Source organism: Triticum aestivum, chromosome 1A, assembly GCF_018294505.1.
Source record: "Triticum aestivum cultivar Chinese Spring chromosome 1A, IWGSC CS RefSeq v2.1, whole genome shotgun sequence".
Lineage (NCBI taxonomy): Eukaryota > Viridiplantae > Streptophyta > Magnoliopsida > Poales > Poaceae > Triticum > Triticum aestivum.
The window spans coordinates 135,584,911-135,656,999 of record NC_057794.1 but is presented as its reverse complement, the minus strand read 5'-3'; positions in this window follow the sequence as shown (position 1 = coordinate 135,656,999).

Below are 72,089 nucleotides of genomic sequence, written 5' to 3'. Positions count from 1 at the left end.
ATGGAGTATTTGGACAAGTTTGTTGTGGTGTTTATTGATGATATCATGGTATACTCGAAGAACGAGGAGGAGCACAAAGAGCATTTGCGTTTAGTTCTCGAGAAGCTCAGGGAACACCAGTTGTATGCTAAGTTTAGCAAATGCGAGTTTTGGCTGAAGGAAGTCGGATTCCTTGGACATGTTATATCAGGAGAAGGTATAGCAGTAGACCCCAGCAAGGTTCAGTCAGTCACTGAATGGTTGGCACCCACCTCAGTTAGCGAGATCCGCAGTTTTCTTGGACTCGCGGGATACTACCGGAGATTCATTGAGAATTTTTCCAAGATTGCAAAACCAATGACTGAACTATTGAAGAAGGATACCAAGTTTAAATGGACAGAAGATTGTGAAGCAAGTTTCCAGGAGTTGAAGAAACGTTTGACTACAGCCCCAGTGCTAGTACTGCCAGATATACATAAGGAGTTCCAAGTGTATTGCGACGCCTCTCGCTTAGGACTTGGATGTGTGCTTATGCAGGACGGAAGAGTTGTTTCGTATGCCTCACGACAACTAAAACCTCATGAGTTGAATTATGCTACGCATGATTTGGAGCTAGCATCCGTAGTGCATGCGTTGAAGACTTGGAGACATTACCTTATTGGAAACCGTTGTGATGTGTACATGGATCACAAGAGTTTGAAGTACATCTTCACCCAGAAGGAGCTGAACCTTAGGCAGAGGAGATGGTTGGAGCTTATAAAGGATTATGACATGAAGCTACACTATCATCCAGGAAAGGCCAATGTCGTAGCAGACGCATTGAGTCGGAAGAGTTATGCTAATATCCTTGAAAGTAAAGGACTGCCGAAGGAATTAGCAAAGGACATCATGGAACTTTGATTAGAGATTGTACCTAGAAGGTTCATTGCCACAATGGAGGTTCAGTCGACATTGCTGGACAAGATTCGGGAAGCTCAGAAAGATGATAAAGAGATTGCCGAGATAAAGGAGAAGATGGGCAAAGGAAAGGCCAAAGGTTTTCGTGAGGATGAGCACGATACCCTATGGTTTGAGGACCGAATTTACGTGCCCAATAATCAGGAGATCAGAAAGTTAATACTTCAAGAGGCGCATGACTCACCATACTCGATACACCCCGGAAACACCAAGATGTATTTGGATTTGAAGGAATGTTTCTGGTGGACTAGTATGAAGAAGGATATTGCCGAGTATGTAGCCATATGTGATGTATGTCAGAGAGTTAAGGCAGAACATCAGAAGCCAGCAGGACTGTTACAGCCTATGCCGATACCCGAATGGAAGTGGGATAAACTTGGCATGGACTTTATCACCGGATTACCCAGGACTAAAGCAGGATATGATTCCATATGGGTAGTAGTTGATCGTTTGACCAAAGTAGCTCACTTCATCCCAGTGAAAACCACCTATACAAGTGCAAAGTTGGCCAAGATCTATATGTCCAGGATCGTATGTCTGCATGGAGTTCCGAGGACCATCGTATCGGATCGAGGAACACAGTTTACTTCAAAGTTTTGGCATCAGTTACACCAGACTTTGGGAACGAGATTGGAGTTCAGTACAGCGTTTCACCCGCAGACAGATGGACAGACTGAGAGAGTCAATCAAATTTTGGAGGACATGTTGAGAGCCTGTGCGCTAGATTATGGATCTAGTTGGGATGACAATTTGCCGTATGCAGAGTTCTCATACAACAATAGCTACCAAGCCAGTTTGAAGATGGCACCGTTTGAAGCCCTGTATGGACGCAGGTGCAGAACACCGTTGATGTGGGATGAGGTAGGAGACCGACAGTTGTTTGGACCAGACTTGATTAAAGAATCTGAGGAGAAGGTAAAACTGATCCGAGACCGACTGAAGATTGCTCAGTCCAGGCAGAAGAGTTATGCAGACTCAAAACGCAAGGAGGTAACCTACGAAATTGGAGATAGAGCATATCTGCGAGTATCGCCCTTGCGAGGAGTGAAACGTTTTGGAGTTAAAGGAAAGTTAGCCCCGAGATTTGTAGGACCGTATCGCATTTTGGAACGGATGGGAGAAGTTGCCTACAAGTTGGAGTTACCTGAGGGATTGTCAGGAGTCCACGATGTGTTCCACGTTTCACAGCTGAAGAAGTGTCATGCTGAGATGGCTGATATACCATTAAGAGATACAGTACCCTTGGAGGCGATTCAGTTGGACAGTGATTTGACTTACGAGGAGAAGCCAGTTAAGATTCTTGACTTTGCCAGCAGAGTCACCGGCAGTAAGGTTATCAAGTTTTGCGAAGTTCAGTGGAGCCACCATACCGAGGATGAAGCCACCTGGGAACGAGAGGATGATCTCCACAAGGACCACCCATACCTATTTTCTAGCCAACCCGAATCTCGAGGGCGAGATTCATCTTAAGGGGGGGGTAGGTTTGTAACATCCCAAATTTTCAATTTGGAATGTTATACATAGATCATCCATGCATATCATGATTTATTGCATTTCCGTTCCGCAATCCTCGAAATCCTAATCAACTCAAGGACCCACGAGAGAGTTGGGGATTTTCCGGTTTTCATATTTGATTTTTATCAAATAATGAAACGAGGATTTTGATTTTAATAATTTTTTCTCTCCAAAAAATATTTCATATTAAATCAAATGAGTGGAGATAATATGACTTCTCCAAAATAATTGAAATATTGGAGGAAAAATATTAAAATCATTTATTAGACTTTGTTTGGTTTTATTCGGATTTTATTTGCATTAGCAAAATTGCACGTTCTCAAAATTGCATTTTAGGGCCAAGAAAATGTTCAACTCATTCTAAATATTTTATTTAGACGGTGAAAATTTGTTTTGGCATTTTTAGATTTTTATTTATTTTTCTAGGATTTTTCTTCTGTCGGTGGTATTATAAAAAAATCCCGCGTCCGAATGGGCCTAGGGCCCAGCCGCCGCCGCCTCCTCCTGCGCGCGCCGCCGCCGCCGACTCGGACGATGAGTCCGAGCCAGACTCCATCGCCGCCGCCTTGCCCCCTCCTCCAAGCTGCCCCACCCCGCCCCCCTTTATATACGCGCCGCCCGAGCCCCCCCCCACCGCCACCATCGCCGCCTCCCGCGCCCCGCCCCGAGCCACGCCTCCGGCCGCCGCCGCTGCAGCGCGCCGCCCACCCGCCGCCCGCGCCGCTGCCGCACCCCGCCGCCCGCGAGCCGCCGCACCCCGCCGCCCAAGCCCTCGCCGGAGGTAGCCGCCGGATCCAACCATCGGTTTTTCTTAAAAAACCATTTGGTTTTATTTTTTTCTCAAAACCCTAGTTTTCGTTTTTTTAATTGATCGGTTTTCTCTGGTGTATTTATTTAGTGAGCGTTCGCTCGTTCGTTCGTTTTAACGAACGCGTTCTTCATTTAGATCCAGATAACGAATGCTCGTTCGTCGTTTTTCTTTTTCTCGGATTTATTCCGTGATTTTTCTGATCGTGATTTCTGATCCGATCTTAATTTCTGTTTATCTTTTCGCTCATTTATCGGAATCAGGCGATTCAAGCGCCTAGAGTTTCATCTCGAAACCCTCTTTCCGGTTAATCAACTCAAACAAGTTTTTGCTATTGTAAAATTTGACCTAAGTTCAGATTAGTAAACGAAGTGGTTTTCTTTCGCCGTTTGACTTTCGTTGCTTCGTTTGATTTGATTCTTTTTGCGTACCGGAGTTCTTAAGTTGAACTTTCTGGTCAACCTCTCTTATTTGAGTTTTGCTTGTGCATCGTTGCTTGTTACTTATGTATGTTATTGTTTGCTTGCGATAGAATTCCCGGAGTGCGAAGCGTGTTACTACGAGTATCTAGGATTCGCGGATCGTCAACAAGGCAAGTAACACCTTGATCATATCCCATTATTACCCATTTTTTATGCATTAGTTCCAATCCTCAAACATTGCATGATTAGGATGTCATTAACTTGTGGGTTGGGAAGTAGTTGCTGAGGTAGAACCTATTGCCCTGTTATATTCAAACCCTTGGGAGTTACTTCTACGTATTGCTTATATTGCTATGCTATGCTCGTAGACGTGGTTTGGGTTTGAGTGAAATTCATGACAGATGTGAGATTGTTAATTAATGGTTCAACTTAAGGTGGCAACTTAATCAAACAACTGGGTGGATTGGGGCACCTGGGGAACCCAGTGTTGTCTGTATTTTTTTGGAAATCCTGGGGTACCCGTGTGATCTTCCTATGGACCGCCACCCAGGCTCAAAGGGAACTGAGATGATTCATGCTAGAAACTTCCGTGTGCAGCCACAAGCTATTATGGGCTCTAGCATAGTTGAGTAAGTTACGTGAAGCTCTTGAAGAGGTAGATCAGCAGGTAGTGGGTTTTGGTAGGTTTGGTATGGTCTACCCGGAGTAGAGAGTTAACGTTTCTGAAAGACTGTGTCTCGGTCATCCGTTTCTCAAACACCATGTAGTGCGAGAAATCCAACGGAGGCGATCGAGTCTTGTGGGGAAAAGTGCGCAAACCTCTGCAGAGTGTACAATCTAATCATGGTTAGCCGTGTCCCCGGTTATGGACAATTCTTGAGTATCTAGTACTTGGGTTATCACATGTATCTCACCATGTTTAATTAATACTATTGGGTTGTTAATCACTTTAATTGGGATTGAGTTGGGGGTACCTTATCAATGATGTTTCAACCACCATGATAGTTAAATTAAAATCTATTCCTTTGTTGTAGGGAAAAATTGGCTTTTCGCAAAAACTATAACCATACAGCTTTCCACCAGCCATATATGCATGTAGTGATAGCATTATTCTGTTTCTGCTCTACTTTGTTATATTGCCAGCATATTCCATGTGCCGACCCGTTTTCGGGCTGCAACGTATTATGTTGCAGACTTTTCAGATGAGGAGTAAGGTTCGTTAGGTCGTTGTCGTGCAGCTCAGCTATACCGTTGGAGTTGATGGACTCACTTTATCTTCCAAGCCTTCCGCTGTTATCGCATTAGATGGCCTTAAGCCATATTACTGTAATAAGTTCTCTCTTAGACTTCTCGATGTAGTAATTGTGTGATTGCTACTCTGTTATAAATCCTGGAGTACTATGTGTGTCAGCATTACTGATCCAGGGATGACACTGAAGCACAGAGACATGACCATCTAAGGTCGGGTCGCTACATACAGGACTAACAAAGTTTGTCAAGTATATCTCAGGTTTTAGTCCCCTCAGAATCAATTGTGTGTGTGGATTATGATTTCGGAAATATTTAAATTTATAAAGAACGAAGAAACAAGACTATATTTATGTTTATTCTTGAGTATAGGGATCCTGCACTATTAAGAGGGGAACATGGGGTCTTGTGAGAGTCTTGCTCAAAATCTAGTTCAAACTCATTATCTGGTCTTCATCTCTGTCAGATGACCGGTACTCACCGCACGTCCGGCTCCTCCTATACAGAGCCTAAACATCGGACATCCGGTATTCACCAAACGCCCGACAATCTTTCATCAGATCCAAAACATCGGATGTCCAGAACCCTCCGGTTATCCGGTACATTCTATACAGTGGCAAAACATCGGATGTCCGGTCCCTGTCGAACGTCCGTTGTCTGCCGAGCGCTCGGTCATCTGATATTCTTCGGTCGTCCAGTACCTTATCCACCGATCCTAAACATTGGACGTCTAGGATCGTCCGGTCGTTCGATACCTTCTATATCATGCCAAAACATCAGACGTCCGGTCCCTGTCAGACGTCCGGTGTCTGTCGTGCCTTCGGTCGTCCGTTGTGCATCGGATGTCAGACGTTGCAGTGTTGTTTTGGGCTCCAACGGCCACTTATTGAGGCATACTATAAATATCTCTCTCCTATCCCATGTGAGGGTTGACCATTCACTTCAAACATCCTCAAGAATACATTTCACTCTCTCTCTCTCTCACTCTTCTACACCAAATCTTAGATCCCTAAAGGATTTGAGAGCATTTGAGAGAATTTGTCCACCCAAGTGATAGATCCACTCCTTCCCCTTCTTTGCACCAAAGGAATTTGTGATTTGAGCTAGTCTTGAGATTTTCCCCATCATTCCTGTTACTCTTGGAGGTTGGAGACTCCTAGGCGGTAGGAGTCTTTCAGAGAGGAATCGACCATTGTGATTACCCCCGAAAAGTTTGTGAGGGTTTGGAGACCACCCCGAGGTCTACCACTAGTGGTTGAGAAACGCCTTCATGGTGTTGTCTCAAAGGGATAATAGGGTGAGCCTTTGTGGCGTTGGTGTGCCTTCGTGGTAACATTCACCTTTCTAACGATGACGTAACTTCCCTCCAAGGAAGTGAACATCGGCATACATCCTCGTCTCTCGGAGTTGCCGTTATTCCTAACCTTAACTCTCTACTTGTGGTTACTTTCTCTTAGTCTTTACTTATATCATATTGTGCTTGCACGGTCACTTACTTGTGTTCTTTGTTTTTCCTTGCTTAGCACTTAGCATCATACTTGCAATTGTTAGGCTAAACTTCATATTCCGCATTATTGCCTAAAATTGCTAAGTAACAATTAAAATTTATAAATGTACCTATTCACCCACCCCCCTCTAGGTCCATCTCGATCCTTTCACCGGGGTCCTTCGAGGTCTTCTTCTTTTGTTTCCCTGCGCGGAATTGTGACAGGCCCCGTGGGGGCATGTAAAAAATTGTAGAATTTTTGTTTAAATGTTATCCGCCTAGCGTAATGTCGAAAACTGTGTATCTCGCTCCGGCATGGTTCCCCCTTTTCATTCTCGCGGTAGCATGGCGCTCTATGCCGACAGGACCCAGTCCCCAGGCAGGCTTCAGCCGTCGCTGGTATGCCAGGTTGCGATGCTGTGGACAAGGCCAGGAGATGAGTAGCCCGAGGTCCGGTGAGAGATCCTGAGGCGCGATGCTCAAGAAGTCCCCTTTGGCGTGCAAGCAGCTCCCTAAAGGCCGAAAAGGAAAGCGACATTGCCCGAGCGAGGTTGCGAGAGTCGAGGGATCGGGTCGTGGAGTTCATGTCAATATGTGAGGGTGACTTATCTCAGTGAGCATGCGGCGATTTTCTTGCGCAGCGCCTGATTATGCCTTAGTGGTGACGCTTCTAGGCAGGGCTCATGCCGGCTTCCCCCTTTCCTCGCTCATCTAAATGCTCTATGTCCTTGGGTCCCGGCCCTCGAGCGAGGCTCAGCCGCCACTGGTACGCCAGGTCATGCTGTCGTGGTCAAGTCCAGGGGGTGAGGGCTCGAGAGCCAGTAGGAGCTCCTGAGGTGCAATGCTCAGGAGCTCCCCCTTTAACGTGCAAGCGAATTGCGTGAAAAGGGGTGGCCGGCGGGCCCGCCTATAGTTAGGCTCCGGAGGTTCCTGTGGGTTAGTCCAAGGAGGAGAACATGACACATGGCCACGCTTAATGTCCTGCCGCTGATCATTCCACAAGAAGAAGAAGGCACTGAGGACCTGGTGAGGTGACGTGCGCGGGGCAGGCCATGAGCTAGAGCTTGATCTCTTAGATTTGTCGGCGCTAGGGACGGACCCGAGCACAGGCATCGTACCAGCATGTGTAGCCCCCATTGCAGGATGAGCGGACGGGTCAGAACCGGGAAGCGTGTCGGTGTCAAAACTGGCATATCGTAGGGGGTCCCATGGCGCTAATGGAGGTACAGAGGCAGGGACACGATGTTGCCAGTTCGGGCCCTCTTATGGAGTAAACACCTATTTGCTTGATTATCTGATATTTGATAGTACAAGAGTTGATCTACCACGAGATGGGAGGCTAAACCTGAGAAGTACTATGGTAGATCTGATTGTTGTCCTACGGACTAAATCGATTTTATAGACACAAGGGGCTAGGTACACAAGGTGTTACAAGGAGGAGATATACGATATCTGTATGCCTACTTGTCAACGCCAAGTAGAGTATCGACAGAGAGTCTTCAAGTATCTTTCTAGTACCAAGATCGAAAGGATTAGTAGGCTGTAGAGACTGATACGTCCATTTTGCATCATGCTTTTATATCGATATTTATTGCATTATGGACTGTTATTTCACTTTATGTCACAATACTTATGGCTATTCTCTCTTATTTTACAAGGTTTACATAAGGAGGGAGAATGCTGGCAGCTGGAATTCTGGGCTGGAAAAGGAGCAAATATTAGAGACCTATTTTGCGCAACTCCAAAAGTCCTGAAACTCAACGGAACATCTTAAAATAAATAAAGAAAAATCCTCACCAAAGATGAAGGCCACGGGGCCCACACCCTGCTCACGAGGGTGGGGGGCACCCCCCAGGGCGCGCCGCCCTACCTCGTGGGCCCCCTGGTGGCTCTGCGATGTCAATCTTCTCCTATATGAAGTCTTTCGATGAGAAAAAAATAGAGAAGAAACTTTTCGGGATGAGACTCCGCCGCCACGAGGCGGAACCTTGGCGGAACCAATCTAGAGCTCCGGCAGAGCTGTTCTGCCGGGGATACTTCCCTCCGGGAGGGGGAAATCATCACCATCGTCATCACCAACGCTCCTCTCATCGGGAGAGGACAATCTCCATCAACATCTTCACCAGCACCATCTCATCTCCATACCCTAGTTCATCTCTTGTATCCAATTCTTGTCTCAATGTCCGGGATTGGTGCTAGTAGGTTCCTAGTAGTGTTGATTACTCCTTGTAGTTGATGCTAGTTGGTGTATTTGGTGGAACATCATATGTTCAGATCCTATATGCATATTATTACCCCTCTGATTATGAACATGAATATTCTTTGTGAGTAATTACATTTGTTCCTGAGGACAAGGGAGAAGTCTTGCTATTAGTAGTCATGTGAATTTGGTATTCATTTGATATTTTGATAAGATGTATGTTGTCTAGCCTCTAGTGGTGTTATGTGAACGTCGACTACATAACACTTCACCATTATTTGGGCCTAGAGGAAGGCATTGGGAAGTAATAAGTAGATGATGGGTTGCTAGAGTGACAGAAGCTTAAACCCTAGTTTATGTGTTGCTTCGTAAGGGGCTGATTTGGATCCACATGTTTCATGCTATGGTTAGGTTTACCTTAATACTTTTGTTGTAGTTGCGGATGCTTGCAATAGTGGCTAATCATAAGTGGGATGCTTGTTCAAGTAAGAACAGTAGCCAAGCACCGGTCCACCCACATATGAAATTATCAAAGTATCGAACGCGAATCATATGAACGTGATGAAAGCAAGCTTGACGATATTCCCTTGTGTCCTCGGGAGCGCTTTTCCTATTATAAGAGTTTGTTCCGGCTTGTCATTTGCTACAAAAGGATTGGGCCACCTTGCTGCACTTTATTTACTTTTGTTACTTGTTGCTCGTTACAATTTATCCTATCACAAAACTATCTGTTACCACTTATTTCAGTACTTGCAGAGAATACCTTGCTGAAAACCGCTTATCATTTCCTTGTGCTCCTCGTTGGGTTTGACAGTCTTACTTATCTAAAGGACTACGATAGATCCCCTATACTTGTGGGTCATCAAGACTCTTTTCTGGCATTGTTGCCGGGGAGTGTAGCGCCTTTGGTAGGTGGAATTTGGTAAGGAAAATTTTATATAGTGTGCTGAAATTTACTGTCACTTTTTACTATGGAAAGTAATTCTCTGAGGGGCTTGTTCGGGGTATCTTCACCCCGTCCAATAGAGCAAAGAGTTGCTCCTCAACCTACTGAACCTATTGAAAATGAAACTCCTTTTGAATTTCCTTCGGGTATGATGGAAAAACTGCTAGCTAACCCTTTTACAGGAGATGGAACAAAGCATCCTGATGAGCACGTAATATATGTGGATGAAGTTTGTGGATTATTTAAGCTTGCAGGTATACCCGATGATGTTGCTAAGAAGAAGGTCTTCCCTTTATCTTTGAAGGGAGACGCATTCATATGGTATAGGCTATGTGATGATATGGGATCATGGGACTATAAAAGATTGAAGTTGGAATTTCATCAAAAGTATTACCCTATGCATCTTGTTCATCATGATCGCAATTATATATATATAATTTCTGGCCTCGCGAAGGAGAAAGCATCGCTCAAGCTTGGGGGAGGCTTAAATCAATGTTATATTCATGCCCCAATCATGAGCTCTCAAGAGAAATGATTATTCAAAATTTATATGCTCGGCTTTCTGATAACAATCGCACAATGCTCGATATTTCTTGTGTTGTCTCTTTTATGATGAAGACTATTGAATTTAGATGGAATTTATTGGATAGAATTAAATACAACTCTGAAGATTGGGACCTCGACGAAGGTAAGGAGTCAGGTATGACACCTAAGTTTGATTGTGTTAATCTTTTATGGACACCGATATTTTCCGTAAGTTCAGCACTAAATATGGACTTGACTCTGAGATAGTAGCTTCTTTCTGTGAATATTTTGCTACTTATGTTGATCCCCCTAAGGAGAAATGGTTTAAATATCATCCCCCCAAAGAAGTAAAAGTAGCTGCACCTATTAAAGTTGAAGAAAAGACTATCACTTATAATGATCCTATTATTCCTACTTCTTATATTGAGAAACCACCTTTCCCTGTTAGAATAAAGGATCATGCTAAAGCTTCAACTGTTGTTCGTAAAAGCAATATTAGAACTTATACACCTCCTGAGCAAGTTAAAGTAGAACCTAATATTGCTATTGTTAAAGATCTCTTGTCTGATAATATTGATGGGCATGTTATCCAGTTCGAAGGTGAAACTGCTAGAATTGCTAAACCTTGTGATAAAGATAAACATAGACCTGCGGTAGGCGTGCCTGTTATTTCTATTAAAGTAGGAGATCATTGTTATCATGGATTATGTGATATGAGTGCGAGCGTTAGTGTGATACTGCATACTTTATACGAAGAAATTAAGAATGAAATTGCACCTGCTGAGTTAGAAGGTATTGATGTCACAATTAAACTTGCCAATAGAGATACTATTTCACCAATTGGAATTGTTAGAGATGTTGAAGTCTTGTGTGGGAAAACTAAATATCCTGCTGATTTTCTTGTTCTTGGTTCCCCACAAGATAGCTTTTGTCCCATTATATTTGGTAGATCCTTCTTAAATACTGTTAATGCTACCATAGGTTGCACTAGGGATGTTGTTACTGTCGGCTTAGATGATATGACTCATGAATTTAATTTCTCTAAATTTAGTAAACAATACCGTGAAGAAGACTATTGCCGTACCTCCTAATGATCCTTTAGAACAATATTTGCTAGACCATGAGAATGATATGTTTATGAATGAAAGAAGGGAAATAGATGAAGTATTCTTTAAACAAGAACCTATGATGAAACACAATTTGCATGTTCAAATCCTAGGAGATCCTCCTCCACCTAAGGGTGATCCCGTGTTTGAGCTTAAACCGTTGCCTGATAATCTTAAATATGCTTATCTTGATGAAAAGAAGATATATCATATTATTATTAGTGCTAACCTTTCAGAGCATGAAGAAGAAAGATTATTGAAAACTCTGAAGAAGCACCGTGCTGCTATTGGATATACTCTTGATGATCTTAAGGGCATTAGTCCCACTCTATGTCAACATAAAATAAATTTGGAAGCAGATGCCAAACCAGTTGTGATCCTCAACGACGTCTGAATCCTAAAATGAAAGAAGTGGTAAGAAAAGAAATACTAAAGCTTCTGGAGGCAGGTATAATTTATCCTGTTGCTGATAGTGAGTGGGTAAGTCCTGTTCATTGTGTCCCTAAGAAGGGAGGTATTACTGTTGTTCCTAATGATAAAGATGAATTGATTCCACAAAGAATTATTACAGGTTATAGGATGGTAATTGATTTCCGCAAATTAAATAAGGCTACTAAGAAAGATCATTACCCCTTACCTTTTATCGATCAAATGCTAGAAAAATTATGCAAACATACACATTACTGCTTTCTAGATGGTTATTCTGGTTTCTCTCAAATACCTGTGTCGGCTAAAGATCAATCAAAGACTACTTTTACATGCCCTTTTGGTACTTTTGCTTATAGACGTATGCCTTTTGGTTTATGTAATGCACCTGCTACCTTTCAAAGATGCATGATGGCTATATTCTCTGACTTTTGTGAAAAGATTTGTGAGGTTTTCATGGACGACTTTTTCCGTCTATGGTTCCTCTTTTGATGATTGCTTGAGCAATCTTGATCGAGTTTTGCAGAGATGTGAAGAAACTAATCTTGTCTTGAATTGGGAAAAGTGCCACTTTATGGTTAATGAAGGTATTGTCTTGGGGCATAAAGTTTCTGAAAGAGGTATTGAAGTTGATAAAGCCAAGGTTGATGCTATTGAAAAGATGCCATGTCCCAAGGACATCAAAGGTATAAGAAGTTTCCTTGGTCACGCCGGATTTTACAGGAGGTTCATTAAGGACTTCTCAAAAATTTCTCGGCCTCTGACTAATTTACTGCAAAAAGATACACCATTTGTCTTTGATGATGATTGTGTAGAAGCATTTGAAATACTTAAGAAAGCATTAGTCTCTGCACCTGTTGTTCAACCACCTGATTGGAATTTACCCTTTGAATTATGTGTGATGCTAGCGATTATGCTGTAGGTGTTGTTCTAGGGCAAAGAGTTGATAAGAAATTAAATGTTATTCATTATGCTAGTAAGACTCTCGACAATGCTCAAAGAAATCATGCTACTACTGAAAAAGAGCTTTTAGCAGTTGTATTTGCTTGTGATAAGTTCAGACCTTATATTGTTGATTCTAAAGTAACTATTCAAACTGATCATGCTGCTATTAAATACCTTATGGAAAAGAAAGATGCTAAACCTAGACTTATTAGATGGGTTCTCTTGCTACAAGAATTTGATTTGCATATTGTTGATAGAAAGGAGCTGAGAACCCCGTTGCAGACAACTTGTCTAGGTTAGAGAATGTTCTTGATGACCCACTACCTATTAATGATAGCTTTCCTGATGAACAATTAAATGTTATAAGTACTTCTCGTAGTACTCCATGGTATGCTGATTATGCTAATTATATTGTTGCTAAGTTTATACCACCTAGCTTCACATACCAGCAAAAGAAAAAGTTTTTCTATGACTTGAGACATTACTTTTGGGATGACCCACATCTTTATAAAGAAGGAGTAGATGGTGTTGTTAGACGTTGTGTACCTGAGCATGAACAGGAACAGATCCTACGCAAGTGTCATTCCGAGGCTTATGGAGGACACCACGCTGGAGATAGAACTGCACATAAGGTATTGCAATCTGGTTTTTATTGGCCTACTCTCTTCAAGGATGCCCGTAAGTTTGTCTTGTCTTGTGATGAATGTCAAAGAATTGGTAATATTAGTAGACGTCAAGAAATGCCTATGAATTATTCACTTGTTATTGAACCGTTTGATGTTTGGGGATTTGATTATATGGGACCTTTTCCTGCCTCTAATGGATACACACATATTTTGGTTGCTGTTGATTACGTTACTAAGTGGGTAGAAGCTATTCCAACTAGTAGTGCTGATCATAACACTTCTATTAAAATGCTTAAGGAAGTTATTTTTCCGAGGTTTGGAGTCCCTAGATATTTAATGACTGATGGTGGTTCACACTTTATTCATGGTGCTTTCCGTAAAATGCTTGCTAAGTATGATGTTAATCATAGAATTGCATCTCCTTATCACCCACAGTCTAGTGGTCAAGTAGAATTGAGCAATAGAGAGCTCAAATTAATTTTGCAAAAGACTGTTAATAGGTCTAGAAAGAATTGGTCTAAGAAACTTGATGATGCATTATGGGCATATAGAACTGCATATAAAAATCCTATGGGTATGTCTCCGTATAAAATGGTTTATGGAAAAGCATGTCACTTACCTCTCGAACTAGAACATAAGGCGTATTGGGCTATTAAAGAGCTCAACTATGATTTAAACTTGCCGGTGAGAAGAGGTTATTTGATATTAGCTCACTTGATGAATGGAGAACCCAAGCTTATGAAAATGCCAAGTTGTTTAAAGAAAAGTTAAAAGATGGCATGACAAAAGGATACAAAAGCGTGAGTTTAATGTAGGTGATTATGTATTGCTATACAACTCTCGTTTAAGATTTTTTGCAGGAAAACTTCTCTCTAAATGGGAAGGCCCCTATGTTATCGAGGAGGTCTATCGTTCCGGTGCCATAAAGATCAACAACTTCGAAGGCACAAATCCGAAGGTGGTAAACGGTCAAAGAATTAAACATTATATCTCAGGTAATCCCATAAATGTTGAAACCAATATTATTGAAACCGTAACCCCGGAGGAATACATAAGGGACACTTTCCGGAACATTTCAGACTCCGAAAAGGAATAGGTATGTGGTATGGTAAGTAAACCGACTCCAAAACAATTTTAAGGCAATATTTCTCCGTTTTGGAATATTTAGAAAAATAGAAAAATAAGTAGCAGTCCGGAAGACACGAGGGCCCACGAGGGTGGTGGGCGCGCCCTACCCCCTGGGCGCGCCCACCTACCTCGTGAGCGCCTCATGTGCCTTCCGGACTCCGTTTTCTTGCACGATACGTATTTTGGTCGGTAAAAATTCATTATATAACCTCCCGAAGGTTTTGACTCCCGTATCACGCAAAAATCTCCTGTCTTTGTTTCGAGCTGTTTTTCTGACAGATCTAGATCATCATGACATCCCCAAGTGCTTCCAAGGACAAGTTCTTCGAGAAGGTCATCAACCCTTACCTCGCAGAGGTGCTGCGACACCCTCAAGCCATTGAGATGCGTGATGGGTTGTTGCACATCCGCGATGTTGAGGGACCAAAGGGAACCGGAAGCGTGGAGATGAGGCTCGAAGCAATGGAGCAACAAGTTTTCAAGTGCCGGGGGATGGTGGAGCGTGGAATCAACGCTAGCCACACGATGCTCGCGGAGTTCACTAACAACTACAAGCCGGATGCCAAGAACACCGAGGAGGCCATCTTTAAGCTATATGAGAAGATCGAGCACCTCCAAGCCCAAATCTATGACCTGCAAAACCAAAACTGTGAGTATGAATATAGATTCAAAAGAATGAGTTTGGCTGCAGATTCGAGGATTCCGGAGACTCGATCATCCTTCTATGATGGTGAACCTATGCCTTGGAAGATGGATGACAAGCCTGCATCATCAAAAACACCTCCACCTTCTTCACCAACCAAGGAGATATAATCACATGGGTATGGGCACTCCCCTTGGCAACTGCCAAGCTTGGGGGAGGTGCCCCAATATCGTATCACAATCACAACTCCTGTCTTTACCATTTTTTTAGTTCGATCCTATTAGTAGTATCTTGATCTAGTAGAATAAAGTTTATGGCATGATCTAGTTTTGAGTTTGCTTTATGATCTCTCTTTGTAATTGAGTACGTGAGCTATATATAATAAAGATTAGTGTTGAGTCAAAGGCTTGATTATTTTGCCATGATCTTGGGTGAATAAAAGAAAAGAGAAAAAGAATAAAAAGAAACAAAAGTTCATATTGATCTTATTGAGAGTAATGACTTCACATAGAAAGAGTATGATGATTAAAAGTTGTTGGGAGTTGGCAGACATAGCTTTGGTCATTGTTGCAATTAATAGGAAGTAATAAGGAAAGAGAGGTTTTCACACACACACACACACATATATATATATATTATCATTGACATCTTTTATGATTGGGAGCACTCATTAAAATATGACATGCTAAAGAGTTGATGTTGGACAAGGAAGACAACATAATGAGTTATGTCTTTCTTATATCTGAGATAAAGTATGTTGTCATGGATCCTCTAACTTGTTGAGCTTGCCTTTCCCCCTCATGCTAGCCAAATTCTCAGCACCAAGTAGAAATACTACTTGTGCTTCCAAATACCCTTAAACCAGTTTTGCCATGAGAGTCCACCATATCTACCTATGGATTGAGTAAGATCCTTCAAGTAAGTTGTCATCGGTGCAAAGCAATAAAAATTGCTCTAAATATGTATGATTGATTGGTGTGGGAGAAATAAGCTTTATACGATCTTGTGATGTGGAAGTAACAAAAGCGACGGACTGCATAATAAAGGTTCATATCACAAGGGGCAATATAAAGTGATGTTCTTTTGCATTGAGATTTTATGCATCCAACCATAAAAGCGCATGGCAACCTCTGCTTCCCTCCGCGAAGGGCCTATCCTTTATTATTATCTTCTACCTTATGCAAGAGTCATGGTGATCTTCACCTTTTCTTTTTCATTTTATCCTTTGGCAAGCTCAGCATGTTGGAAAGAACATGATATATATATATATCTAATTGGATGTAGGGGAGCATGAACCATTATTGTTGACATTACCCTTGAGGTAAAAGGTTGTGGGGCAAAACTATAAGTCCCTATCTTTCTCTGTGTCCGATTAAAACTCCGTAACCACAAGTATTGCGTGAGTGTTAGCAATTATGGAGGACTAAATGATAGTTGAGTATGTGGACTTGCTTTTTAGCTCTGACATAGACTCTTTCCGATGTTATGATAAATTGCAATTGTTTCAATGACTGAGATGATAGTTTGTCGGAGCCCAATAAGGTTTATGATTTATACTTTTGCATTGTGAATAGATCATCACTTGAACATAAGTAATCATATGACAAAAGCTATATATGTTGCTGCTATGAGAAAAATCATGATGCCTTCATGTCCGTATTTTGTTTTTATCGACGCCTCTACCTCTAAACATGAGGACATATTTATTGTTATCGGCTTTTCGCTTGAGGACAAGCGAGGTCTAAGCTTGGGGGAGTTGATACGTCCATTTTGCATCATGCTTTTATATCGATATTTATTGCATTATGGACTGTTATTTCACTTTATGTCACAATACTTATGGCTATTCTCTCTTATTTTACAAGGTTTACATAAGGAGGGAGAATGCCGGCACCTGGAATTCTGGGCTGGAAAAGGAGCAAATATTAGAGACCTATTCTGTGCAACTCCAAAAGTCCTGAAACTCCACGGAACATCTTAAAATAAATAAAGAAAAATCCTCGCCAAAGATGAAGGCCACGGGGCCCACACCCTGCTCACGAGGGTGGGGGGCACGCCCCCCCCCTAGGGCGCGCCCCCCTACCTCGTGGGCCCCCTGGTGGCTCTCCGATGTCCATCTTCTCCTATATGAAGTCTTTCGATGAGAAAAAAATAGAGAAGAAACTTTTCGGGATGAGACTCCGCCGCCACGAGGCGGAACCTTGGCGGAACCAATCTAGAGCTCCAGCAGAGCTGTTCTGCCGGGGATACTTCCCTCCGAGAGGGGGAAATCATCACCATCGTCATCACCAACGCTCCTCTCATCGGGAGAGGGCAATCTCCATCAACATCTTCACCAGCACCATCTCATCTCCAAACCCTAGTTCATCTCTTGTATCCAATTCTTGTCTCAAAGTCCAGGATTGGTGCTAGTAGGTTGCTAGTAGTGTTGATTACTCCTTGTAGTTGATGCTAGTTGGTTTATTTGGTGGAAGATCATATGTTCAGATCCTATATGCATATTATTACCCCTCTGATTATGAACATGAATATGCTTTGTGAGTAATTACGTTTGTTCCTGAGGACAAGGGAGAAGTCTTGCTATTAGTAGTCATGTGAATTTGGTATTCGTTTGATATTTTGATAAGATGTATGTTGTCTAGCCTCTAGTGGTGTTATGTGAATGTCGACTACATAGCACTTCACCATTATTTGGGCATAGAGGAAGGCATTGGGTAGTAATAAGTAGATGATGGGTTGCTAGAGTGACAGAAGCTTAAACCCTAGTTTATGCGTTGCTTCGTAAGGGGCTGATTTGGATCCACATGTTTCATGCTATGGTTAGGTTTACCTTAATACTTTTGTTGTAGTTGCGGATGCTTGCAATAGAGGTTAATCATAAGTGGGATGCTTGTTCAAGTAAGAATAGCACCCAAGCACCGGTCCACCCACATATCAAATTATCAAAGTATCGAACGCGAATCATATGAACGTGATGAAAACTAGCTTGACGATATTCCCATGTGTCCTCAGGAGCGCTTTTCCTATTATAAGAGTTTGTTCCGGCTTGTCCTTTGCTACAAAAGGATTGGGCCACCTTGCTGCACTTTATTTACTTTTGTTACTTGTTGCTCGTTACAATTTATCCTATCACAAAACTATCTGTTACCACTTATTTCAGTACTTGCAGAGAATACCTTGCTGAAAACCGCCTATCATTTCCTTCTGCTCCTCGTTGGGTTCGACACTCTTACTTATCGAAAGGACTACGATAGATCCCCTATACTTGTGGGTCATCAGAGACCCCCTAATCCAGGACTCCTCAGTAGCCCCTGAACCAGGCTTCAATGACGATGAGTCCGGCGTGCAGTGTTGTCTTCAGCATTGCAATGCGGGTTCCTCCTCCGAATACACCGCGGAAGAGTTTGAATACAAGGATAGTGTCCGACCCTGCAAAATAAGTTCCACATACCACCGTAGAGAGAATAATATTTCCACAAATCTAATCTGCTGACACGTTTTGGTAGCATGACATCACGCCACGGTCCAGTAATTATTTGAACCGTTTTTCTTTAACCAGCCCCGCACATAACGCGAGGCGGTTTCTTGACACGTCTTGTCAAAGTAGAGATCGTGTTCCCTTTATTATGGGATTCTCATTAATACGGACGTGGGTAACCCAACCGTGCCTAGGACTCCTAGATTTTAGGCAAGTCCCAAACGGCCATGAGGAGGACGCTTGATATTCACCCTCTTTATAAAGGGACAAGGCTTTTACTTTTTTCCCTCTCGTGCTCAATCGAATCCTTCCCCCACCTTGAGTTGTAACACCCAAAGCCCAGGTCGGGTGCTTCGGACCTTCAATCATGTCCAGATCCAGCCTTCAAGGCCGGTGGATGCCTTCCTCCGTCACGAAGGAGGACATCAAGAAGTTGAGGGAGGCCAGATATTTGACCGCCGAAATTTCGCATAGGCTGCCCGCCCAAGGGCAGGTCGTCCCTACTCCCGAACCCAACGAGAGCGTTGTGTTCGTCTCCCACTTCCTCTGAGGACTAGGCCTTGCTCTGGATCCCTTTGTTAGGGGTCTTATGTTCTATTACGGGCTAGATTTTCATGAACTGGCCCCGGATTCCCTTCTTCACATCTCGTCATTTATTATCGTTTGTGAGGCCTTCCTCCGCATTACCCCTCACTTCGGCCTGTGGCTCAAGACCTTCGATGTGAAGCCGAAGATGGTCGAGGGGCAGTATACAGCGTGTGGAGGTGCTCTAATAAGAAAAATTGCTGACGCTCCATGGCCAATGGGTTCCTTTCCAGAGGTGTTCGTATTGTGGCAACGGGAGTGGTTCTACGTCACAGCTCCCCGAAGTGCCAAGTGGGTAGCTGCCCCCACCTTTCGCTCGGGCCCTCCACCACAACTGATGTCATGTTTCAGTAGGGGGCTGAGCTGGGGTCCAGCCAAGGACGTGCCAATACTGCAGAGCCGTATCCGAGATCTCTTCGAGGGAGATTTCAGTCTGGTTATGGTAATGCAAGTGATACTGGTTCGTCTAGTCCAGCCTTGCAAACGTCGGGCCCTCCGCATGTGGGAATTCAACCCGGAAGGACTGCGCACTATTCAGAATTTCCTCGGCTTGACGTATGAGGAGATGTACAAATCGTTCTTCAGACCCCAAATAGAGTGTCTGGACACTACCGAGGACGTGGGCCTGAACTGCAACCGCCCTGCTGCCCAAGTAAGTAATCCCATGGCCGAACACATTGTCCTTTTATTTATCATGACATCATTCTAAAGAATCGCTCTTTGACCAGGATTGGATAACAAAGGCGAAGATGATCCGGTGTTCGGCCCCCCTTCCTGAAGGCTTGGACAATCCGGTGCTGGAAAAGATGCTCAAGCGAGAAAGAATTTGTCTGGTGCCCTCCCAGGAAGATGAAGGGGGAATAAAGAGGGAGAAAGCGGGCCTCCATCACTACCTATTCCAATCGAGGGAATGAGTGCCTCCGCGAGGGAGGATAACCAAGGGGAAGAATTTGGCATTCTCTCTTCCCGGGGAAGGAAGAGGACTACCTCTAAAGATACAGAAACTAAGGTTTCCAAACGGGAGAAGAAATCTCCGCCAGAGGGTCCTGCCCTGGGGGATACCCTGGCCGTACTATGCCCTCAAGGGGACCAGCCCTCCCCCAAGATGTAAGTAAAAGGGGTAGTTAATAACGAAAATATCTTTCTCTACTTCTGAGGAAAATAATCGAAGCATTTATCTTGCAGTTCGGATCTTAGCCCTTCTCAGCAGAGCTCGTCTTCGGGGGATCTTCTTCCGGAGATGATGGAGAGCGAAACGCCTCCCCCTGCCACACCGCCTCACGAAGCGGGCGACCCCGAGGTGTCGTCGCGGAGGGTTTCTCCGGATCCAGCAAGGCCAGAAGGTAATCTTATGGCCACCCGAAGTCCTCAGCATCCGGCTCTCGAAGAGAGTCATCAAAAGAGTCCGGGATCGTCTGGTGTGCGGTCGGACGTACTGAGGGGTCTGCTGGAGCGAGCGGCTATCTCAGAAGAGCACCGCACATTGATGGGTACGATGATTGAAAGGATTTCGTCCGCCGAAAGCGGGTTGCATGAAGCTTTTATGAGTCTACTAACGGGTTTTGAGGTACGTGAAATGATGTACATTTTTGACGGTACCACACATTTTTAGATGTGCCCTGTGTAGATAGTAGCCCCTAAGACTCTGGTTGTCGTCGAAAACGGCGGCAAACAGAGGATCATTGTCCCAGGTAATAACCAGACTACCTTTATGTGCAGGTGGTGGAAGCTCTGGTGGCTAGCCGGACTGATGGGTATGCCAAACTAAAGCGGCAGCTAGATGCGGCAGATGCCGACATCGTGCTTGTCAATAAGCGGCTTGACGAGGCACAGGGTGAGTGGCCTTTCTGGTGATCGTCACATAAAAAGAGCAGCATGATGCCAATATCTTTAATATGTTGTGACTGCATATAGAGCGGCCGCCGTGGAGACCCTTCGGGCGGAGCTTGCCCGAGCCAAGGAGCAAGCAAGGAGTAGCAATGCGGCCGCTTTGCAAGCGGCCGAAGAGTTGAGGGCCAAACAGGCTGCACATTGTGAGAGCAAAGAAAAAATGGCCAAGATGGCCGTGGAGTTAAAAGATGCTGCTGACCGTTACCGGATTCTTGAAGAGGAAAACCGGGCGAAGGCGACGGACCTGGAGAAGGCTCGGGTGGCTGCCAAGGAAGCCCGCTCCAAAATTAGAGTGACGAAGGAGGAGCTGAAACAAGCTGCAGATATCGTGTCTGGGAAGCCCTTCTTGTTGCGGACTAAGTTCGGATATCCGAAGTATGCTCCTCTGGACCAGCTATGGAGTTCTGCAGATGAGTACATGGATTTGGCTGTAAGTGCTGCTGATGTGGCCGAGTACTTCAAGGATCAGAAAGGTCCCGAAGTGGAGAAGTTGTTCCGGTCACAGTTTCATGCTCCAGTCCGTCCGTTGTTGCTGAATGAGCGATTGACCGGTTGGGCCGAGCTCCATAGATTATCCGGACTTGCCATGAGGTCCATTTTGGATCATTTGTGGCCAGGAGGACCAAGGCCGAATAGCTACTTTAGCTTAGTGCAACAATTCCTTGAAGTTGTGCCATGCATCGATGTTGTAAAGAGATCAACGTGCATAGAAGGTGCGGATGGCCCTTGCCCGTGTCAAAACTTACTGGGCGGAGATGGAGGCCACCACTGTTGCAGCACAGGGTTCGGCCATAGGCCGAGTGGCCGCCGAGCACTAATTTGAAGAAGTTCTTGAAGGTGCTCGTTTGATATAGGCTTAGTGCTCGAAGAATATTATGTTTAAGTGGCATGTATTCCCATTGTAAGAACAATGTTTTATTGAGTTTATCAAGGTTGTATTTATACTTTTGCCCGAAAGTACTATGATGCCTCCTGTGCGGCCGTTTATGTATATATGTATATAACCTGAAAGATGGCAGTCGTCGGCTTCAGCCCCCACGCATATAATGTGGGGGTGTTTGCAGAAGATGCATGTTCACACTTGATCCAACGTCTTGGTTCATTAAGAAGGTGATAGCGCAGCGAACTAGGCAACCGGACTATAATGCTTTAACACTTTCACTTAGCCAGAGGAGTTTGATAGTGGGGCTACTATATAGCCCCTGGTGGCTCCGCGCTCATCCGGATTTGGGGCGCGTACATGCCTGGCCAGGAAATGGCCCTTCGTTAAGGTGGAGGAATCCCGAAGATTCCGTTAGGTCATCGAGTGGTTGACCAGTCTCGCGCTATATCATGACAGTCAGTTTTCGGCTTTCTCTACTGAGGTGCTCGTCCGGATGAACTAGGGCACAATCGCAGTAGTTCTCCTGGTGCCGCCTTAGCCGATAGAGCGGAACGTAAGGCAGCAAAACACAGGAGCCGGGCAAACCCAACATTTGACCAAAGACATGATTCGGAGCTGATGCATATGAGGCCAAACTCGCGACGCCGAACACTCCCTAAGGTATTCGGTCTTTATGATGTAAACCGGGCCTAAACAATGCCCTTTATAATAAGCCCATGGTGTCCAGGTACGTGCAATATTCTTACGTGGCCACATGGCAATACGTCAGCATCCTTCTCAATTGTATTGAGAATCCGAGGGATGTGTATCAACAAGAGACAGTAAAAAAAGGTTTGCGCAGGGTCTTAATCTAAAAAGAATCCTTAGAACGGGTCCCTGCTGCACGTCTGCGCCTGTGTCTCCGTTGTGCCGTATTCTGGACGGGTGTAGCACGATGGTCATCTGAAAAAAAAGAGGAACTTAATTGAAAAGTTTTTGTGCAAAAGGTAAGTTATACTAGATAAAGAATATATAGTTCAAAATGAGTAAAGCTGAGCCTGATTGCCACTTGTTTGCGCGCGTTGAGCCCCTTGTATTGTAATAGGGGTATAGCCATCAAACCTGTATCAATTACATATAGCTGCACCGGACTTGTCCAACCGTGTCCGTGGTCTTAACGACCTGTCAGATGCTTTAGTGGGTGAGGCCATTTAGTGTGCGGCTGACAAGGCAGTCGCATGGTCTTCCGCGCGCAAGGAGCGCTCAATATTTCTGTTTACTGTAATGAGGCCAAGTGGACTGGGCATCTTAAGCATAAGAGAAGCGTAATGCGGTATTGCGTTAAAGCGAGTGAAAGCTTCACGTTCGAGTAGTGCTTGATAGCCGCTTTGGAACGTAGCAATATGGAAGGTTAAATTTTCGCTGCGGGAGTTATCGGGAAAGCCGAATATAACCTCTAGTAGCAGGGAGCCCGTGCAATGGGCTTCTGGTCCTGGCGTTACTCCTTTAAAGGTAGTATTGCTATGGCTAATTTTTATTGGGTCTATCCCCATTTTGCGGACTATGTCCTAATATATCAGGTTTAAACTAGTGTCGTTGTCCATCAGGACTCGTGTGAAGTGGTATCCGTCAATTATTGGGTCTAACACCAAGGCAGCCCATCCTGCATGCCGGATACTTGCCGAGTAATCCCGATGGTCGAAGGTGATCGGTTGGGACGACCAGTGGAAGAACTCCGTGGTGATAGGCCCTGGTGATGTGTCTCTAGGAGTGTTGCTTTGTTTCTCCCCGTTGTCACGTGTAACACGTTTACTGTTTTGACTTCTGGTGGGAATTTCTTCTGTTCCCCAGTGCTTTGCTTGCGAGGCTCGTCCTCGTCTTCGCTTGGTGTATCCTGCCCCTTGTGTTCGGTGTTAAGCTTGCCAGACTGCTTGAAGACCCAACATTCTCTATGGGTATGATTTGCAGGTTTATCGGGGGTGTTGTGGATCTGACATATTTTATCCAGAATCTTGTTTAGGCTGGACAGTTCGTCTCTGTTGCCTTTGGAGGGCAGCTTTTGCTGATCTGGCCGAGAGCTTCTAAATCCAGCGTTTACCGTTGTGCTCTTCCGGATGTCTTCTTTATTCCGGCGCTTGTTTTTTCTGTGCCATGGTTTCCCGTTTTCGTCCCTGACTTCGAATGTACTTGGGTCGCTGGTGCTGCATCGGGCTAACCAGCTATCCTCGCCCGCGCAAAAGCGGGTCATGAAGCTTGTTAATGTTGCCATTGTTCTCGGCTTTTCTTGGCCGAGGTGTCTGGCAAGCCATTCATCTCAAACGCTGTGCTTGAAAGTTGCTAAGGCTTCAGCGTCCGGACAGTCGACTATTTGGTTCTTTTAGTGAGAAACCTGTTCCAAAGCTTTCGGGCTGACTCTCCGGGCTATTGAGTTATATGACTTAAATCGTCTGCATCCGGAGGTCGGACATAGGTCCCTTGAAAATTTGCCCGAAAAGCGTCTTCGAGCTCTTCCCAACTTCAAATGGAGTTTTCGGGGAGGCTTTTAAGCCAGTGCCGAGCTGGCCCTTTGAGCTTGAGGGGTAAGTACATGATGGCGTGGAGATCGTCTCCTCGAGCCATATGGATATGGAGGATGTAGTCCTCAATCCAGACCCCAGGGTCTGTCGTTCCATCATACGCCTCTATGTTTATGGGTTTGAATCCCTCTGGAAATTCATGGTCCAGCACCTCATCGGTGAAACATGGGGGGTGTGCGGCACCCCTGTATTTGGGTGTACTATGGTATTGCGATGTTTGTTGTGTTGCATTGCGTGCTGGAGCGCGCTTGCGTGGTCCGTAGATGGATCTGGTTGCACCGTAATTTTGATGCGAGTCCTCACGTGGATCGCTTACTGGCTTATGTGCGGCGTCGTTTGCCGCTTTATGTTGGCCACGAGGTCATCTATCCGACCGAATGGCCATTTTGTTTTTTGATTGCGGGGGATCTAAGGCCTCCTCATCGAATTCAGGTAGCAACTTTTACTTCGGGTAGCTCTTGGTTTGGCAATTACCGCCGTACTTCGCTTCAGTGTTGAGTACTTCACTCCATCTGATTCCGAGTGTGTCTTGTGCAGCCATGAGCCTTTGCTTCTGCTTTTTCAGACTCCTTGCGGTGGCAACAAGCCTTTTATGGGTATTCTGTTGCTCCGGGTGCCTATCCAGTGTGATTTTATCCGGACTGTTATCCTCGACGGAGTTGGGTTGTTCAGTTTGATTCTCCGTGTTATCGTGGTCGGACGATGGTTCAATGTCGTGTTTGTAGTCCGCGGGCTCACCTTGCTCTATCGCTGGGTTTATATGATTGTTATTTCTGCCGAGGCGGGATTTGGAGCGGCGCTTACGCCGCCGCTTTGACTGCTTCTCAAGGTAACAACCCTTCACTGCATCCTTCCGCTCTTCGTCGTTGTTTTCTTTGGGTGCGTCCACCATGTATACATCATATGATGAAGTGGGTGTCCCGTGCCCTATGGGCAGTGGTTCCTGTTCGTCTCCTGCATCGTCATCCATACCGTCGATGTCTTCGGAGTCGAAGTCGAGCATGTCGGTCAAATCGTCGACAGTGGCTATTAAGTGGGTGGTGGGTGGGCGGCGAATTTCTTCGTCGTCCGAATCCCAATCCTGCCGAACATAGTTCAGCCAGGACTCTCCTGACAGGGAGAGAGACCTTAATGAGTTCAGTATGTTGCCGAAGGGCGAGTGCTAAAAGATATCTGCGGAGGTAAACTCCATGATCGGCGCCCAGTCGGATTCGATAGGTAAGGGCACAGGCGGTTCGGAGTCCGTGGCCTGGGAAGAATTCGGTAGTTCGGCGTCATGGCTCCCGTGAAGGGTAAGGTCGATATTCGACTCGATCGCCGCTCAGAATATGGCCTCCGTGGCGGGGTCTATCCACCCGTCCATGGATGGCGCAATGGGCTCCGAATTGAGGGTCGGAGCGGTTGTCGGTGCAGTCTCCTGCACACTGTCCGATGGTAGAGCTAAATCATGCTCGTCGTGACCATGCAGCGCATTTGGCAGGGGCTCAAATCCGTCAAAGATCAAGTCTCTGTGGATGTCGGCTGTGTAGTTTAAGCTTCCAAACCTGACCTGGTGGCCAGGGGCGTAACTCTCGATCTGCTCCAGATGGCTAAGCGAGTTGGCCCACAGTGCGAAGCCGCCGAATACAAAGATCTGTCCGGGGAGGAAAGTCTCACCCTGGACTGCATCGCTATCGATGATCGAAGGAGCCATCAAGCCTAACGGCGACGACATAGAGGAACTCTCAATGAAAGCACCAATGTCGGTGTCAAAACCGGCGGATCTCGGGTAGGGGGTCCCGAACTCTGCGTCTAAGGCGGATGGTAACAGGAGGTAGGGGACACGATGTTTTACCCAGGTTCGGGCCCTCTTGATGGAGGTAAAACCCTACATCCTGCTTGATTATTCTTGATAATATGAGTAGTACAAGAGTTGATCTACCACGAGATCGGAGAGGCTAAACCCTAGAAGCTAGCCTATGGTATGATTGTATGTTGTCCTACGGACTAAAACCCTCCGGTTTATATAGACACTGGAGGGGGCTAGGGTTACACAAGGTCGGTTACAAAGGAGGAGATATACATATCCGTATTGCCTAGCGTGCCTTCCACGCCAAGTAGAGTCCCATCCGGACACGGGACGAAGTCTTCAATCTCGTATCTTCATAGTCCAACAGTCCAGCCAAAGGACATAGTCCGGCTGTCCGGAGACCCCCTAATCCAGGACTCCCTCAGCCGTGAAGGGCGATAGAGCACCAGGCAAGCAGGTGATAATCATAAAGCAACTCATGATCAAAGGTAAATCCAGTTCTGATATATGCAAGAAGGATACATGTCATAGGGACATGCCCACGCGGCTTGGGGATAATGCAGCCCGAGGGGCGCCCCAACTGGACAAACCAAAAGATGTCACATGGCACCATTGCTAAAGAGATGTTGGAGTAGCCGAAGATGCGTGTTGCATAAACCTCTCCTCATGAGCCACCCAGGTCCTGAACCTCAGGAGGCTCTGGAGGCCCAGAGGGCTCGCGAGGATCTATCGCCATCTCCGTCAGGATCGCCTGGTGCCTGGCCTCATGAGCTGCCGGGACGCCCCGCATGTGCCGCTGGTGCACGGCAGCCCTGTTCAACAAGCCGAAAGGCATACGGACATAGCTGTGAGGCGGACCCTCGCATCGCCCAACACGGGACGGCCAGAAGAGTTCCTGAGACGCGGCCCTGTTGAGCCCAGGGATGTTGATGCAGGAGCGTAGCTTGCTGTGCTCGCCGGGGCAGGGAGTTGCGCCGGGTGGCGAGCGACGGTCGCCCCGCGTAGCTCTTGCCTCCTAAAGCTCCTCGGTTGCCTTGGTCATGAACTCTTGAGCGTCTGGCGCCTCGTGCCATGCGCTTTCCTCACGGAAGCATGCGTGAAAGCACGCCTCCACATGGTGCCCGAACACCTCCCTCATGATGCTGCTGAGATCGGAGGCCCTCTAGAGGAGAGCCCCCGAGCCCAGCCTGAGAGGGGCACCTGGCGCGCCTTCCTATGCGAGAGGGTAAGGCACCCCGTCAGTGGGCGTAGAGCTTGAGGCAGCATTGCTGGGCGCCCCGCCTTCCTGAGGTCCTTGGCGGAGCAGCTGCTTCTTCTTCTTGGGACAGCTTCAGGAGGGTAAACAGCGCCCTCGTTGTCCGGGTCCTCGACTGCCGCAGCCTGGTAGGCGCGCTCAAGGGAGCACACCGCATCCTTCTCCTCGCTGGCGACCGTGATGACTCGCAGCTTCCTGGCATCTTGAGACATTGTAGCCATGGTGGGTCACCGCCATGAACTTGGCCAGGGCCGGATACCTGAGGATGGCGTTGTACGAGAGGCGGATGTGGGCGACATCGAAGTTGATGACTTCAGTGTGGTAGTTGTCACGGGTGCCGAAGGTGACAGGGAGGCGGATCTTCCCTATCGGGGTAGTGGAGCCGTCGGTCACCCCTAAGAAAGGCTTGGTGGGCCGCAGCTAGTCGTAGGGAACTTGGAGGCGGTCGAACGTCTCGATGGGAAGGACATTGAGCCCCACACCTCCATTGATGAGTGTCTTGGTGACGAGCACGTTGCTGATGATGGGCGAGCAGAGCATTGGAAGGGCACCGGCAGTTGCTGCACACTTGACCTGGTCAAAAGAGCTGAAGGTGATGGTGTACTTGGACCACCTGAGTGGACGTGTTGCCTCGAGCTTGGGGAGGGCCGCTGAGGGAGTCCTGGATTAGGGGGTATCCGGACAGCCGGATTATATCCTTTGGCCGGACTGTTGGACTATGAAGATACAAGATTGAAGACTTTGTCCCGTGTCCGGATGGGACTCTCCTTGGCGTGGAAAGCAAGCTTGGCAATACGGATATGTAGATCTCCTTCCTTGTAACCGACTCTGTGTAACCCTAGCCCCCTCCAGTGTCTATATAAACCGGAGGGTTTAGTCCGTAGGACCAACAACAACAATCATACCATAGGCTAGCTTCTAGGGTTTAGCCTCTCTGATCTCGTGGTAGATCAACTCTTGTACTACTCATATTACCAAGAACAATCAAGCAGGACGTAGGGTATTACCTCCATCAAGAGGGCCTGAACCTGGGTAAACATCGTGTCCCCGGCCTCCTGTTACCATCCGCCTTAGACGCATAGTTCGGGACCCCCTACCCGAGATCCGCCGGTTTTGACACCGACATTGGTGCTTTCATGGAGAGTTCCTCTGTGTCATCATTGTTAGGCTGGATGGATCCTTCAATCATCAATAGCGATGCAGTCCAGGGTGAGACTTTTCTCCCCGGACAGATCTTCGTATTCGGCGGCTTCGCACTGCGGGCCAACTCGCTGTGCCATCTAGAGCAGATCGAGAGTTACGCCCCTGGCTACCAGGTCAGGTTTGGAAGCTTAAACTACACGGCCGACATCAACGGAGACTTGATCTTCGACGGATTCGAGCCCCTGCCGAGTGTGCCGCACAGTCACGATGAGCATGATTTAGCTCTACCATCGGACGGTGTTCAGGAGACCGCACCGGCAACCGCTCCGACTCTCAATTCGGAGCCAATTGCGCCATCCATGGACGGGTGGATAGACCCCGCCACGGAGGCCGCATTCTCAGCGGCTATCGAGCCGAGTATCGACCTTACCCTTCATGAGAGTCGTGACGCCAAACTGTCGGATTCTTCCCCGGCCACGGACTCCGAACCGCCTGCGCCCATGCCTATCGAATCCGACTGGGCGCCGATCATGGAGTTCACCTCCGCGGATATCTTTCAGCACTCTCCCTTCGGCGACATATTGAACTCATTAAGGTCTCTCTCCTTGTCAGGAGAATCCTGGCCGAACTATGTCCGTCGGGATTGGGATGCGGATGACGAAGAAATTCGCCGCCCACCCACCACCCACTTAGTAGCCACTGTTGACAATTTGACCGACATGCTCAACTTCGACTCTGAAGACATCGATGGTATGGACGACGATGCAGGAGACGAACAAGAACCACTGCCCACAGGGCACTGGACAGCCACCTCATCATATGATATATATATATATGATGGACACACCCAAAGAAGGCAATGGCGACGGGACAGCAGAGGATGGCCCCTCCAAGAAGCAACCCAAGCGCCGACGTCAGCGGTGCCGCTCTAAGTCTCGCCAAGGCAAAAGCGGTGATACCAGCACAGGAGATAATAGCACTCCGGATAGTGCCGAAGATGACGACAATCCCCTCCAGCAAGATTTAGAGCAGGAGGATGGAGAAGCCAGCCCTCCCGAGAGAGCGGCAGATGGAAAGGCGGAGGATGATAATTACATGCCTCCCTCCGAAGAGGAGGCAAGCCTCGACGATGACGAATTTGTCATGCCTGAGGATCCCGTCGAGCAAGAGCGCTTCAAGCGCCGGCTTATAGCCACGGCAAATAGCCTTAAGAAAAAGCAATAGCAGCTTCGAGCTGATGAAGATTTGCTAGCTGACAGATGGACTGAAGTCCTTGCGGCCGAGCAATATGAACTCGAACGCCCCTCCAAGAGTTACCCAAAGCGCAGGTAGCTACCCCGACTGGAGGAGGAAGCATTAAAACCTACATCTCCAGCGTATGACGCGGCTGATCGGCCACCTCGTGGCCGCGACAGAGAGGCATTTCAGCCAAAAGCTCAGCCCGCACCCCGACGCCACTCAGATAAAAATGTCAAGGCACGGGGAAACACGCTAGACCTGCGAGACATATTGGAGGACAAAACAAAACATGCAAGATCGATCTACGTATCACGAGGGCACGCCACTATGTGAGACGATAACCGTCATGCCGGATACAGTAAAAGTAAATCCGGTCAGGCCGAACACAACGGACAAGACTCATTTGAGCTCCGTCGTGATATAGCCCAGTACAGAGGCGCCGCACACCCCCTATGCTTCACAGACGAAGTAATGGATCACCAAATCCTAGAGGGTTTCAAACCCGTAAATATCGAATCATATGACGGTACAAGAGATCCTGCGGTATGGATCGAGGACTTCCTCCTGCACATCCACATGGCCCGCGGTGACGATCTACACGCCATCAAATACCTCCCACTCAAACTCAAAGGACCAGCTCGGCATTGGCTCAACAGCCTGCCAGCAGAATCCATTGGCTGTTGGTAAGATCTGGAAGCCGCATTCCTCGACAACTTCCAGGGCACTTATGTGCGACCACCAGATGCCGATGACTTGAGCCACATAATTCAGCAGCCAGAGGAATCGGCCAGGCAATTCTGGACACGGTTCCTGACAAAGAAAAATCAAATCGTCGACTGTCCGGATGCAGAGGCCCTAGCAGCTTTTAAGCACAACATCCGCGACGAGTGGCTCGACCGACACCATGGCCAGGAAAAGCCGAAATCTATGGCAGCCCTCACGACACTCATGACCCGCTTTTGCGCGGGAGAGGACAGCTGGCTGGCTCGAAGCAATAACATATCAAAGAACCATGGTACTTCGGATACCAAGGATATCAATGGCAGGTCACGTCGCAACAAACACAAGCGCCGCATCAACAGCGACAATACCGAGGATACGGCAGTCAATGCCGGATTCAGAGGCTCTAAACCCGGTCAGCGGAAAAAGCCATTCAAAAGAAGCACTTCGGGCCCATCCAGTTTGGACCGTATACTCGATCGCTCATGTCAAATACACGGCACCCCCAACAAGCCAGCCAACCACACCAACAGGGAATATTGGATGTTCAAGCAGGTCGGCAAGTTAAATGCCGAAAACAAAGATAAGGGGTTACATAGCGATGATGAGGAGGAGCCCCGGCCGCCGAACACTGGAGGACAGAAGAGGTTCCCCCCACAAGTGCGGATGGTGAACATGATATACGCAACACACATCCCCAAGAGGGAGCAGAAGCGTGCGCTAAGGGACGTATATGCATTGGAGCCAGTCGCCCCAAAGTTCAACCCATGGTCCTCCTATCTGATCACCTTCGATCACAGGGACCACCCCACTAGTATCCGTCATAGCGGATTCGCCGCACTGGTCCTAGACCCAATCATTGACGGATTTCACCTCACTCGAGTCCTTATGGACGGCGGCAGCAGCCTGAACCTGCTTTATCAGGACACAGTGCGCAAAATGGGTATAGACCCCTCAAGGATCAAACCCACAAAAACGACCTTCAAAAGCATCATACCAGGTGTAGAGGCCCATTGCACAGGCTCAGTCACACTGGAAGTGGTCTTCGGATCCCCGGATAACTTTTGAAGCAAGGAGTTAATCTTCGATTTAGTCCCGTTCCGCAGTGGCTATCATGCACTGCTCGGGCGAACCGCATTTGCGAGATTCAATGCGGTACCGCATTATGCATACCTCAAGCTCAAGATGCCAGGACCTCGGGGGGTCATCACAGTCAATAGAAACATAGAGCGCTCTCTCCGGACGGAGGAGCACACTGCGGCCCTCGCAACAGAAGCACAAAGCAGCCTCTTCAGGCAATCCACCAGTTCCGTGCTTAAACACCCGGACATCGTCAAGCGCGCCCGGAGTAATCTGCAACAAGACCGCCTGGCACGTTCCCCACCCCAGTCCCAGCCAAACGGCGACATCCGTGCCACGCATACATAATTACGCATTGAAAATACCATGGGCATAGGTGGGGGGCACGACTACGGCACGCCCCAAAACACGGCTCAACCGCACTAGGGGCTTCCCACTTTGTTATTTTTTTCTCTCTTTCAGGACTTTACTCTCTGGAAACCCCATCCGGCAGTATGATTGCCGGACACACGATACAACAACCAAGGAGGCAGAAAGCTACGTCGCACCATGGAACTCCCAGGTGGTCTCTGATAACGAGTAAAATACCTGCTTTAAATACCATTCCTCAGCTTGCCCTTGGAGGGGACATGTCAAATAGTCCTACTTTTTGCTTATCGCACTACTTATATCATTCTGCTTCGACGCACATTTTTGAATAAACAATGCATAGCACTAGAGTATTACCGCATTCTCTGTTCTTTTCTATATATATGTTCATTCATGACATTAAGCACCCATAGACTCTGGTACGGCCAATACGCCAGGGGCTTAAGCGTACCCCATAATACGGCGTGAGAAGTCCGAACACTTTCGACAGTGCGGCACCCCGAACTTATAGCATTATATGCATCAGCTCCGAATCATGTCTTGGGTCAATAGTTGGGTTTGCCCGGCTCCCATGTTTTGGTACCTTACGTTCCGCTATATCGGCTAAGGTAGCACTGGGAGAACTACTGCGATTGTGCCCCGGTTCATCTGGGCAAGCACCTCAGTAGAGAAAGCTAAAACTGACTGTCATGATAAGGCGAGAGCTGGTCGCTGTTCGAGAGGTCTCGAGTCCCTAAAGACTTATGCCGCTTAGGGCGAGGAGTCGGCTTTGTCCGGCTTAGGCGTGTATAGCGCCCCGAATTCGGCCTTCCGAATACTAGGGGCTTCGCCAAAATTTAAAATTGTAGACTTCTATGGCTAAGTGAGAGTGATAAAGCATTATAGTCTGATTGCCTTGTTCGTTGTGCTGAGCACCTCCCTCGAAGGACCCAACAATGGGAAAAAGAGTGCTCAGATTTATCCCGAACACCCCAGCACTCGTGGCATGGGGGCAGAAGCCGACGACTGGCCATCTCTCAGATTTGATAAACAGCCGCACAGAAGGTAATATTTTAAATTCAAACAAGCGTTGCATAGCGCACATGAACAAGTTTTCATAATACAGGATCACACGAGCAAGTTCATTCAAAAATTACATCCTTCGCACACTCGTCCGCCACAAGACGGGCACCCTTCAGGACACCATCATAATACATTTCAGGGTGGCGATGCTCCTTGCCCTGCGGCGGCCCCTCCTTCACCAGCTTCTCGGCGTCCATCTTGGCCCAGTGCACCTTCGCACGGGCAAAAGCCCGGCGTGCACCTTCGATGCAGACGGACCGCTTTATGACTTCCAGCCGTGGGCAGGCATCCACAAGCCGCCTCACCAAGCCGAAGTAGTTGTTGGGAATAGAGTCGCCAGGCCACATCCGGACTATAAGGCCCCTCATGGCCTGTTCGGCCGCCTTGTGCAGCTCGACCAGTTGCTTCAGCTGGTCGCTCATAGGCATCGAGTCTTCGGTCCTAGAATACTGAGACCAGAACAACTTCTCTTTCGAGCTTCCCTCCTCGGCCTGGTAGTACTTTGCGGCATCCGACATGTTGCGGGGAAAATCTGCGAATGCTCCTGGAGAGCTCCGGACTCGGGTAAGTAACAAGTAATTTACTTTCACATGCTTGCTTTGCATAATGCATGCCTTACCCGCCGCTATCTTCCTCATCGCCTCAATTTCCTGGATGGCCTTTTGGGCTTCAGCCTTGGCATGCTTTGTGCTCTCGAGGGTCGCGGCAAGATCGGACTCTCGCGTCTTCGAGTCAAGCTCCAAAGTCTCGAGCTTGTTCACGAGACCCTAGAGCTCTTGCTGCACCTCAACCACCCGTGCCTCTTGTTTTTCCTGCTCGGCGTGCTCCTTGGCCGCTTTGTTTTCGGCCTCGGACAGCGCTTGCTTCAGGGTCGCCACTTCGGTTGGGGCCCCTGGCACATCCATGATGATCCTATCATTTTGCAAACGCATCTTATATATATAGAAATGGTATTACTTACCTTTGTTCTCCTCGAGCTGCCTCTTGGCAAGGCCGAGCTCTTTCTCGGACCGCTCGAGGTTCTGCTTCAGTGTGGCGACCTCCGCAGTCAGTGCAGCAGAGGTCAGCAGCGAAGCCTGCATACGCATATAGACATACTTGTATTAGACTCCTGCAGATATTATTTGATCCTCTATTCGGCTTTTCTTTGTGAACACCAAACAGAGCATCTGGGGCTACTGTCTATGCAGTAATATTTTCCTATATTTTAAACACTTACCTCAAAGCTTGTTAGAAGGCTGGCACAGACTTCAGTCAGTCCGCTCTTCGCGGACTGAACCTTCTTGATCACCGCACTCATAAATAGTGTGGTGCTCTTCGTCGATGGAAGCGCCACAAAGCGCTCCCAGCAGGTTGTCCGGTGCCTCTGGATGGACAGAGGTCACCGGCGCGGGCGGCTTGCCCCTCTTGGAAGGGGGCCGCCTGCCGAAGTCCGGAACCACTGGAGGTTCTGGCGCGGTGTTCGGCTAAGGGCCAAACTTGGAACCCTTGGGAGTCTTGCTCCCTTTGCGCCTGGAGTCCGGAAGGTCACCTTGAGGCGCCTCCAGGACTATCTCCCCCCGGCTCGGTGCCCCTTGAGACAATACGTCAACATTGTCCGTAGGGCAAGGAGAGGAGGCGGTTGGAAGTGTATCACTATTCATATCCGACGAGTCCAAGGAACCGCCCGACGAGGATACGTCAATACGGGCTCGGGGCAGACTGCATGATCATAATCGTCGTGAGGACAAGCAGTGCAACAAAAGTATGCTATGAGTTACTCTGGTATCCGAATACTTACGACTTCGCCAGGGGCTTGGCCCTGAGTGACCACTCATCTTCGCTGTCGGCGGCGGTGGTGGAATAGTCCAGAAGTAGAGTCCTTCCCTTCTTGGACCCTCCGGCCTCCCCGGTTGGGGCGGCCTTCCTTTTCCTGTCTCCCCCGGCTGGAGGTGGAGAACCATCATCTTCCTCCTCCTCATTTTCACGGGAGGAGTGCGTCTCGAAGTTATCGGACGATGAGTCTGATACCACCTGGCGCCGAGAACTCTTTCGGGTTCCCGTGGCCTTCTTCTTGATCTTCTTCTCCGGCACCTCATAAGGAGTCGAAGTCCGCATCTCCGTCAGGAGAGCGTCTGCAGGGTCTTCGAGCAGAGGGGCCGGACAGTCAATCTGCTCTGATGTCTCCACCCAGTCCTGTCAAAGGCATGGGAGCTCAGACCCCGCACATGGTTAAACTATGGAAAATAAATACCCTACGAGGTGTACAGAACTTATCGGATTCGCAGGGCGCGTCGCGCTTAGCCCGCGGTCCTCGGTAAGGGGAGGGGGACCTCGGCGCCCTTGAACAGCACCTTCCAGACGTCCTTATGCATCTTGTCGAAGAGCTCGCGTAGAGTCTGGTGCTGGGCCGGGTCGAACTCCCATAAGTTGAAAGCCCGTCATTGACACGGGAGGATCCGGCGGAAGAGCATGACCTGGACTATGTTGACAAGCTTGAGTTTCTTGCCTATCATGTTCCGGATACACTTCTGGAGACCGTCCAGCTCCACGGATGAGCCCCAGGACAGGACCTTCTCCTTCTAGGAAGTGAGCCGCGTGGGGATTCCGGATCGAAACTCGGGGGCCGCCACCCAGTTGGTGTCGCGCGGCTCGGTGATGTAGAACCACCCTGACTGCCACCCCTTTATGGTGTCCATGTAGGAGACCTCGAGCCATGTAAAGTTGGGCATTTTTCCCACCATGGCTCCGCCGTATTCCGCTTGTTGGCTGCCTACTACCTTCGGTTTGACATTGAAGGTCTTCAGCCACAGGCCGAAGTGGGGCCGGATGCGGAGGAAAGCCTCGCACACGACGATGAACGTCGAGATGTTGAGGATGAAATTCAGAGCTAGATCATGGAAGTCCAGCCCATAATAGAACATAAGGCCGCGGACGAATGGATGGAGGGGAAACCCCAGTTCACGGACGAAGTGGGTGAGGAAAACCACCCTTTCGTAAGGTTCCAAGGTAGGGACGATCTGCCCCGCGGCTGGCAGCCGGTGCGCAATATCCGCGGCTAAGTATCCGGCCCCGCGCAACTTTTTGATGTCTCCCTCCGTAACGGAGGAGACCATCCACTTGCCTCCCGCTCCGGACATGTTTGGAGAGGGTTAAGGAGAAGGATGTGGACTTGGGCGCTGGATCTCGAGTGCGCGAGAATGGATGAGCAAGGAGGAAGAAGGCGTGGGTAGAAAAAGGTTAACCCTTATCCCTTTATAAGGGCGGAAGAAACTATGCGCCCCCGCCAGCCTGGTAAAACTAGCTTATCTCCCAAGCGCCGTAATTGATGGCGCAGTTGGGTTACCCACGTCTGTATTGATGGGAATCCCGTAATAAGGGGACACGATCTCTGCTTCGACAAGACGTGCCAAGGAAACCGCCTCGCGAAACACGCTGAGGTTGGTTGTGAAAAACGATTCGAATGGTGACCTGGCTGTGGTGTGATGTCACACTGCAGAATGCGTTGGCAGATTAGATTTGTGAAAATATTATTCTCTCTACGGTTGTATGTGGAACTTGTTTTGCAGAGCCGGACACGATCCTCGTGTTCAAAATCTTCTATGAAGTATTCGGAGGAGGAACCCGCCTTGCAATGCCGAAGACAATCTGCGTGCCGGACTCATCGTCGTTGAAGCCTGGTTCAGGGGCTACTGAGGGAGTCCTGGATTAGGGGGTATCCAGACAGCCGGATTATATCCTTTGTCCGGACTGTTGGACTATGAAGATACAAGATTGAAGACTTCGTCCCGTGTCCGGATGGGACTCTCCTTGGCGTGGAAGGCAAGCTTGGCAATATGGATATGTAGATCTCCTTCCTTGTAACTGACTCTGTGTAACCCTAGCCCCCTCCGGTGTCGATATAAACTGGAGGGTTTAGTCCGTAGGACCAAGAACAACAATCATACCATAGGCTAGCTTCTAGGGTTTAGCCTCTCTGATCTCGTGGTAGATCAACTCTTGTACTACTCATATTATCAAGAACAATGAAGCAGGACGTAGGGTATTACCTCCATCAAGAGGGCCCGAACCTGGGTAAACATCATGTCCCCGGCCTCCTGTTACCATCCGCCTTAGACGCACAGTTTGGGACCCCTACCCGAGATCCGCCGGTTTTGATACCGACAGTCGCGTTCACCTCATACACGAACTGCTTGAAGATGCGATGGGAGGTTGGGGCCTGAGTGCCCCCTAGGATGCAAGCGACGGCACGAGGCTCCTGGAAGCCCCCAGCCCCCTCGTCCTAGTGATAGTCGTCGTTCCTTCTTGGTGGTGGCGGCAGCGGGGGAAGGCTGGCTTTGCCCTGAGGACGGTCCTCGCGAGGCTGATCTCTCCAGGCACTCTCACGAGGCTGGCCCTACCAGCGGTCCTCACGAGGCTGGTCGTGCCATTCCTGGCGAGGGTCGTGACCGTCCCAGCGTCCTCTGCTTCGGCCTCCTCCGCAGCCATAGCCTCGATCATTGCAATTTGGGCATCGACCGAAGCGCCCATTGTGGATGGCCCTGAGCTCTTGACAATCGTTGGTGTTGTGGTTGTGCACGTTGTGGAAGACGCAGAACGGGCGGCTGCCCTTGGACGACTCTGGGTGGTCGGAGCCTCGCTTCATTTTTGGCTCGGCCGCAAGTACGGCTGGCCCCTTGCGCTTCACATCCTTGGCCTTGGTCTTCTTGTCTTCTGGGTCAGCCTCAGGGAGCATGAGGAGGGAGAGGCGTCCCTCCTTAGCTCTCGCACACTTGGTTGCCATGTTGAACATCTCCAGGGCCGTGCACAGGTCCTTGTGTATGGCGAGCTCCTCCTTCATCTTGATGTCGAGGACACCGTCAGTGAATGCCGAGATGATGGCCCCGTCCGCCACCTTGGGGATCTTGAGGCGAACACTATTGAAGCGCTGGATGTAGTTCTGCAAGGTTTCTCCTGGCTATTGCTTGATGCACTGTAGGTCACCTGCAGCCGGCGGGCGGTCGCGAGTGCCCTGGAAGTTGGCGACGAAACTCTCTCGCATCTCGTCCTAGGAGGAGATTGATCCCGCGGGGAGGTTCAGGATCCATGAGCGCGCACCGTCTTTGAGGGCGATGGGAAACCAGTTCACCATAACCTTCTCGTCGTCGTTGGCCGCCTAGATGCTCAGCTCGTAGAGCTGCAGGGACTCAGCAGGGGCGGGGGTGCCGTTGTAGCATGAAGGCAGGTCGGGCTTGAACTTCCATGGCTGGACGACACTTTGCAGCTTCGGGGTGAACGTGCGGCATCTAGCTGTGGTCACGGGAGCCCGTCGTGGAGGTGGAGCCTGATCTTAGCGCTCGCAGGCCATCACCGTAGGCGGTGCATGCTCTTAACGTGGTGGTGCTAGGAGCGCATGCGCCTCTCCTTGCGGCCGCTGCACCACCTGACAGCTTTCCTCGTCACGCCGTGGAGCCTTGTGCTTTGGCTTGATGATGGCGTCCTGCCTGGGAGGTAGAGGAGATGCTCTGTGAGCCACGTCACCCACGGTAGGTGGTGGGTGAGGCAGCGAGCAAGATGGTGCACGAGACTCTCTGGCGGCGCTGACGAGCTTGGTGAAGCGGTCCAGCCAGTCCTCGTAGAGGTCATCGATGGGGCAGTAGCACAGGAGCTCGCGTGCCATGAGCAGCGTGGCCTGCGCATTCGCTGGCCCGCGACGAGCATGAGACGACGAAGCGGCCGCCGGGGTCTGCGACGGAGTGGCAGTGCGTCCATCGCGCCACACGAACGGCAGAATTGATGAAGCCTGCTACTCATGATCCGCGGGGCCGGTGGCCGTGTTGGCCGCGAGCGACAGGGAACGACGGGGAGCACCGTCGTCAGCGGGTGCGGTCTGGACTACGCGGGCAGCGAGGGCGGCCTGGCACTCAGCACGAACTCGACGAGCATCAGTCATGGGGATGGCGGAACGATGGTGAATCGACTGGAGGAAGAGAGGCTCTGATGCACCCTACCTGGCACACCAAATGTTGGATTTCGGGTTCCGCAGACCCTTGAGAGGTTCAAACTCTGGGGTGCATGTGAAGAACTCAACCTCCCCAATCTGCCTACTCGCCAATCCTCGGCCTAGCTCGACGAACCGGAAGGAAACGAGACACGGAAGTTTACCCAAGTTCGGGCCACCTTGCGGTGTAAAACCCTACTCCTCTTCGTGGTGGATTGGCCTCGAGGGGCTGAGGATGAACTAGTTCAGTGGGAGAACCACCACAGGAGGAGGAGTGTTCTTGGGCTCGAGTGAGCTGGTGAGTGTGAGGATGGAATCGATCTGATCCCCCCCCCTCTCTATGATGGTGGATAAGTCCTATTTATAGTGGCCTTGGTCCTCTTCCCAAATGAAGGCGGGAAGGGATGCCACAACGGCCAAATTCGAAGGGAGAGAACTAGTACATGATATCCTGACAAAAGTAGTCTTCGCCTGCAAAAGCCACTGGTCGTGACGCCGCGGTGGGCTCGGTGATGACCTCCGTCCTGCCGTCCTGGCGGTCCTGGTCTTTTTACACCTGAATCAAAACCTTTGGCTGATTCCTCGGGACTCCGCGCCTGCGCCTGCCTCCTTAGCACCAAAGAGCAAACTGGTACACTACACCAGCTGGCGCCCGCCTGGCCTTGGTCGTCACGGCTCACGTCATCCGAACCTCATGAGGTGAAGCCTGCATAGAAATCTCCGCTCCTCGTGGAGGTCTTGGTGTCGTCCGCCTCGCGAGGCTTGGCCCCTCGCAAGGGTCTTGGGTTGTTGATGTTGAAGCTGGGTCGTATCAGGCCGTCGATGAAGCCACGCCATGGGCCGCAAGCAGTCAAGTCGGGGTACCCCCGTTCCAAGAACGTCGCCAGCTTCTCCCTTTGTTTGCTAACTATTATTACTTCATGCATTATCGTTATTCCAAGGTCAACTTTGCAGTAATTTGTGTTCATTCACGGTAATTGGCTATGGCTCCTAGGTGCATATGCACCCATTGTCTAAATACACATTTTGAAAAGTTGAAAAAATCCAAACAAAAAGCCCGCGTGTATATCCGGACATTCTATGTGCGTGCACAAAGTTTCCGGTGAAAACGAGGTTTTTTGTGGCTTATTTAAAAAAGACAATTTATGATGCTTCATTATAACTATTCATGAGGCATTTCTTTATCTTTTTTACACAAGGTACAAAAAACGGTGTTTTTCACCGAAACTTTGTGCATGCATAGATAATGTCCGGATATACCCGCGGGATTTTTGTTTCGAATTTTTCAACTTTTCAAAATGTGTATTTAGACAATAGGTGCATATGCACCTAGGAGCCAAAACATCGCGTCCTTTTATTCATTCATAGGAAGCTACTGTTTGATAGAAATTTAGGGCGTCAACATTGTTAGATTTTGAGAATAAATGGAGCCTTCTCAGGGCACTTGCTATTTTAGTCGTTGGATTGTGCTTCCAAATGAATCCAGGTAGCCCAATTCTCAAACGAAATTCAGAGGAAGCAACCGATGGATGTTGTAGTTTCTAGTTCCTCATGTACCATTTTTCCTATAAGCATTTGGGGCTTCAGGTTTAGTCATTTGAGGGGAATTGTGTATCTATGAGGAATGCGGTGACAGAAGAGTGTGTTTCTTTATTGGAGGAGCTGATGATTTTTATTCTTTTAATATAATATATCGGTCATTTACTCATCATTAAAATATATCAACGTATACAATTTACTATGTTTGGACTGCACCTCCAATTATAATTTGCATTTGTTTAATGTCTACATTATAAGGTACTACCTCTGTACAAAATATAAGAAGTTTTTGTAAGCCAAGCTAGCCTACAAAAGTGTATTCTATTTTTATACAGTAGGAGTATGTTTTAGATGCTCTTAACAATGTGAATGTCTGATGGTGATTCAATTTTAGGCTTTAGACTTTGAATGTAACGCCCCGGATGTAACATTCCATAATTGTAACTCCAACTCTTGCCATTTCCGGCTATGTGATATGTTATACTTTTCGTGGTTGGGTGTTGTCCTCATTTTTGCAGTTTTTTCATGTCATGCATTTCATCTCATGTCATCATGTGCATCTCATTTGCATTCATGTTCGTCTCATGCATCCGGTCATTTTCCCCGTTCTCCGTTTCGTAATCCGACACTCACCCATGCACCCATTGCACCCCTCGGGTCTCGTTTTGTGAGCGGGAGAAAAACGTTCTCGGAATGGGATGAGATTTTTCGAGTGGCCTTGTGTAACGCCCTCGATGCGGCTATTTCTCCTATGTGTCGAAGCACGACTTAGAGGCATAACCGCATTGAAAGCAATGTCGCAAGTGAGGTAATCTTCACACAACCCATGTAATACATAAGGGAAAGAGAAACATAGTTGGCTTACAATCGCCACTTCACACAATTACATGAATAAAGCATTACATCATCCAGATACAATCAAGGTCCGACTACGGAACCAAAATAAAAGAAGACTACCCCAAAAGCTACACATATCCCCGATCGACCCCAACTGGGATCCACTACTACTGATCAACTAGAACGAAACAACACAAAGGACAAGATCTTCATCGAGCTCCTCCTTGAGCTTGGTTGCATCATCTTACACGGTTCAATGGCACTTGCAAGCTGGTTTTGAAAGTATCTGTGAGTCACGGGGACTCAGCAATCTCACACCCTCGCGATCAAGACTATTTAAGCTTATGGGTAAGTAAAAGGTATGAGGTGGAGCTGCAGCAAGCGACTAGCACATATGGTGGCTAACATACGCAAATGAGAGCGAGAAGAGAAGGCAAAGCACGATCGAGAAAACTATGATCAAGAAGTGATCCTAGAACAACCTACGTCAAGCATAACTCCAACACCGTGTTCACTTCCCGGACACCGCCGGAAAGAGACCATCACGGTTACACACGCGGTTGGTGCATTTTAATTAAGATCAACTTCAGGTTTTCTACAACCGGACATTAACAAATTCCCATCTGCCCATAACCGTGGGCACGGCTTTCGAAAGTTCAAATCCCTGCAGGGGTGTCCCAACTTAGCCCATCACAAGCTCTCACGGTCAATGAAGGATATTCCTTCTAGCGGGAAGACACGATCAGGCTCGGAATCCCAGTTACAAGACATCCTCGACAATGGTAAAACAAGTCTAGCAACACCGCCCGAATGTGCCGACAAATCCCGATAGGAGCTGCACATATCTCGTTCTCAGGGCACACTCAGATGAGCAGTCCGTACAACTAAAACCAGCCCTCGAGTTTCCCCAAGGTGGCGCTGCAAGGGGCTCTAGTTTGGACCAACACTCAGAGGAGCACTGGCCCGGGGGGGTTAAAATAATGATGACCCTTGAGTCTGCAGAACCCGAGGGAAAGAAAAGGCTAGGTGGCAAATGGTAAAACCAATGTTGGGCATTGCTGGAGGAGTTTTATTCAAGGCGAACTGTCAAGGGGTTCCCATTATAACCCAACCGCGTAAGGAACGCAAAATCCGGGAACATAACACCGATATGACGGAAACTAGGGCGGCAAGAGTGGAACAAAACACCAGGCATAAGGCCGAGCCTTCCACCCTTTACCAAGTATATAGATGCATTAATTAAATAAGATATATTGTGATATCCCAACAAGTAAACATGTTCCAACAAGGAACAACATCTCCATGTTCCAACAAGGAACAAACTTCAATCTTCACCTGCCACTAACAATGCTATAAGAGGGGCTGAGCAAAGCGGTAACATAGCCAAACAACGGTTTGCTAGGACAAGGTGGGTTAGAGGCTTGGTTCAACAATATGGGAGGCATGATAAGCAAGTGGTAGGTATCGCAGCATAGGCATAGCAAAAGAGCGAGCAACTAGCAAGCAAAGATAGAAGTGATTTCGAGGGTATGGTCATCTTGCCTGAAATCCCGCAAGGAAGAAGAATGAGTCCATGAAGAAGTCAAACGGACGTAGTCGAACGGGTCCTCACAAACATGACGTTACCGGAACCAACCCGAAGAAGCAAACACCGGAAAGAAACACAACATAGTAAACAACCAAGCATAAACATGGCATGCTGCACAACCAAGTATGATGCATGTTCGGTTTAATGAAGCATGGCATGGCAAAGTGCACAAACAAACCCTACAAATTAAGTGGAGCTCAACATGCAACTCCGTTGCATATTGACGAAACACCACATCAATTATTTAGTTCTCTCTCGGTTATGTACTCAACAATATTAAATGTTGGTTAACATGGCAAGAGGTGAAGCGTAACAAAACTATACCATCTAAACAATTTAAATGGGGCCGGATATAACAAATAACGAATCCGGTAAATCCCCATATGCCTTAGTAATTTAAAGCAACAACAATTTTAAACATTTTAATTGTTGTTATTATGATGCGGATGACATGGACAAGTTTATGCAAAATTTACGAAAATGTTGACATGAGCATGTTATGAAGCATTTGTCATCGTGGTGGAAACGAAAGGGGTGCCATGGCAATGATAACGGGAAATGGTGCCACGACAACATTCCGGTTTCCGGTAACTCGATTGAGATGCCGGTGCAAAAGGAAAAGTGACGGGGCGTGTCATGCAAGGATGGTGGGGTGCTCCCGGATACCGGGTCCCCACGGGTTAGCGGCAAAAGAGGAGGCTCGAGCAAGTGACAACTCGGACACGGTGCAGACAACGGGTGCATCTCATACAACACATGCAAACGTTCTCGGACGGTCTTCTCGGGGTTATACCTTCGAAGCGTGCGTTATCAGAGGGGTTCAAGTTCAAAGCGGTGTAGGGGAAGTAGACGTTCTCGGGACGTTCGGTAGTGGAAGTAGGGGTACATGACGACGGTAGAGGTACTAGTGATCTTGGCGGTGGTAGTCGTTCACGTTCTTAGTTGCACAATTCTCCGTAGATGTTCGGGGTCATGGCGAGGAACTTGATGTCCACGGAGGCTTCGAGGGTCGACGGTAGTGGTACTCGTGACGGTAGTGGAACTTGACGTGGTATGGTCCACCGATCTTCGTGACGGTAGTCGTACATGCTCTGATGGTCGGGGTCGGTAGAGTTACTCACGGCGATAGGGGAAGTAGTGGTACACATCTCGCGTTTGTGCTACATGGATCACCGGCGACGGTAGATGTACATGGCAAAAGTAGTGGTACTATGCGTCAAATGTCGTGGTTCTTGGGGTCTTTGGACTTTTCGGTCCCGTTCTTGTGACGATAGTCGTTCGCGTTCGTTTGGGAGGTACTTGATGACTCCAATATCTTCGAGGGCGATGGTAGTTGTACACAGTCCACGAGACGTCGATCGTTTGAGGTCCGATTTACGGGTTTTGCCGACATGAGTGGTACTTGACGTTTTGTGTAGACGAACTTGGCGCATCCGAAGGTACTTGGTGAATCCCCGTAGTCGTGCACGGGTCGTAGAGGAAGCGTTTCGGCCTGTTCTAGTACGAGCATCCATATGGTCTTGCTGATGGTCGGCCTGTTCTAGTACGAGCATCCATATGGTCTTGCTGATGGTGTACTTGACGAGTACCATGGAGGCGGTTCGGTGCTGCCGGCAGCGGGAAGGTCCAGCGACGCAGCAAGATGGAGGCGTGCAGGCGGGAGCAGAGGAGAGGCAGAGGCGCCTGGCTCCGGTGAGGCTAGAGCTCATGGGGTGGCGGAGGCCATGGACGAAGGAGGGGAGACGGTTCAGCGGCAAGGATGATGCAGGGAAGGCGCACGGGGGAACCACAGCGAGGAGGAGAAGGGAGCAGGGGCGCGCGACTGGGGAAGGCAAGTGGGAAGGTCAGCGGGTGCCAGCGGCAGCGGCGGCTCGCCGGCCAATGGGGCGCCATGGCCGCCTGAAGCGGGAAGGTCAGCGGGTGCCAGCGGCCAGCGGCGGCTGCGCTATGTGGCGGAGCGAGACACGGGCTCCTGGCGTGATGCGGTTGGGAGAAGGACGAGGGAAGGAGAGGCGGCGAGCGTGCGGGACAGATCAAGGGAGATAGGGATCGGGGTGTGGGTCTCTCCTCTCCTGAGCGATGCCTGTGTGGCGGCGGTGGAAGGGAACGAGGAGGAGAAGGATCGAGAGGAGAGGGAGGACTGCGGCTGGGCCTCGCTAGCCTAGGGTTAGGAATAGCTGGGGCGGTTGGGCCTCGGTGCAACTGGGCTGCGCGGCTGGGCTGAGCCCCTGCACACACACTATTTCTCTCCTCCTAGACTATTCTCCCTGATTAACAAAAAAAGACAAAGAAAAAAATAAGAAAAGTAGAGAGAGATAGGAGAAGAATTTGAGCAGGGCGCCAATTTTCTTGGACTCGTAAAAAGGTGCTTCATCCAAGAAAAATACATTTGGCACCGCTTCGAAGGATTGCATTCGAACACATTTGAATGTGATTCAAATAATTTTGAATTATGAAAACATTTTTGGAGAGTCCAAAAATGTTCGGAATTTTTGTGGAGAACGGGAAAACAATGAAAGAAATTATGGGCAAAGTTTGGGGACCAAACTTGAAGTAGAAAAAAACACATGGAATTATTTTGCAAGTGTGTTAGAATATTTACTATAGCTCCCTAAAGTATAGGGAGGATATGTTATAAAGAGAAATCACCATGTGAATTCCCTCGGTTTAAATGTACCGAAGATCCATACGATTTATTTAGTTGAGCTGGAAAGATTAAAGGCATGATGACATGATGTAATGCACATGATGAGTGCAACGAACCAAACAAATCACACGGTGAAAACCCGGAAATCATGGAAGTCATCTGAAGCTCCGGTCTTGGGGCGTTACACCTTGGTACATCACCGGTAGGCCGCCTGTCAAATTTCGTTCCATTTGGAGGTCGTTTGATGCCCCAACGGTTAACTGGGTTACCGCAAAAAACCCTATCTCTTTGCAGCCCAGCACCCCTCCACAACAGCCCACTAGCCCATCTAAACCCCCTCCATGCTCTCCGTCATTGGATCACAGACGTGTGGGTGAAAACCTCACCTCATTTGGACTCTCCTAGCTCCCCCTACCTATAAATATGCCTCTCCCCCCCAAATTCTCAGTCCAAACCCAAGCTCCACCCTCCTCCGTGTCGGACACGTCCAGACGGTGCCGGACGCGTCCGCCGCCATGCCCGGACCAACCCGTGCGTGCCACATGTCAGCCGGCCACCTCTCCACTGCGCCCTTTCGCGGCCCATCGCGGGCCCCCCGGGCCCGTTCGCCTCCCGCCGTCGCCGCCCGCTCGCCAGCGCCTCCCGCCGCCCGCGCTCGCCGTCCCCCGCGCCGACCACCGCCTCGCCGCCGTGCGCCGCCCGCCGCCGGATGCCACCGCTCCGCCGTGCCGCCGCGCGACGCCGCCGCCTCGTGCCCGAGTACCCCGCCGCACCTCGCCGCCGACTTCGGCCAGATCCGGGTCGGCGCCGTCCGGATCCGGCGTCCTCCCCGCCAACTCCGGCCGCCGCCTCCCCCATCTCCGGCGAACTCCGGTGAACCTCGATTTCTGCGCTGGGAACCCTAGATCTGCGAGGTGGTTTTCTCACTAAGTCTCCAGATTTCTATCTCGTGTGCCCATCTTTGCCATGCCATATCTTCGTGGTCGTTTCTCCAATTTGCGCATATGATATATCGAAATGTTCATCTCGTGATGCTCTACATGCTAGTGTCGTTTTCATGCATGTTACTGTCCATATTGATGACCTAATCTTTATTGCAAAAGTGCTATATGATGTTGTCTACTGGAATTCATCATAACTTGCTAATTTGTCATTTTCATAGCATTTTGTGCATGCATCCTTTGAGCATCATGTATACATGTTTTAGAGCACCTTCATGCCATCATTATAGTGGTGGAAGCCTTGTATTTTTATGAGCTGTGCGGTGACTAGCACAAGCATGCAAAGTAGGCCACATGATGTTGTTGATTCCAGACACTTAGTTTTTCTGCCAAGTCCTTTCCTGTTACAATATGTTGCTATGTTGACTTGTTGCCACAAGTAGATCCATGCATATTTTGAGGAAGTTCAGTAAGAGTGTTTTGAAGATATGGTTATGCTATATCCATTCATGCCTCTGGTTATAATTATGTAGTAGTGTAGCTTGTCATTACCATGCTCTATTTATGCTAAATGTTGTTGCTGGCAGATTGTTAACATGAAGTGCATTTTTGCCATCTGTTTTGCTAGTGATTCATGCACCCTATGAACTTGTGCTTGCCATGTTGAGCTTCATAAATGTGTCTTCTTACTGTTGGTTACCTTGTGATGCCATGAAATGCTCTGTGATGAGTGGCATGAGCTTGCAAAGTTGTCATCATGAATCTGTTTCTGCCATGCTATGTTTTGTACCAAGTCTGAAACTGTTCATATCACTTGCCATGTTTGCATTCAAGCACCATCTTTTCTGTGCATCTTTGGCTAAAGTTTAGTAAGGGACTTTTGTTCATTGCCTTTAGTACTAGCGTGCCATGCTCTTGTTTGCCATGTTATGATGTTGTAGCATGTTGTTTGGTAGCTCTAAACATTGCTACCCGATGTTGTTTATGCCATGTTTAGTATTTTCACTAAAGTCTGTGAAACTGTTATCATTTGCATTTTTGCCATGCTGTTTTAGGCTTGTTCTAGTGAGTTCTAGCAGGAGCTCAGTGCTCATGATTTGTAGAGCTTCACTTGTACTTTACTGCCATGTGCTTTGTTGCTATGTTGGAGTGTCGTAGCATAGTTTCATGATGCATCTTAAGTGCTATGATGCTGTTAAGCGCAGTTTTGCATCGTTCTTGTTTTGCATGTCATTTGCAAACCGTGCATCTGTTTTTGTTGATATTTATATTTATATCGATTTCGACTGGAATCACTCCATCTTTCCAGTGGCATGCTTGGTTTGCCAAGTTGATGCAATGATCATCTTTTTTCCTTCTGGAGTACCATATGCAGTGCACGTTGTACCTTGCATTCCATGCCATGTCTTGCATCATGTTGCTCGTGCATTGCACCGTGAATCCATGATTGATTTTTGTTCCATTGCTTGTGTTCTTGCTTTGGGTAGAGCCGGGAGACGAGTTCGTGAATGAGTATCCTGTTGAGTATGTTTACGAGGAGCAAGCTTTCGACAACCCTGAGAACTTTGCAGCCAAGATGATCATTACCCCTGATATCACTTCTATCTTTGCTTGCTAGTTGTTCGTTCTATCGCTATGTCACACTACCTACCACTTGTTTATCATGCCTCCCATATTGCCATGTCAAGCCTCTAACCCACCTTCCTAGCAAACCGTTGTTTGGCTATGTTACCGCTTTTGCTCAGCCCCTCTTATAGCGTTGCTAGTTGCAGGTGCAGAGCAGGATGTTCCATGTTGGAACATGGATATGTTGGGATATCACATTATCTCTTATTTTAATTAATGCATCTATATACTTGGCAAAGGGTGGAAGGCTTGGCCTTTTGCTCGGTGTTTGGTTCCACTCTTGCCGCCCTAGTTTCCGTCATACCGGTGTTATGTTCCATGATTTTGCGTTCCTTACGCGGTTGGGGTTATGGGACCCCCTTGACAGTTTGCTTTGAATAAAACTCCTCCAGCAAGGCCCAACCTTGGTTTTAACATTTGCCTAATAACAACTAAAATTTTCCTAGGGAGTAATTAACCCGAGGATAATCTTAATTCAAGACCCCTCCCCCCCCCCCCGGGGCCAGTGCTCCTCTGAGTGTTGGTCCGAACCGAGCAGCCTGCGGGGCCACCTCGGGGAAACTCGAGGGTTGGTTTTACTTGTAGCTTGTCCCATCTGATGTGCCCTGAGAACGAGATATGTGCAACTCCTATTGGGATTTGTTGGCACATCAGGCAGTCTTGCTGGTCTTGTTTTACCATTGTCGAAATGTCTTGTAACCGGGATTCCGAGACTGATTGAGTTATTCCGGGAGAAGGAATATCCTTCGTTGATCATGAGAGCTTGTGATGGGCTAAGTTGGGACACCCCTACAGGGTATAAACTTTCAAGAGTTGTGCCCACGGTTATGTGGCAGATGGGAATTTTTTAATATCCGGTTGTAGAGAACTTGACACTTGACTTAATTAAAATGCATCAACCGCGTGTGTAACCGTGATGGTCTCTTTTCGACGGAGTCCGGGAAGTGAACACGGTTGGGTGATGTTTGAACGTAAGTAGTTCAGGATCACTTATTGATCACTTCTAGTTTACGACCATTGCGTAGTTTCTCATCTTACTCTTGTACTCATATGTTAGCCACCATATTTGCTTAGCGCTTGCTGCAACTCCACCTCATAACCACATCCTACCCATAAGCTTAAATAGTCTTAATCTCGTGGGTTTTGAGATTGCTGAGTCCTCGTGATTCACGGATACTACCAAAAAAGTTGCAAGTATCGATGATAACAGTGCAGGTGATGCCACCGAACTCAAGTGGGAGTTCGACGAGGACCTAGGTTGTTACTATGTGTCTTTTCCGGATGATCAGTAGTGGTGCCCAGTTGGGACGATCGGGAACTAGCATTTGGGGTTGTCTTCTTTTCATTTGGATCCGTCCGTAGTCGGACCATGTGTGTACTCTAAATGATGTATGATGTATTTGATCATTGTGTGACATGGCGATTGTAAGCCAACTTTTTATCTATCCTTGTTCATTACATGGGATTGTGTGAAGATGACCCTTCTTGCGACAAAACCAAAATGCGGTTATGCCTCTAAGTCGTGCCTCGACACGTGGGAGATATAGTCGCATCTTGGGCGTTACAAGTTGGTAATCAGAGCCATCCCCGACTTAGGAGCCCCCTGCTTGATCGAATCGCTGACGTTGTTGAGTCTAGAACAAAAATGTTTTTAGTCTTAGGATTATCTATATCAGAGAGTAGGATTCTTTTTACTCCTCATCCCCCTTCGTCGCTCTGGTGAGGCCTCCTGGCGTAGATGTTTTGACTTTCCTCTCCTCATTTTCACTAAAAAATTAGGATCACGCGGGTATCTTGGGATCGTTCCGATATTCTTGTGACGAGAACATTGTTCTTGGTGCCTCCTGACATTTAGGGGTTGTGGCAGTGTCCCGGGGAGTTGAGCTCCGAGGTGTTGTCGTCACAATTTTATCGTTGCAGTTCATGAATACCTGAGTTCACCGACATCGAAAATCTCTTTTATGCGGTTGGTGGTGAGATAACCTCGACGCCACCCAGTACTGGGGAGGGAATTCGGGAGTATTGCCACAACTCGTATAACGGATGCTTTTCGAAGGTTGCGGTACACGATTTCCGGAGTTTTCTTGGTTATGTGTTGATAGATGGATACAGTTGGAGCGTAGGGCTTGTTAGTTTTGTGATATATATTGTGCCTCCCTGTATCCCCAACACCAGATTGCATAACCAGAAAGTTTTAGGAGTTTATAGGTGGGAATTCTAGTAGCTCTTAGTTATTCTCCCGACAGATAATTGGTATGTGATTGGGTAATCCTTACAACTTATTTTCTCCAGTCGTACCTTGTTGTTTCATTCATCAACCTTTATCTAAGTGGATTCTCACCTTAATGGTCGTGTAATGTTAACTTTGGAATTCATTCGTTAAATCTCTGTTCAAATGTTTATTGTGAAGACTATATGTTGAAATTTCTATCCGTTGATTCATCTTGTCTATCTGTCTATCATGGTTCTAACGGATGTCACCCTCTTCAGGATGGCTCCTCCAACGCGTCTGAATCCGGACCACAATGATGGGGATCAGGTGAACCCTCCACCTTCGCCACCTCCTCCGCCTCCGGAGGCATGGCAAGCTGTCATGGCATCCACCAACACCAATACTTAGATGCTTTTGCAACTCTTGCAAGAGCGCAACCAAGGTCAAGGCAACCAAGGGAATCAAGGTCAAGGGCAATTCAACAATCAGCCTCAGTTTGCTACCCCAGCCAGTTTCTTGCAAATCAGCCAAAGTCTTTCAGCAATTGTGCCGAGGCCATGGACGCCGATGATTGGCTCGTGGACATCAGCAAGCATTTTGAATGTAGCAATGGCAGGCCTGAGGACTTCGTCAAGTTCGCTTCTTTTCATCTCAAGGACCAAGCGGCTGATTGGTATCAGCAATACAAAGATTCCAGAGGAGGTCGAGTAATTACCTGGACTGACTTCTGTCGGGAATTTAAAGCTCATCACATTCCTACAAGTGTTGCCGAGAGCAAGTGAGAGGAATTCTGCAATCTCAAGCAAGGAAGCATGTTCGTGTACCAATACAACATCCAGTTTCAGAAACTTGCTCGCTTCGCAAGGCAGGATGTTCCTGATGAAAAGAGCATGATCTATCACTTCAGGGGTGGCCTCAGAGAGGATCTGCAGTTAGCGCTCGTTCTTGTTGAGCCTACTCAGTTCGATCAGTTCTATAACATGGCCCTCAAGTAAGAAGGTGCTCAGCTCAAGTGTGAGGCTTCAAAGAATAGAATCAGGGATGTAGTTCAATCGTCTTCTTCCTCTCAAGTGGTAGCTAAGCAACAGAAGTTCTGGCTTCCTCCGCCTCCTCTGTTTCGTCAGCCCTACCAGCAGAAGAACAAAGGTGGACATGGATCTTCCCACCCACCCAACCCAGGCTATCAGAACATGTCTCAGACTCAAGCTCTGAGGACAGGTGCTCCTCCTTATCATCGTCCGCTCTCAGAGGTTACTTGCAACAAGTGTCAGCAGAAAGGTCACTATGCAAACAAGTGCTTCAACCAAAGGCGTCTTCTGCCTCCTCCTCCTGTGAGGTCTTCAAGCAATGTAGTGGTCAAGCATAATCCCAAGTCTGCAAGGGTGAACATGATGAATGCAGCTCAAGAAGAGGATTCTTCAGAAGTGATAATGGGTAATCTTCCAGTTAATGATATTCCTGCAAAAGTCTTATTTGATTCTGGTGCATCGCATTCTTTCATGTCATATCCATTTGCATCGAAGCACAATTTTGACACAAAGGCATTACCTAAAGCATTGCAAGTTGTTTCTCCGGCTAAGCGTTGGAGCTCTAGTATGTTGGTTCCGAATGTCGGTATCAAGATGGGCAACTATAAATTCCTGCCTTCCCCAGTTATTCTCGGCGACTCGGATATTGATCTAACTCTGGGCATGGATTGGCTTTCTAAGCACAAGGCATTCCTTGATTGTGCTGCCAGGGAAATTAAATTGACACACTCTTCTGAGATGTGATCATCTACGTTGCTCGTGATGAAACCATTCGGTTGTTTTCCCTCAACTAGAAGGGCGAGTTAGATGTTATTTCTCATATTCCAGTTGTTTGTGAGTACCAAGATGTCTTTCCCTCAATTAAATTGACACACTCTTTTGAGATGTGATCATCTATGCTGCTCATGACGAAACCATTCGGTTGTTTTCCCTCAATTAGAAGGGCGAGTTAGACGCTATTTCTCAGATTCTAGTTTTTTGTGAGTACCAAGATGTCTTTCTAGAAGAGCTTCCGGGTATGCCTCCTCACCAGCCAGTCGAGTTTGTTATCGATCTTGAGCCCGGTACTGAACCCGTTTGCAAGAGTCCATACAAGCTTGGACCAAAGGAGCTGAAAGAATTGAAGAAACAGCTCGATGAACAAGAGCGTCTGGGTTTGATCAGACCGAGTTCATCTCCGTGGGGTTGTGGTGTTATTTTTGTCCAGAAGAAGGATGTCACGGACCGACTTTGCATCGATTACCGTCCATTGAACAAGAAGACAATCAAGAACAAGTACCCACTTCCCAACATCAATGAGCTATTCGCGCAACTCAAAGGTGCAAAGGTGTTCTCCAAGCTTGACCTCCATATGGGTTATCATCAGATTCGCATTCCTGAAGAAGATATCCCCAAGACAGCACTTAGAACAAGCTTTGGTTCTTATGAATATACTGTCATGTCTTTCGACCTTGTCAATACCCCTCCAACATTCTCTCATATGATGAACTTCATCTTCAACACCTACACAAATGAATTCGTCCTGGTGTATCTCGATGATATCTTGGTGTTCTTGAAGAATAAGAAGGATCATGCCAAACATTTGTGATTGGTGCTCGACAAGCTCAAAGAGTATCAATTCTATGTGAAGTTTTCCAAATGTGAGTTTTGGCTTGATGAAGTTTTTTACCTTGGCCACATCATCTTCGCCAAGGGCATTACTGTTAATCCGGAGAAGTTTTCTGCAATTGTGAATTGGGAGCCTCCTCAGAATGTCAAGCAGCTCTGCAGTTTCCTTGGGCTTGCAAGCTATTGCCGAAGATTCGTTGAGAACTTCTCAAAGATTGCAAAGCATCTTTCCAACCTCCTACAGAAGCATGTCAAGTATTCCTGGACTCCTGAGTGATGTTGCTTTCAACACTCTCGAAGAGAAACTCGTCATAGCTCCTGTCCTAACTCCTCCTGATGAGTCCAAGCCTTTCAAACTTTTATGTGATGCCTCGTTGCAAGGTCTTGGTGTCGTGTTAATGCAAGAGAAGAAAGTTGTGGCTTATACTTCTCGTCAGTTGAAGCCCAACGAAAGGAACTACCCCACTCACGATCTTGAGTTGGCGGCAGTTGTCCATGCATTAATAACATGGAGACATCTCATGTTGGGAAGGCAAGTGGACATTTTCACCGATCACAAGAGCATCAAATATATCTTCACTCAACCCAACCTCAACCTCCGCCAAACTTGTTGGGTCGAAATGATTCAAGAGTACAATCCAAGTATTGAATATACTCCAGGCAAGGCCAATGTGATTGCAGATGCTTTGAGCAGAAAGACTTATTGCAACAGCTTAATTCTCAAGCCATTCCAACCGGATCTTTGTGAAGCTTTCCGCAAGCTTAACCTCCAAGTTGTTCCTCGAGGTTTTCTTGCCAACCTTCAAGTCACTACAACTTTGGAAGATCAAATTCGTGAGGCACAACTCCTTGATACCATGGTGAAGAAGGTGAAACACGGTATCGCCAAGGGCTTACCCAAATACAAGTGCTATCGCATTGATGACAGAGACACTTTGTTCTTCGAGGATCGGATCGTGGTTCCTAAAGGTGATCTAAGGAAGGTCATAATGAACGAAGCACACAATTCTCTCCTTTCCATTCATCCAGGCAGTTCGAAGATGTACCATGACCTCAAGCAATCGTATTGGTGGACTCGAATGAAGCAAGAAATTGCTCAATTCGTGAATGAATGTGATGTCTGTCGAAGAGTGAAAGTAGAACACCAACGACCAGCTGGTCTCCTCCAACCTCTTGCTATTCCAGAATGGAAGTTTGATCATATTGAAATGGACTTTGTCACTGGATTTCCCAAGTCCAAGCGTGGGAATGATGCTATCTTCATTGTCATCAACAAGCTTACAAAAGTGGATCATTTCCTTCCAATCAAAGAATCTATCACGGCAGCTCAGTTGGCTGAGCTATACACCTCCAGAATTGTCTTGTTGCACGGAATTCTGCAATTGATCTCTTCATACCGTGGAAGCATTTTCACTTCTAAGTTCTGGGACTCCTTCCAGAAGGCCATGGGCACCAACATTCGCTTCAGCACGGCTTTCCATCCTCAAACAAGTGGCCAAGTTGAGCAAGTCAATCAAATCCTCGAAGACATGCTTAGAGCTTGTATCATCTCTTTCGATATGAAGTGGGAAGATTGCCTCCCATATGCCGAGTTCTCCTACAACAACAGCTTCCAAGCAAGTTCGGGCAAGGCCCCATTTGAAATTCTTTATGGCAGAAAGTGTCGTACTCCTCTCAATTGGTCCGAGACTGGTGACCACCAACTTCTTGGCAATGACTTGACCATAGAAGTTGAAGAAATGTGTAAAGTCATCCGTGAAAATCTCAAAGCCGCGTAGTCGCGCCAGAAGAGTTAATATGATAGCAAGCATCGTGACTTAGCTTTCGAGATCGGAGACCATGTCTACCTCTGTGTCTCTCCAATGAAAGGAACTCAACGCTTCGGTATCAAAGGGAAGCTTGCCCCAAGATACGTGGGTCCTTTCAAGATCATTAGCAAAAGAGGTGACCTCGCCTATCAACTTGAGCTCCCGTCCAACTTCGCAAATGTGCATGATGTGTTTCATGTGTCACAGCTTCGCAAGTGCTTCAAGACCCCCGAGCGCACTATCAACTTCGAAGAGATTGATCTCCAAGAAGATTTGTCTTATCATGAGCATCCTGTTGCCATTCTTGAAGAAACCGAGCGCAAAACTCGCAACAAGTTGATCAAATTCTTGAAAGTTAAGTGGTCTCACCATTCTGACCAAGAAGCCACCTGGGAGCGCGAGGATCACCTTCATTCTAAATATTCGGAGTTCTTTCAGTCCTAGATCTCAGGTCGAGATCCTCTTGTAGCGGTGGAGAGTTGTAACACCCTGGATGTAACATTCCATAATTGTAACTCCAACTCTTGCCATTTCCGGCTAGATATGTTATATCTTTCGTGGTTGGGTGTTGTCCTCATTTTTGCAGTTTGTTCATGTCATGCATTTCATCTCATGTCATCATGTGCATCTCATTTGCATTCGTGTTTGTCTCATGCATCCGGTCATTTTCCCTGTTGTCCGTTTCGGAATCCGACACTCACACATGCACCCATTGCACCCCTCAGATCTCGTTTCGTGAGCGGGAGAAAAATGTTCTCGGAATGGGCCGAGATTTGTAGAGTGGCCTTGGTACATCACCGGTAGGCCGCCTGTCAAATTTCATTCCATTTGGAGGTCGTTTGATGCCCCAACGGTTAACTGGGTTACCGCAAAAGCCCCTCTCTCTTTGCAGCCCAGCACCCCTCTACAACAGCCCACTGGCCCATCTAAACCCCCTCTATGCTCTCTGTCGTTGGATCACGATCGTGTGGGCAAAAACAGCACCTCATTTGGACTCTCCAAGCTCCCCCTACCTATAAATATGCCTCTTCCCCCGAAATTCTCGGTCCAAACCCTAAGCTCCACCATCCTCTGCGCCGGACACGTCCGGACGGCACTGGACGCATCCGTCGCCACGCCAAGACCAACTCGCACGCGCCACGTGTCAGCCAGTCGCCTCTCCACCGCGCCCCGCCGCCGGCCCACCGCGGCCCATCCCGGGCCCCCCGGCCCGTTCGCCTCCCGCTGCCGCCGCCCGCTCATCCAGCGCCTCCCACCGCCCGTGCTCGCCGTCCCCCGTGCCGACCGTCGCCTCGCCGCCCGACGCCACCGCTCCGCCGCGCCACCGCCCAACGCCGCCGCCTCGTGCCCGAGCGCCCCACCACACCTCGCCGGCGACTCCGGTCAGATCCGGGCCGGCGCCGCCCGGATCCGGCGTCCTCCCCGCCAACTCCAGCCGGCACCTCCCCCATCTCCGGCCTCGATTTCCGCATCGGGAACCCTAGATCTGCGAGGTGGTTCACACTAAATCTCCAGATTTCTATCTCATGTGCCCATCTTTGCCATGCAACATCTCCGTGCCCTTAGCTTCGATTTGTGCATATGATATATCGAAATGTTCGTCTCGTGATAGTCTACATGCTAGTGTCATTTTCGTGCATGTTACTGTCCATATTGATGCCCTAATATTCATTGCAAAAGTGCTATATGATGTTGTCTGCTGGAATTCATCGTAACTTGCTGATTTGTCATTTTCATAGCATTTTGTGTGTGCATCCTTTGAGCATCATGTCCACATGTTTTAGGAGCACCTTCATGCCATCTTTACAGTGGTGCACGCCTTGTATTTTTATGAGCTCTGTGGTGAATAGCTGATAACCCACAAGTATAGGGGATTGCAACAGTTTTCGATAAGTAAGAGTGTCGAACCCAACGAGGAGCTAAATGTAGAACAAATATTCCCTCAAGTTCTATCGACCACCGATACAACTCTACGCACGCTTGGCGTTTGCTTTACCTAGAACAAGTATGAAACTAGAAGTACTTTGTAGGTGTTTTTGGATAGGTTTGCAAGATAATAAAGATTACGTAAATAAAAAGTAGGGGTTGTTGTAAGTAAAGAAGCAATAAAGTAAATATAGCGAGTGTGGAAAAGTGGTGGTAGGAGTTGCGAAATTGCCCCTAAGCAATTGACTACTTTACTAGACCGATAGCAAGTATTATGTGGGAGAGGCCACTGCTAGCATGTCATCCCTGACTTGGAATTCTATGCACTTATGATTGGAACTATTAGCAAGCATCCGCAACTACTAACGCTCATTAAGGTAAAACCCAACCATAGCATTAAGATATATTGGTCCCCCTTCAATCCCGTATGCATCAATTTCTATGCTAGGTTGAAGCTTCTATCACTCTTGCCCTCCAATACATAGTCCTATCAACATACAACTAACCCTAGGGTGTGATCCACGCGCGCAATCATATGATGGGCACCAAAGGACAACAACATAACCACAAGAAAATTAAATCGATCATAGTAATTCATCAACCACCAATAGGACAATGAAAATCTACTCAGACATCATAGGATGGCAACACATCATTGGATAATAATATGAAGCATAAAGCACCATGTTCAAGTAGAGAGTACAAAGGGTTGCGGGAGAGTGGGCCACTGTAGATATAGGGGGAAGGTGATGGAGATGTTGGTGAAGATGGCGGAGTTGCTGGTGTAGATCGCGGTGATGATGATGGCCCCCGGTGGCACTTCGGTGCCACCGGAAGCGAGGGGGGAGAGCCCCCCTCCTTCTTCTTCTTCCTTGACCTCCTCCCTAGATGGGAGAAGGGTTTCCCCTTTGGTCCATGGCCTCCATGGCACGGGAGGGGTGAGAGCCCCTCCGATATTGGATCTGTCTCTCTGTCTCTCTCTGTTTCTACGTTCTCAGATTCTACCCTTTCACCGTTTCTTATATTCCCGAAGATCCGTAACTCCGATTGGGCTGAAATTTTAACACGATCTCTATCCGGATATTAGCTTTCTTGCAGCGAAATAAGGGCGTCAACCGCCTTACGGGGTGGCCACGAGGGTCAGGGGCGTGCCTGCCTCCCTAGGGGGCGCCCCCTACCTCATGGGCCCCTCGAGCATCGTCTCACGTGGATTCGTCTTCCCAAAAATCATATATATTCCAAAAAAAATCTTCGTCAGTTTTTATTCCGTTTGGACTCCGTTTGATATGGATATTCTGCGAAACAAAAAACATGCAACAAACAGGAACTGGCACTGGGCACTGGATCAATATGTTAGTCCCAAAAATAGTATAAAAAGTTGCCAAAAGTATATGAAAGTTGTAGAATATTGGCATGGAACAATAAAAAATTATAGATACGAAGGAGGCGTATCAGCATCCCCAAGCTTAATTCCTGCTCGTCCTCGAGTAGGTAAATGATAAAAAAGATAATTTTTGATGTGGAATGCTACCTAGCATAATCTTGATCACATATCTAATCATGGCATGAATATTAAGACACGAGTGATTCAAAGCAATAGTCTATCATTTGACATAAAAACAATAATACTTCAAGCCTACTAATAAAGTAATCATGTCTTTTCAAAATAACATGGCCAAAGAAAGTTATCCCTACAAAATCATATAGTCTGGCTATGCTCCATCTTCACCACACAAAATGTTCACATCATGCACAACCCCGATGACAAGGCAAGCAATTGTTTCATACTTTTGACGTTCTCAAACATTTTCAACTTTCACGCAATACATGAGCGTGAGCCATGGACATAGCACTATAGGTGGAATACAATATGATGGTGGAGAAGACAAAAAGGAGAAGATAGTCTCACATCAACTAGGCGTATCAACGGGCTATGGAGATGCCCATCAATAGATATCAATGTGAGTGAGTAGGGATTGCCATGCAACGGATGCACTAGAGCTATAAGTGTATGAAAGCTCTAATTGAAACTAAGTGGGTGTGCATCCAACTTGCTTGCTCATGAAGACCTCGGGCATTTGAGGAAGCCCATCATCGGAATATACAAGCCAAGTTCTATAATGAAAATTCCCACTAGTATATGAAAGTAATAACTCAAGAGACTCTCTATATGAAGAACATGGTGCTACTTTGAAGCACAAGTGTGGAAAAAGGATAGTAACATTGCCCCTTCTCTCTTTTTCTCTCATTTTTTTATTTTCTCTTTTTTTTGTTTTTTTGGGCCTTCTCTTTTTTATGGCCTTTTTTTCCGTCCAGAGTCTCATCCCGACTTATGGGGGAATCATAGTCTCCATCATCCTTTCCTCACTGGGGCAATGTCCTAATAATGATGATCATCACACTTTTATTTACTTACAACTCGATATCTAGAACAAAGATATGAACCTATATGAATGCCTCCGGCGGTGTACCGGGATGTGCAATGATCTAGCGTAGCAATGACATCAAAAAACGGACAAGCCATGAAAACATCATGCTAGCTATCTTACGACCATGCAAAGAAATATGACAATAAATGCTCAAGTCATGTATATGATGATGATGGAAGTTGCATGGCAATATATCTCGGAATGGCTATGGAAATGCCATGATAGGTAGGTATGGTGGCTGTTTTGAGGAAGATATAAGGAGGTTTATGTGTGACAGAGCGTATCATATCACGGGGTTTGGATGCACCGGCGAAGTTTGCACCAACTCTCGAGGTGAGAAGGGGCAATGCACGGTACCGAAGAGGCTAGCAATGATGGAAGGGTGAGAGTGTGTATAATCCATGGACTCAACATTAGTCATAAAGAACTCACATACTTATTGCAAAAATATATTAGTCATCGAAACAAAGTACTACGCGCATGCTCCTAGGGGATAGATTGGTAGGAAAATACCATCGCTCGTCCCCGACCGCCACTCATAAGGAAGACAATCAATAAACACCTCATGCTCCGACTTTGTTACATAACGGTTCACCATATGTGCATGCTATGCAACTTGCAAACCTCAACACAAGTATTTCTCAATTTCACAATTACTCGACTAGCATGACTCTAATATCACCACCTTTATATCGCAAAACTATTGCAAGGAATCAAACATATCATATTCAGTGATCTACAAGTTTATGTAGGATTTTATGACTAACCATGTGAATGACCAGTTCCTGTCATCTCTCTAAATAGATATAAGTGAAGCAAGAGAGTTTAATTATTTCTACAAAAGATATTCCCACGCTCTAACAAATATAAGTGAAGCAAAAGAGCATTCTACAAATGGCAGTTGTCTAAGTGAAGAGAAACAGGCAATCCAAACTTCAAATGATATAAGTGAAGCACATGAAGCATTCTATAAAGCCATACTCAAAAGATATAAGTGAAGTGAAATGAGCACTATAAATAAACCAAGTACTATCTCATACCAGCATGGTGCATAAAAGAAAAATGAAAACTAAATGCAAAAGACGCTCCAAGATTGCACATATCGCATGAACGAAACGAATCCGAAAACATACCGATACTTGTTGAAGAAAGAGGGGATGCCTTCCCGGCATCCCCAAGCTTAGACGCTTGAGTCTCCTTGAATATTTACTTGGGGTGCCTCAAGAATCCCCAAGCTTGAGCTCTTGCCTCTCTTCCTTCTTCTCACATCGAAACCTTCTCCATCATCGAACACTTCATCCACACAAAACTTCAACAGAAAACTCGGTAAGATCCGTTAGTATAATAAAGCAAATCACTACTCTAAGTACTATTGCAAACCAATTCATATTTTGTTTTTGCATTGTGTCTACTGTAATATAAATTTTTCATGGCTTAACCCACTGATATGAATCGATCATTTCATCAAAACAAGCAAACTATGCACCAAAAACAGAATCTGTCTAAAACAGAACAGTCCGTAATAATCTGAACTTTTACCATACTTCTGATACTTGAAAAATTCTTAAAAAATTAGGAAAAATAAACAATTTGTATAGGAAGACAGTGCAAAAAGAATCAGAACCATTTGACATTCCAGATTAAAATGTAAAATCGCGCACTACAGCCAAAGTTTCTGTCCTGCACCGTACAAACCATCAAGCAAATGTAAATATCCTAAAGGCAAACCTTGGCACATTATTTTTATAATACAATGGAATTGTACAAGGGGATAATTATTTTTATTGAAAAGTTTCTGTAATCAAGATTCACAAAGTTCCCGTGAGCATGAACAAAGTTCAAGGCTAGCTCCCACTTCAACAATGCTTGTCTTCTCACTTTCGCTTTCCTTTTTGAAAAAGTTTTGGGTTCCCCTCTTTATTTTTGTTGTTTTTAAACTATATATATAAAAGCACTAAACAGAAATAAATGACTCTCTAAAACTTCTGGGTTGTCTCCCTGGCAGCGCTTTCTTTAAAGCCATTAAGCTAGGCATATAGTGCTCAAGTAATGAATCCACCCGGATCCCAAGGTATATCAAAGCCAATTTTAATTAACAATGATTTATAATTTAGTAGCGAGCACAAAGTAACATATATCATGCAATAACAAAGTCTATCTCTCTTCCTATGCATTGGAGTGTCATAAAAGAACAATTCATGCACACAAAGTAAAGGCCAATGCATAGTATAAACAGTTTCTTGCAATTTTATCATATTGGAAACATAGAGAGGTGGAGATATAGTTCCTCTCTCATAATAATTGCAAGTAGGAGCAGCAAGCACATGCATATTATATTCATCAAAATCATCATGTGCAACGGTAAAAGGCAACCCATCAATATAATCCTTAATAAGTGCAAACTTCTCCGATATAGTGTAGTCGGGAGAATTCAAAAAGATAATAGGAATATCATACGTGGGTGCAATAGCAACAATTTCATGTTTAACATAAGGAACTATAGCAAGTTCATCTCCATAATCATAATTCATACTAGCATCTTGGCCACAAGCATAGCAAGCATCATCAAAAAGGGATATTTCAAAAGAATCGACGGGATCATAGCAATTATCATAGCATTCATCCTTCGGTAAGCATGAAGGGAAATTAAACAATGTATGAGTTGAAGAGTTACTCTCATTAGAAGGTGGTCATAGGTGATCAATCCGCTCTTCCTCCTTTTGTTCTTTGCTCTTCTCCTCATCTTTCTCATCCAATAAGCTCACAATTTCATCAATTTCTTCTTCCATAGACTCCTGCAAAATATTAGTCTCTTCTTGGACAGCGGAGTAGTCCTCAATATATAGTTCAACATAGGCATTAGAAGCATAATTATCATAGCAATATTTAAATATGGCAAAATTTTCAGATTTGTAAAGAGTAACATCATACTTTTCAATCAAAGAAGCAATTTCGTAAGCACCCTTAAAAGCAACAAATTCTTCAATTTGTTGAACATCATAGTAACTATAAACACCCTTAGCATAAGAGGATACGATTCCATTATCACTAAACAAACATTGGTAGGGAAGGTGTTTCTTAGGGTCTTCAGACCAACGAGTATAATCATATATTTCACATAAATTCCAAGCATAGCATTGCAAACAATGAATTTGATCCAGTAAAGTTTTCCCTTTTTCGGATATTCGGTGTCGCACATAATAAGCATGCTCATCTAAAGATTTGCTCTCAACTAAGCTAGTTGGGGTTTCAGCACGAGCACATAGGGATCGAAGATGATCCAACTAATAAGCTTCAGAAGTGTGATAGATTTTGAGTGGTTGTTCAACCATTGGTTTAGTAGGTACAACTAATTTTTTGGTAATTTGCGTTTCCTACCCATAACTAAAGATAGAAAACAACTAATAACAGAAAATAAAAATTACTTAGTGATAAAGCAAACAAGCACACACGAGAATATTCACCCCACGCTATTGCTCCCCGACAATGGCGCCAGAAAAAGGTCTTGATAACCCACAAGTATAGGGGATCGCAACAGTTTTCGATAAGTAAGAGTGTCGAACCCAACGAGGAGCTAAAGGTAGAACAAACATTCCCTCAAGTTCTATCGACCACCGATACAACTCTACGCACACTTGACGTTCGCTTTACCTACAACAAGTATGAAACTAGAAGTACTTTGTAGGTGTTTTTGGATAGGTTTGCAAGATAATAAAGATTACGTAAATAAAAAGTAGGGGTTGTTGTAAGTAAAGAAGCAATAAAGTAAATATAGCGAGTATGGAAAAGTGGTGGTAGGAGTTGCGAAATTGCCCCTAAGCAATTGACTACTTTACTAGACCGATAGCAAGTATTATGTGGGAGAGGCCACTGCTAGCATGTCATCCCTGACTTGGAATCTATGCACTTATGATTGGAACTATTAGCAAGCATCCGCAACTACTAATGTTCATTAAGGTAAAACCCAACCATAGCATTAAGATATATTGGTCCCCCTTCAATCCTGTATGCATCAATTTCTATGCTAGGTTGAAGCTTCTATCACTCTTGCCCTCCAATACATAGTCCTATCAGCATACAACTAACCCTAGGGTGTGATCCACGCGCGCAATCATATGATGGGCACCAAAGGACAGCAGGACAACAACATAACCACAAGCAAATTAAATCAATCAAAGCAATTCATCAACCACCAATAGGACAACGAAAATCTACTCAGACATCATAGGATGGCAACACATCATTGGATAATAATATGAAGCATAAAGCACCATGTTCAAGTAGAGGGTACAGAGGGTTGCGGGAGAGTGGACCGATGTAGATAGAGGGGGGAAGGTGATGGAGATGTTGGTGAAGATGGCGGAGGTGTTGGTGTAGATCGCGGTGATGATGATGGCCCCCGGTGGCACTCCGGTGCCACCGGAAGCGAGGGGGAGAGAGCCCCCCTCCTTCTTCTTCTTCCTTGACCTCCTCCCTAGATGGGAGAAGGGTTTCCCATTTGGTCCATGTCCTCCATGGCATGGGAGGGGCGAGAGCCCCTCAGAGATTGTATCTGTCTCTCTGTCTCTCTCTGTTTCTGCGTTCTCAGATTCTATCCTTTCACCGTTTCTTATATTCCCGGAGATCCGTAACTCCGATTGGGCTGAAATTTTAACACGATCTCTATACGGATATTAGCTTTCTTGCGGCGAAAGAAGGGCATCAACCGCCTTACGGGTGGCTACAAGGGTCAGGGGCGCGTTTGCCTCCCCAAGGCGTGCCCCCTACCTCGTGGGCCCCTCGAGCATCGTATCGCGTGGATTCTTCCCAAAAATCATATATATTCCAAAAAAGATCTCTGTCAGTTTTTATTCCGTTTGGACTCCGTTTGATATGGATATTCTGCGAAACAAAAAACATGCAACAAACAGGAACTGGCACTGGGCACTGGATCAATATGTTAGTCCCAAAAATAGTATAAAAAGTTGCCAAAAGTATATGGAAGTTGTAGAATATTGGCATGGAACAATAAAAAATTGTAGATCACTAGCACAAGCATGCAAAGTAGGCCGCATGATGTTGCTGATTTCAGACACTTAGTTTTTCTGCTAAGTCCTTTCCTATTACAATATGTTGCTATGTTGACTTGTTGCCACAAGTAGATCCATGCATATTTTGAGGAAGGTCAGTAAGAGTGTTTTGAAGATATGGTTATGCTGTATCCATTCATGCCTTTGGTTGTAATTGTGGAGTACTGTAGCTTTTCATTACCATGCTCTACTTTTGCTAAATGTTGTTGCTGGCAGATTGTTAACATGAAGTGCATTTTTGACATCTGTTTTGCTAGTGATCCATGCACCCTATGAACTTGCTCTTGCCATGTTTAGCTTCATAAATGTGTCTTCTTACTGTTGGTTACCTTGTGATGCCATGAAATGCTTTGTGGTGAGTGGCATGAGCTTGAAAAGTTGTCATCATGAATCTATTTCTGCCATGCTATGTTTTGTACCAAGTCTGAAACTGTTCATATCACTTGCCATGTTTGCATTGATGCTACCATCTTTTCTGTGCATCTTTGGCTAAAGTTTAGTAAGGGACTTTTGTTCATTGCCTTTAGTACTAGCATGCCATGCTCTTGTTTGCCATGTTATGATCCTGTAGCATGTTGTTTGCTAGTACTAAACATTGCTACCCGATGCTCTTTATGCCATGTTTAGTATTTTCACTAAGTCTGTGAAACTGTTATCATTTACATTTTTGCCATGATGTTTTAGGCTTGTTCTAGTGAGTTCTAGCAGGAGCTCAGTATTCATGATTTGTAGAGATTCACTTGTTCTTTACTACATGTGCTTTGTTGCTATGTTGGAGTGTTGTAGCATAGTTTCATGATGCATTTTAAGTGGTACTCCCTCTGTAAACTAATATAAGAGCGTTTAGATCACTATTTTAGTATTCTAAACGCTCTTATATTAGTTTACGGAGGGAGTATGATGTTGTAAAGTGCAGTTTTGCATCGTTCTTGTTTTGCTCGTCATTTGCAAACCGTGTGTCCGTTTCCATGATCTTTATATTGATTTCGACTGAAATCACTCCATCTTTCCAGTGGCATGCTTGGTTTGCTAAGTTGATGCCATTATCATCCTTTTCCTTCCGGAGTACCCATATGCAGTGCACGTCATACCTTGCATTCCATGCCATGTCTTGCATCATGTTGCTCGTGCATTGCACCATGAATCCGTGATTGATTGTTGTTCCGTTGCTTGTGTTCTTGCTTTGGGTAGAGCCGGGAGACGAGTTCGTGAACGAGGATCCTATTGAGTACGTTTACGAGGAGCAAGCTTTCGACAACCCTGAGAACTTTGCAGCCAAGATCATCATTACCCCCGATATCACTTCTATCTTTCCTTGCTAGTTGTTTCTTCTATCGCTATGTCGCGCTACCTACCACTTGTTTATCATGCCCAAGGTAGTCAAAATCCCGACTCGACTGCTAGAATCCTACGACTTCACGACCCTACGAAAGCATGTCGATCCAAATCCCACTACAAATCTGGATCTGGTAGAATCCATGTTGAATCGCGATCCAAATCATAGAATCCTGTACAAAACTGTACAATCCCGACTATGTTATGGACTGTGTTTGATTCTACTAATTTATCTAAGCCATTTCTTTAGTTGTTGTAGAATGGTATGCCATCATCCAAACCCCTTTTCATATACCTCATGGACCTTTATTCCCCTCCCAAGCCCAAACGCTGAACTGCCGACACATTTGATCTAGCTCTTGGACCCTAGATTAAATTGGCGTGAAAAGGAGGATGCTTCAAGATTGATCAGAGAAGGAGAGCAAGAACCTTCAAGGTTTAGCACTCCACGTCAGATAGACAAGTGATCAACTATTCACGCACTCTGAAAAGAACCTAAGTAAATTTCATGCATTGAAGGTTTAAATGTTCTATATATTTCCCTCTCATATATGTTCCATACATGCAAGCTAGATGGTAGGTTAGCCATAAAAAGAAGTGGAATACAACTAGCATTGATGTGTACGTTCTTTACTCCAGATTTAGTGTCAAAACTCTATAGAACCCATATAAATTTCTTGTGTGCATACAGAATATCTTATTTGAGTAAATCTTGTAGAATGCTTGATTCCATGACTCGATCTTATGACTCAATTCTGTCTGAATAAAATCGATATGACTTTGAATTATGCCTCCCATATTGCCATGTCAAGCCTCTAACCCACCTTCCTAGCAAATCGTTGTTTGGCTATGTTACCGCTTTTGCTCAGCCCCTCTTATAGCGTTGCTAGTTGCAGGTGCAGAGCAGGATGTTCCATGTTGGAACATGGATATGTTGGGATATCACAATATCTCTTATTTTCATTAATGCATCTATATACTTGGCAAAGGGTGGAAGGTTTGGCCTTTTCTCGGTGTTTTATTACACTCTTGCCGCCCTAGTTCCTGTGATATCGGTGTTATGTTCCTTGATTTTGTGTTCCTTACGCGGTTGGGGTTATGGGACCCCCTTGACAGTTTGCTTTGAATAAAACTCCTCCAGCAAGGCCCAACCTTGGTTTTAACATTTGCCTAATATCAACTAAAATTTTCCTAGGGAGTAATTAACCCGAGGATTATCTTAATTCAACCCCTCGAGCCCGTGCTCCTCTAAGTGTTGGTCCGAACTAGGCAGCCTGCGGGGCCACCTCGGGGAAACTCGAGGGTTGGTTTTACTCGTATCGTGTCCCATCCGGTGTGCCCTGAGAATGAGATATGTGCAGCTCCTATCGGTATTTGTCGGCACATCAGACGGTCTTGCTGGTCTTGTTTTACCATTATCGAAATGTCTTGTAACCGGGATTTCAAGACTAATCGAGTTATTCCGAGAGAAGGAATATCAATCGTTGATGGTGAGAGCTTGTGATGAGCTAAGTTGCGACACCCCTGCAGGGTATAAACTTTCGAGAGTCGTGCCTGCGGTTATGTGGCAGATGGGAATTTGTTAATATCCAGTTGTAGAGAACTTGACACTTGACTTAATTAAAATGCATCAACCGCGTCTGTAACCATGATGGTCTCCTTTCGGTGGAGTCCGGGAAGTGAACATGGTTGGGTTATGTTTGAACGTAAGTAGTTCAGGATCACTTATTGATCACTTCTAGTTTACGACTATTGTGTAGTTTCTCATCTTACTCTTGTACTCGTATGTTAGCCACCATATTTGCTTAGCGCTTGCTGCAACTCCACCTCATAACCACATCCTACCCATAAGCTTAAATAGTCTTGATCTCGTGGGTTTTGAGATTGCTGAGTCCTCGTGACTCACGAATACTACCAAAACAGTTGCATGTGCCGATGATACCAGTGCAGATGATGCCACCGAACTCAAGTGGGAGTTCGATGAGGACTTTGGCCATTAGTACGTGTCTTTTCCGGATGATCAGTAGTGGTCTCAGTTGGGACGATCGGGAACTAGCATTCTTTTCATTTGAATCTGTCCGTAGTCAGACCATGTGTGTACTCTAAATGATGTATGATGTATTCGATCATTGTGTGATGTGGCGATTGTAAGCCAACTTTTTATCTATCCTTATTCATTACATGGATTGTGTGAATATGACCCTTCTTGCGAGAAAACCAGAATGCGCTTATGCCTCTAAGTCGTGCCTCAACACATGGGAGATATAGCCGCATCTTGGGCGTTACATTGAAAGATTTGGTTTTAGCCTTTTAAATATTCTCACATATGGCATGAATGATTGTATGCTTGATATCTAGGCATTCATGATCTACGTGGTGTTTATTCTTTAGTGTCCATGTTAACTAATTTCGACCTCAGTTTCTATGCTAAAAGATGTTGAAACGTATCCCTTATTGTCTATTGTGTTGTGTGAGTCAATTCTTTGTTGTTTTCTGAATTTGATCTCAAGGCTTATCTATTACTCCCTCCGTCCCATAATATAAGAGTGCTAGTGTCAAAAATGCTCCTATATTATGGGACGGAGAGAGTATATTGTTCCCTGCCTATGCATATCCTAATCAGTTTATGTCGGACATGCATGAATTAAATGCAATGCAAATGTGATGTTTTTATTCTAAAGATAGTGGCGCCTGATACGTCTCCAACGTATCTATAATTTTTGATTGTTCCGTGCTATTATATTATCAATCTTGGATGTTTTATATGCATTTATATGCTATTTTATATGATTTTTGGGACTAACCTATTAACCTAGAGCCGAGTGCCAGTTTCTGTTTTTTCCTTGTTTTTGAGTTTTACAGAAAAGGGATACCAAACGGAGCCCAATTGACGTGCCAATTTTTGATGATTTTTTATGGACCAAAATAAGCCCCCGGAGTAAAAGATCTGGGCCAGAAAAGTCCCGAGCCTTCCACGAGGGTGGGGGCGCGCCCTACCCCCTGGGCGCGCCCCCTATCTCGTGGACGACTCAGGGACCCCCTGACTTGTTCCCAACGCCAAAAATTCCTATAAATACATAAACCCCGAAAAGAAACCTAGATCGGGAGTTCCACCGCCGCAAGCCTCCGTAGCCACCGAAAACCAATCTAGACCCGTTCCGTCACCCTGCCGGAGGGGGGAATCCCTCTCTGGTGGACATCTTCATCATCCCGGTGCTCTCCATGACGAGGAGGGAGTATTTCACCCTCGGGACTGAGGGTATGTACCAGTAGCTATGTGTTTGATCTCTCTTTCTCTCTCTCGTGTTCTTGATTCGGCATGATTTTGATGTATCGCGAGCTTTGCTATTATAGTTGGATCTTATGATGTTTCTCCCCCTCTACTCTCTTGTAATGGATTGAGTTTTCCCTTTGAAGTTATCTTATCGGATTGAGTCTTTAAGGATTTGAGAACACTTGATGTATGTCTTGCATGTGCTTATCTTTGGTGACAATGGGATATTCACGTGATCCACTTGATGTATGTTTTGGTGATCAACTAGCGAGTTCCGTGACCTCGTGAACTTATGCATAGGGGTTGGCACACGTTTTCGTCTTGACTCTCCGGTAGAAAATTTGGGGCACTCTTTGAAGTTCTTTGTGTTGGTTGAATAGAGGAATCTGATATTGTGTGATGCATATCATATAATCATACCCACGGATACTTGAGGTGACATTGGAGTATCTAGGTGACATTAGGGTTTTTGTTGATTTGTGTCTTAAGGTGTTATTCTAGTACGAACTCTAGGATAGATTGAACGGAAAGAATAGCTTCGTGTTATTTTACTGCGGACTCTTGAATAGATCGATCAGAAAGAATAACTTTGAGGTGGTTTCGTACCCTACAATAACCTCTTCGTTTGTTCTCCTCTATTAGTGACTTTGGAGTGACTCTTTGTTGCATGTTGAGGGATTGTTATATGATCCAATTATGTTATTATTGTTGAGAGAACCTGCACTAGTGAAAGTATGAACCCTAGGCCTTGTTTCAACGCATTGCAATACCGTTTTCGCTCACTTTTATCGTTAGTTACCTTGCTGTTTTTATATTTTCAGATTACAAAAACATATATCTACCATCCATATTGCACTTGTATCACCATCTCTTCGCCGAACTAGTGCACCTATACAATTTACCATTGTATTGGGTGTGTTGGGGACACAAGAGACTCTTTGATATTTGGTTGCAGGGTTGTGTGAGAGAGACCATCTTCATCCTACGCCTCCCACGGATTGATAAACCTTAGGTCATCCACTTGAGGGAAATTTTCTACTGTCCTACAAACCTCTGCACTTGGAGGCCCAACATCGTCTACAATACGAAGGTTGTGTAGTATACATCAAGCTCTTTTCTGGCGCCGTTGCCGGGGAGGTTAGCACTTGAAGGTATATCTTTAGATCTTGCAATCGAATCTTTTTGTTTCTTGTTTTATCACTAGTTTAGTTTATAAATGAAAACTAAAAAATGGAATTGAGGGTGCCTCATATGCTTCATATTTTTAATGTCTCGCGTGAAAATAAGGATTATGATAATTGTGCCAAAGTGTTAGAAGAAGAATGTATTAAAATGTTTGGCACTAAATCTTTGGATGATAAGCATGATTGCAATGTTTTTAATATGAATTCTTTGAATATCCATGATGCTAATGATATGCAAAGCCACAAGCTTGGGGGTGCAATGTTTGATGAAGATGATATTTTTAGTCCCCAGGGTTTTGATTAGCAAATTTATTATGATGATAGCATGCCTCCTTTTTATGATGATTATGTTGATGAAAGTGGTTTCGGGGAGGTCATGACTTTATTTAGTGATGAATCCACTATTTCGGAAGAGGTTCCAATTGATTATGAGAACAAAGTTGCTATCTATGATGATTATTGTGATGACATGTATGCTATAAAGAACAATGATAACCACAAAACTTGTCATCGTGATTTTTATTTTCAATTGGATTATGCCTCACATTATAGTCATTTTGTTGAGTTTGCTTCCACTACTACTCATAAGAAGAAATTTGCTTATGTAGAGAGTAATAAAAATTCTATGCTTGTAGATCATGAAAAGAATGATTTATGTGATGGTTATATTGTTGAATTCATTCATGATGCCACTGAAAATTATTATGAGGGAGGAATATATGCTTGTAGGAATTGCAATAATACCAAGTTTCCTCTCTATGTGCTTAAAGTTTTGAAGTTATGCTTGTTTTGGTTTCCTATGCTAGTTGATTCTTGTTCCCATAAATTTTTTGCTCACAAAATCCTTATGCATAGGAAGTGGGTTAGACTTAAATGTGCTAGTCATATTCTACATGATGCTCTCTTTATGTTTCAATTCTTATCTTTTATGTGAGCATCATTGAAATCTTCATGCCTAGCTAGGGGCGTTAAACGATAGCGCTTGTTGGGAGGCAACCCAATTTTATTTTTGCTCTTTGCTTTTTGTTCTTGTTTAGTAATAAATAATTCATCTAGCTTCTGTTATGATTGTGTTTTGTATGATTTAATTAGTGTTTGTGCCAAGTAAAGCCTTTAGGACCTTCTTGGGCGATTGTTGTTTGATCTTGCTAACAAAAACAGAAAATATGTGCTAACGAAAATAATTATCATTTTTTACCAGAGAGCGATAAAATACCAATTCTAACTACAGTAGGTCAATATACTTTTTATCCTGGTCTTCCTAATTTTTAAGAATTTTTGGAGTTACAAAAGTATTCGAAACCTCCAGATTACTATAGACTATTCTGTTTTTGACACATTCTATTTTCTATGTGTTGTTTGCTTATTTTGATGAATCTATGAGTAGTACCGGAGGGTATGAACCATAGAGAAGTTGGAATATAGTAGATATTACACAAATATATGAATTTAGAATGAGTTCACAACAGTACCTAAGTGGTGATTTGTTTTCTTATACTAACGGAGCTTACGAGTTCTCTGTTAAGTTTTTGTTGTGAAGTTTTCAAGTTTTGGGTAAAGATTCGATGGAGTATGGAATAAGGACTGGAAATATCCTAAGCTTGGAGGTGCCCAAGGCACCCCAAGGAAATATTCAAGGACAACCAATAGCCTAAGCTTGGGATGCCCCGGATGGCATCCCCTCTTTCGTCTTCGTTCATCGGTAACTTTACTTCGAGCTATATTTTTATTCACCATTTTGCTTGGAGCGTCATTTTATTTTATTTTGTTTTGCTTGCTGTTTGAATAATATTCCAAGATTTGAAATTCTTAAATATTAGAGAGTCTTCACATAGCTGCATAATTATTCAACTACTCATTGATCTTCACTTATATCTTTCGGAGTAGTTTGTCGTTGGCTCTAGTACTTCACTTATATCTTTTAGAGAACGACTGTGGCTTTGTTTTGAAGAAATTAATGAACTCCCATGCTTCACTTATATTATTTTGAGAGTATTTTAGAACAGCATGGTAATTTGCTTTGGTTATAAAATTAGTCCTAATATGATGGGTATTCAAGATGGGTCTAATA